Here is a 72,089-nt window from a genome sequence, read left to right on the forward strand (position 1 = left end):
AAATCTAACCAAGTTACAACAATTAGCAATAAAGGAACCACTCCTGCCTACCAAGGAAAATTTAGGGCTTGAAAGCTAAATGCTGCTGCACCTATCCAAACACAGCCCAACTGAATCTCAACATTGGCACGCACAAGCAACCCGCTACTCAACCAATTCTTGGCTCAAAAGACATCTAAATCCAGTGCATAATCCAAGGTCAATGGTTCCAACAAGTTGAATTATATTCAATAGGCCTGCCCTGAATTTGGATTACAAGCTATGTTGGAGGCGGCGTTGTCGGGGTTAAAATTTGCACAATTTTTGGTGATGATTGGAGCGATATTGTGAAGCCATCTAGAGCTCCAAAATGCACTCCATGAAGACTAGCTTTCTTCATGAGTATAGCATCCTAGACAATATCTTCACGTTTTGGGAGGTTGTAGACTGGGCCAGGGAGGAGACACAACCCCTAGCTATCCTTCTCGTAGATTTTGAGACGGCCTATGATAGTGTGCAGGTTGGGATTCTCAGACCGTTAGGAGCCGGGAAATCTCATATCTTGATGCAGGGAGCTCTAGCCAGGTTCTCATTGGTGGTCCCACAAGCAAGGCCTTCTCTCTCTCTCTCTCTCTCTCTCTCTCTCCTATTTGGTACGATAGGGTTGCCCCCTTGCCCCCTTCCTGCTCATCTTTGTAGCAGAGGCTTTAGGCTACTTCCTGTGTTCCCAGGCCACAAGATTGATTGGGATGAGACTTTGGATCTGATAAGAGGAGAATCTTTTCATTCAAAGTTTGTAGACGATATGGCTATGTACATGGAGGAATCATCAGTGAGCCTATACGTAGTCAGAGGACCCTTAGCCATATATTGTGAGGATTCTGGGCCTTGGATCAACTGGACCAAATCAATTGGCTTCTTCACATGGATAGAGGAGGTTCAAGAAATTTGGGATTGGGGTGCTGCCTTTGGTTTTTAGCTGATCCTAGGGAGCCAGACAACGAGATACCTGGGATGTCAAGTAGGGATTGGAATTTCAACAAAGCAACAGATTGCCTTGGTTCTAGAGAGCATTCGGCAAAAACTTTTATATTGGAGCTTAACCAAACTCTCTCCAACAAGGACTCTAAAAGTTAACCAGGTTCTCTCAACCTTATCTTGGTACATTGCTTCCTATTAGTGCTTTCATAGGGGATGCATGGGTCAGCTCAAGTTCTTGGTGCGCAATTTCCTTTGGGCTAGTTCAGATGGCAGGAGGAACACCAGGTCTTGAGTTGCTTGGAAAAGTGTGATGATCATGCTGCAGGATCAAGGACGATGGGGATAATCAACCCAAAGATGTAGAGCAGAGCCCTTTTAGGCAAGTTAGTGGGTCATGGGCTTGCCCCCAAGTGAGGATGGTGTAAATTGCACCATACCTCTAAGGCATAGGGCAAAACCCTAACCCTAACCCTAAGGGGTTCACATGTATATCTTCATGTTCATGTTCAATACAACTTAGCTATATTGTGTGCACTCCTCTCTCTCTCTCTCTCTCTCTCTCTCTCTCTCTCTCTCACTTCTTCTATCATGGTATCAAAGCCGATGGTGCTCCCACTCCCTTCATGAGTGTCAAGACCTCCTTCCGTGAGGCATCTTTCATTGAGAGAGATTTCCATCAGAGAGTGTAAAAGCCCTTGGTTCATCAAGGCAGAAGCCCTTGCTTTGTCAAGGCAAAAACCCTCTCCGTGAGGCACCTTCATCATTTCTAAAGCTCTTCTTGTAGAGCTCCTTCTCCTCTATGATTTGATTTAGAAAGCTCACAATTCTAAGCTATGAAGATTTACTTGTGTAGCTTAGTAGCTATAGCCAATTGCTACCATTCTCGTAAGCTGAACTACTGCAGCTAGCTAGCTATCATCAGCAATGGCTGCCTTTGAGTTCAACCCTCATTTGATTCTCACAATAAGGCAATTTTAGAAGGACACAAACCTCCAGCAAGTAGAGCAACTCAAGAACAACTACGAGGCAGGCTAGACCAATGGCAAAGACTCTAAGGTGTGAGAAATGCCATTCCCAATGACAAATGGATTGTCACTTCGTGGAGCTCTTTGAGATTGAAATCTATGTTCTTGTTGTAGCTGCGTAGCCTGCGCTGATACATCCATGGCTCCCTAGCCCACTTACATGCTAGGCAACACCTTCTTCATCGTAAATGTCCATCTTCTGAATAGGCGACTCCATTGATATCTTAACCGAAAGCTTCTACAAAGCCCAATAGCAACATCACACCCACCAGCCGATGGATCCAACTCAAACAGCACTCGTCACACTGTTAAGAAACTCCTCCCAACTCATCAACTGAAAAGGGAGAATGCAGAAACCACAGTGGTGATGCAGGAGCTACGAGAGATCTTCAAGTCTAGGATCTCGGAGTTCTCACAAGCTCCAAGCCTCAACACCTCCATCGACCTTTGCAAGCACCCCGGCTTTTGCATCGACTCGCCTCCTCATGCACACAACAAACGGCGAGATCAAAGCTTCCACATTCAACAGCCCAGCTCCACAAGGACTTAAGCCAGTAGCCCAAGGCGGCACATCAGCAACTCCAAATGCAACTCCTACGAAGCAGATCTCAGTCCCGACGCTTGCACATCGAGCTCCCCAACACGTCTTGCAACCAGGTCAGAGGCCAAAGCCATAGGCCTCCAAAATGCTCAGCTTGCACAACCGGCTCCTACAACTCTCCTTTGCCAACAATGGACTCAGACTTGTACAAGGCTTACACATGAGCTCTCCCACGACCATGGCCGACTCCTACGTCCATCGACGAAAATCCTTCCGTCAACAAAATCTCCCCGTGATTCCGTCGGTATCCGCGAGATACCATCCAAGCTTGTATTAGATCTCAGTGGCATACAACCACGTAGGCTTATCATGACACATCATCGTGCACATGGCCCCTGACACATCATAGCTAGCCTCTTGGGCTGACATGTGACACTATCATCTCATACACCTGCCACATCACCATACAACCCAAGTCAACTAACCTTGGCTGTCTTTGACAAGTGTCCCATCATCATCTCTCACCCTATCGAGTCAGCAATAGTGCCATGTGGAAGAGTGCCAACTAAGCACAACCTCTTCATAAGCACACTTTTTGTACTTTGCATGTGACTGTGCCATGTAGGCATGCCTAGTCAGCACATAGTGTGACATAGGCACAGTTGTAAGTAGCATGTGACCACCAATCTGCCACATCATCATTTTGATCACCCTCTTGGGATCAAAATTTGGTCATCCTTTTAGAAGCCATAACTTTTGGTCCAGGGGAAATTTGAAGGTAATCCAAAAAAGCAAAAATGATCGCTAGATCGTGCCCTACGTGCTAGGCACCTCATATCTGCCATCTAAAATTTCCACAAGCCAGCATCATTGAATCCTCTTCAATCGGAACCACCTCCTGATCCACTACAGCGTACCTAGTACATAAAATGAATTAAGATAAAATTCTCTTGCTGCATTTGACACTTCGATGCGTAATCTAGTTATAGCGTAGCTTAGCCATAGAGGAGATCCAACTCCATCAAGCCAAGTCAACCATTGCCATATCACTCGATTAGCTCCTAGCAACGTCAATCCCATTCGGATCTCTCATCGGTATACACTTTCACACATTTGACACCAATTCAATTCTCTTGGCATTGAGCATCTCATCTGACACTTGGCAGAGTTATCTTCCTCGGATTCAAGATTGTTGTACACATCTTGCATGCACATATGCCACCCATGTACAGTCGCATTCATTGACTATTTTTGGCATTGGTTCCTACACACATACATCAGCCTTGTACAACCTCTTGGCTACTCTCGACATGCAGTTGTCATCATTCTACTACACAGACGTTCTCACATGACTTGATTTTGATAGTTTGGCGTAAGCCCCCCAATGGCAGCTCACACATAATGTTCTCATGGGTAGACACTCTCGCCGCTACATAGGTAAGCCTCTTGGATAGAGCACTAGACCGCCTCCAACATGGAGTTATCCACATCATGTAGTTGATGATAAACCAGTCATGACTCCGGATAAGATTCGTGAGTGGAAAGAGAACCTTCTTTGACCATTTATTGCCACAGGGTATGTACCAGTCTATGGTGTAGACTCAAGCCTCATTGGTCTTGAGCAATCGAATGCAGATGTTCCGCATGAGGCACACTTCTCGGTAAGCCCTCAACACGAGGCACATTTGATAGTAAGCCATCAACATGAGGCAGTCCCACTCATATCAGCACAGAGTGGGGTTCACATGTATGTCTTCATGTTCATGTTCAATACAACTTAGTGTATAGGTAGCTATATCATGTGCACTCCTCTCTCTCTCCCTTTCTCACTTCTGGCCAAGCATCCACTTCCCACCTAGTTAAAAGAAAAAGAATTATCCTTGTAGCTCCTCTCGATATAGAGCACTCCGTTACTGCTCCCAATACGTAGGCCACCTCTGGCTCAATGCTCTTAATGGCCTCTCCATCCAATCATCTTTTTGTTACAAGCCCACTCTTGATTTTTGTGTATCCTATCATAGTTACACATGCTATCAGGCTTGCCATGATCCCAAAGTCAAGCCTTATCTGGAAGCTGTTGGCCTAATGCCTCTAGTCAAACATCTCCCTTGCTACTATGGACCTGAATTTGGTCACCCAATTTGTCGACAATTATAATTATTCAACCAAGCTCACATTCTTCACACACGAATGGGGCATCACCCATCATTTTCAATTAAGCATCGACGCCATCATGGTAGTTTTTGGGCATCCTGTAATGACTGAGCCCTTTGTGAAGGTTCAACATCTGGAGCAGAAGCTAGCCCCCCTGGTTTATTGGGATGGTGGATGCCACAAAGCGGGAATACCATTTGATGATATTAAGGACCCAGCCTAGCCAACTCACGTACTGAGGTTCCTGACCAAGGTGGAGATGTATGATCACCATGATGTGGTAGTGGCAATTTTACTACTTTGACTTCTAGATCTTGTCCAATTCAAAAGGCAAACTAGGCGGACTATTTTTAAAAAGAAATGGACATCCAATGCCATAAGCCCTAGCAAAAGATTGGGAGCCCAATGTTGTTCATGCCCCGGATAAAGCATATTAAGATGTCCTAGCATTGGCGCATCAACCACTACGGGGCAACACATCGTACAGCTAGAAGGATCCCGCCAACTCCAACTCCAGTGACCTCAACAGTTGAAGAGTAGGACTGACATCGCAGGAAGCAAGAGGAAGCAAGAGCTGCCTCAATTTGGGAGTACCATAAGCTAGAGCAAGCCTAACAAAGGACAACTCAACAAAGTTTGACAATGCCTCTTACAACACCACAAGTGGTCTCATGGCCTACAGGCTTAGGAATAGCAGCATGAGCAACAAGGGGTAGACTAGTCCGGGTCACAAGCCAACCAACTCTATGATGATATCCTCAACTTTGATGACCCGACTGGCCAAAGTACCCAATTTCAACAAGTCCCCAACCTCTCAAGGCAAATTGCCTCTCTGCTCTCCTGTCTTAAGGGCAAGGCTCCCCTTACATAATCTACAGCACCCCCCTCCACCAACTGGACAAACATGCAAGAAGCACTCGGCCATTGTGCAAACCCTGCATACGGCTCATCGTTAGAATATAGACAATTGGGGGAGCAAGCGCGAGCACATGCTAAACTGATGGAGGAAAGATTCATGGATTTTCCGGTATACGGCATCCATATAGCCCATAATATCTTCAAGAGGCAGAAAAAGATTAACTTAGAAGAATCCAAAACACGGGCCCAAGATCAAGAGAGAATCCAGCAGCTCACTCAAGGGCTCCAAGTTGCAAAGGTCTAGATCGTCAGTCTATAGGCCATTGGGGGAGAAATGGAGGAAACGGCCAAAAAAGCAAGGGAGTTGGCAACCTCCCTACAAGAAAGAAATGAGGCCCTAAAGAAAGAACTATAGGCTGAAACGGGCCAAGGCCGGCACACTCTTTATCTAGAGCATGGAGGCCAAGCAATCTCTGAAGCAGTATCAAAAGGAAGCAGAGAATACGTAGGCCGCAATGCACTAGCAAGTCGAGGCTCTACAATCAGTTATACTATTAACTGGAATTGCTGGCACGTACGCAACCCGATGAGGACATCAAGTTGGACAACCAAAAGGAGGTTGAGTATGAAAAAATCCTTGATGCATCTGCTGGGCTCAAAACTCACGATCTTGAACCCCGCACAATAGTAGACGCCTTCCACTTCCAATTCAATGTCCTTAGGATAGCTTCTATTCAGTATCACCTCGACCTCACTAACCCCTTTCCCCCCACATACATTTTCGATAATGCGCCCACGCCCACCCCATTTTAGCCATGGCCTGTTTTTAGTGGTGACTTAAAATTTGTGGAGGACCAAGATATCCAACACCTACCCTTGCACCTCATAATCCTAATTCTTTGTGGTTGGTGCAGGTAGTAAAATGAATGCCACCGATATACATCTTGTAACATCCCCTTAGGAATAACTAGCTATTGATGAGCCATAGGAACTCAAAAAGGTGAAGGCTTGAGATTCTTTAGCTTAATCTTTTGGGCCAAATCCAAACAAATAATGTTGAGTCTTCATCCACTTTAGATAACATTGTCATCTACTAGACAGGTCTCATTAGCAGGTATAGTGGTGAGGCTATTTACCATCTTCTTGGGTCCTCATCTATTTCTATATATCAAAGATCTTAATAGCAATCAAGTGTGTGCAAATTGAGTATCATTAAGTAATCTACTCTGCCACTTAATAAGTGTTTGCATTCACAACACGAACACATTATTCTTTTGCTTTAGATTGTTTGATTTGGTCCAAACATTCCCTTAGCCTCCTTCATGTACCTTCTAAGGAAGGATCTATCATTTGATCCTTTGTTATGCACTGCGTGCTAGTTTCAACCAGTGTTCGACTACTTTGCCAAGGTATACGAGAAGTCATATATTCCGCATCGGTGTTACACCCACACGATTGATAAAAGTTGCATAAGTGGTTGAAGAAATACTCATGCTACATGCCCTTAAAATCTTGGAATCTCACCTTGATAAAAGGAGCAAAGCTCAACATGAATCCACATAACCACAAAGCTCAACCCCCATACACAAAGACAAAACCCAATCCTCTTTCAATAGAGGGCAAGCCTCTTTAGCTCCAAGAAAGCTTACAAAAGTGGATTCCTCGAGGTGCCCATCATTTCTTGTGGCGCTAACTGACGCCACTTAACTTTAGCACGATTCCAAGTTAGGGACCAATTGTCCAAGTTCCTTGAGGTTAACAAGGTTTCCAAGCTTGCCACAACTATTCACGATCAATTAGGGCAATCAAATTCATTTAGTGGCATGGAACAACAAGTGGTACAGGGAGACAAATTGGATTCCTCTTCCTCCACCAAGGTGACACCAACTGTCACCACCCAAGTTGGGGACCAATTGTCCTAGGTTCTCTCAAGGGTTTCCCAAGGTTGACAAGGTCTACAAGCGTACCGCAAGTTTGTGCACAACAAATCATCTATTCATGGTCAATCAAATCAAATTGATTCAAAGACATGGCAAAGTGGCACAAGGAGACAAGCATTATCCATAGGTGGCAAAGTGCTAAAAGTGGATTTTTAGTTGTTCCTTTCTCTTTCCAATCCATTTCATGGCCTACCATTGTAGCTTTCTCAAAGCTCAAAATAATTTATCCATCTCATCTACCTCACTCAGCTTCACTCTCGACACTCTCCACAAGAAATCAAACTCCACATTTCCTTCCATCCCATGCAAATTTAGACTAAGGTCATCTCTTATATCTCTTCCAAAGTTATGCACTCAAGGACTCTTCGTATCAAAAGGAAATATATCATCTGTACCAAAAGTTCTTTATGGCACATAAACAACATCAAATCAAATCTACTACTGAATCAAAGACACACTACAAACACCGTTTTGGACCCAAGACCCTCCAGCTCAACCTCCAGTACACAGAGGTCACAAGTAGGATCCACAAGCCAAGTAGGCATTTGCATCCCATATGGTTGCCATGCCTAAGGCCAAGATGCACAATTCAAGTATTAATGAATAACCTAAGCCATCATGACATACATAGCCTTAGGCCATGGCTAATATACCATGATTACACTTTACTCCTTAAACATGCGAATAGTCTTGTCCTCCGTCTCTGCCAACCCTAGGGCTATACCTATTAGCAACCCATGATTACTCACAAATGTGACAAAAATGGATGCACATTAACAGAGTACAAAACACAATATATCTTTTAGAAGTGCAATTTTCAGATGCAGTTGACATAACATACTGCTTTTTTTCTGAAGTGGATATTCATAATTTCTTTCATGGTGTTTGGTCCTTGGTTTCATAAGCTCCTTCTTGAGCTTCTAAGTTTTTATGTCATCTAAACAGATCAAAGGTCCTTCTCGAAATCCTTATGTATGGATTTTGGATAATCAAGGAATTCGGGATGAGATCAAGCCACAAACAAAAGGCTTGCATTGCAGAGACAGCTAGCAAACGTACAACAATTCACACAGTCACAATCAAAACACTGCAACTCTGTCGAGGTTTGTGCCATGCTTGCCGAACGATAATAAGTCCACTGTTTGTTCATTTGCTTGTAGGAACACACATCACAAAAAACTTCTGAAACACAGGTCTGGTTGCCTAATAACAAATGCGATGAGGATAAGAGAAACTTCGCAGTGATCACACATCAAGTAGCTTCAAAATCTCTTTGAACATTACCACTAGAACCTGTGCAGAAGCAACTTGCCCAAGATAGAAAGTGAGCCCCCCTTTCTCATTAAATTTGTAAAACTCCACTCTGATCTACAAGAGGATATTAAGGATCTGCTCTTCACAGAAAGTGTTGTAGATAAAACATAGTGCACTAACAAGCACAAATTTTGTGCTGCTTAATTCCAACTTACAGGGACCAGGCAGAAGGTTTAACCACGCAGTTTCATGACAGCATCGATCAATCGGACTGTTGATCAGCAACCAAAGGTGTTTCCCTCCTGACCGGTGGCTTGATTTTAAGAAAATAAAAAGGCTCAGTTGGCTCCTCTCTGCAACAATTCAAATTCACAAGAGTTTTCTAATGAGACAGCATATCACGAAAGGGATATAAACACACGAGCACCTTTGACACTTCAATTCTCTTCCTTAGCTAAAAGTGAACTTTTTACTAAAGCATACACACCTTTAAATCATTTCAATGTTGTTCATCCTCCCCTTTAAGGACGTTAAAAAATCATTGTGCCACAACAACAACTCGAACAAAATGGCAATGGCAGCTTTAGATCAAAAACCGCCTTTGTTTCTATTTTTTATTACAAGGGTTGCAAAACAAGACATAAGGCTTGCTATGTCAAAGCAGACTTGTATTGTAGTGGAGGTGTCAAAACAAGACATAAAGTCAAAATCAGCCTCACGACTCTCAGCTAAGAAGCCATTCCAGACTATTAGAGGTTACACATCAAGGGGAGCAGACTCACAAATTTAAACTACACATTATGACTGCGCTTGTATAATCTAGATTGCCTTCCTAACTAGAAGTTGGTTTTAGATGCTTGAAATGAGTATGGTGCAAGAAGAAATCAAAACATGATGCTTCTTGGTCTCATGAGCTGTTGCTGATCTCTCTTTCCTCTTATAGAACCTGTCTGCAATGGCAGGTTTGTGAGCTTAGTTTAGATACACTTGGATATTGACTTGTGCAGCATTTCAGAGATGTAATTAAACAGGTCGCACATTTAAACACTTGGTACCAAATGTTATGCTCTAAGAAAATAGGTGCACCTTGCAAACTTCATATAGACACCTGAAAATAACCTGAGACTCCCACAAAAAGTTGTCTTGCAGAAACAGTATGTATGCACATTCAGTTGATGCTTCAAAAACAGAGTAGACAGATCCAATAAGCCTTGCATAGATTCCAAATAGGTGTAACCTGTAAGCAATTATGCCTTTAAAACAAGTGTAAGAGAAACACATATGACCTACTGTTGCTCAAAGAGCAACTTTTAGAGTCTTGAACCAAACGTGGGTGGTCACTTTTGCAATATGATACTTCCAAAATCCTTGTTAGAAACATAGTGAAGGGGGAGAGAGAGACAGAGTTAGGGTGTGAGGAAATGATGCACAAATGAAGACATAATGAAAAGCTCTCATTCATTCATCAAGTATAACATGACAAGTGAAGTACAAGCCTTTATATAGGCTACTCACACACACTCTAGCAGCTAGTGCATATGGGATAAGTCCCATGATGACACGTGGCACTCACACATGACTCACACACATAGACTAGTACTAGATCACCTAGTACTACACACCAACAGTTCACACCAACACACTCTTTGGCTATGGTATCTCCAACAACCCCCTTCAAGGCCAAGAGTGTGAGACCCAACATGCAAAGAGTAGACCGATCCCCCCTCCACCGCAATACTGCAAAGAGCAAGTCCAACTATCCAACACCTCCCGTGTGATAGTGATTTCTCAGTCAGCTTGCGACCGGCAAGGGCAAACCATCACTTGTCATCCCCCCTCACTCTGAACTGGGTGGTCAATACCATCAACCAAAGTAAAAGACAATACATTCATTTTTGGGGGACAACCCAGGGCAGAGTACCTCTTATTGACTCCAAATACATTCAATTTAGAGGGACAACTCAAGGCTGAGAACCTTCATTTGACTCAACACAAACACACATAGCATCACTGATCATCATCTACCACCTCAGAAAGGGATAGATCATGTAATATAGTAGATAGAGCTTGCTCCTCAGGTCCAATAGATGTGGCGTATATATTCTTGAGCTTGTCCAGTGTCTCCTTGGCTGAAGTAGTGAGGTCAAGACGATGAAGTAGTTTGTTAGCCAACCTCACACCAATAAGCGCTAGTGCCTCGTCATTCTTCTCATCCCAAGCTGAGACTTGTGCGGATTGATTTTCACCACGAGGGCGAGGCTCCATGTGTGCAAACTGAGGGAACAAAGGCACAGCACCAGCTGAAGAACCCGCAAGTATGGCGGCTGGTCTAGGATGCCAGAACGCAATAGCAGCCTCCACGTATGCAAGTGGGCAGATATAGGTGGCTGTAGGTGCTCAAATACAAAAGCAGGTCTGAAAACTCGCAAGGCGGCTCAGCAAGGCAGCTCCGAAGTATTGCAGCAGGTCACCACAGTGAAAAACGGCTGATGTAGATATGCTGGAAGCTAGGAGCAGTCCCGAAAATGCTTCTGGTGTAGGCGGTTCTGCAGCAGCAACCCTAGAACAACTCAAAAATGCAAGAAGCAGCTCCAAAACTGGTTGAAAATGCCTCCAAAAGGCTCGAAAGTCTGCAACCAATGACTGTACATGGACAGCTCTGTTGCAGCAGCCTGGAAACCCTAAAAACGGGAATGGAAATGCTCCGAATCAGCACGTATACAAGTGCCACTTGAAAGAGATGTCAACCAGCAGCACATGTGCACACACCTCTTGAAAACAAGCCAACAGCAGGGCAGACATGGATACGAAAATGGTTGCGAGAAGAGGCGGCTATGAGGCAGGCTATGGAGATGTTAGGTGGGCAGGTAGGAGTGCAAAGGGCTGCAAGGGAAGGAGGCAAAATGAAGAAGAGATGAGGCGGCTGCAGAAGGAAAGAGGCTCCTCTGAGGAGGCTGCAAAAGGGAAAAGAGATTGAGTGGAATTAGGGTTAGGGCAAGAGTGACGAATAAGGGTTAGGGCAGCTATGGAAGGTGGCTCTGATACCATGTTAGAAAACGTAGTGAAGGGCTCCAACAATCCTGTGAGCATTTACCAAGAGTCCCGCCCTGTAATGAAGGAAGCATACACACATGCAAGCATGTGTGCACAAGAGAGGAAGAATCTCAAACACAACGCATCCCATTGTGTCCAAAGGAAGCCTGATCAAGGTACAAAAAAAGTTGTGCCCTAGCCCTCCCTCACAGTTTTGGTTGTGTGGGATTGAAGGGGGTATGCCCACTAAGGCCCCAAACGGGGCTGGGTGGGCTGTAGGCCAACCTGGAAGCAGCTGTAACAGCCAAACCCCCACCCAACCGAGCAGCGGATCAGCTGACCAACAGTTGTCCCTGCCCAACCAGTCAACACACTTACTAGATTGACCCTGCTGACCTTACAGTGTATCCATTCAACCGATCTAGGTAAGGGTTAAAGTGCCTTGGCTGGCCAGATGTCTAGCCCTTGTTAGGCCCTTGGCTTGGCCTATGATGGCCCCTATGTGGGTACTGTATTAATCCTCTTGTATCTTATGCCTTCTACCTCCTCATGTAGGGCACAAATGTGCAACCATTGACTAACGCATCCAACATTTTCGACAGTAAGAGAGCATTAGTTACCCTCAATGTTGAAATAGTGGACTGCTGCCAAACACCTACTCGTTCGAACAACGTGTTAAAGAGCTACAATCCAGAAACACCACCCAACTAAGGATTAAGGTAACTATTTGGAAGATCATGACGGGAGTGGAGCTAAGGCCACGAGACATCAAGAACACTACGGGGTTAGCAGTGACACAAGCAGATCCTTATGCAGTTAGAGATTGGGTACTGCATGATGTAGTGGCTCTTGCCATAATCATTAGATGATAAGTCAAAGGGAGAGGCTAACTGCCAATGTCATCACCAAGGTACTCTTCACTGTCAAAATTAGTGAGAAGTGCTCATCACTGCAGTGATTGATGGAGGAAAAGCCGACAAAGGAGCCTCAAAGCACATGACGAAGACGAAGTAGTGGTTCAAGAAACTAGATAAAGTTAGTGCTGAATCATTCATATCCGTTACTGTGGGGGACAGTCGCAGCTACCCAATCAAAGGCATTGGGAGCGTCATTTCATGGGGACGTGAATTTTGTAAGCAAATAAGCTATTTTGTAACCAGTTTGGCCATGGGGGAGTGGCCTAGAGGAGTGGTGAGTTCCTGAAGGCCCCTAGTGTTAACATCTAACTCGACACACTGGCTAGACCTAACTGTTAGAATCAAGGCATGGCAGAGGGGTTAAAAAGGATTAAAAGGTTGTCCCTAGACAGTACCAATGTTTGTCATTGGTTAGTGGGGCTAGAGCCTTTAAAAGTTGCCCCTAGGAAACCAACGTTTCCTTGGTACAAGGGGTTAGGGGCATTAATGTGCCACGTGTCAGGCATGCAGCCCCTCAGCTCCACTTTTAGCATCTTTTTCCCCCTTTAGGGCAGATGGCGTCCAATTCTAGGGCCTGTTCCAGAATTTGCCACCTTCTCCTACTCCTTGCTGTGCTAGACCTTCCAAAGGTTGCTGGTTGCTATTTCGTTGCTTTTTTTCTCTGTTTCCTTGCCCTCCAGCCCTGTTGCACGCAGTCCAAGCCCACGTGCACCTTCTGTGACTTGCTGGAGCTCATCCTGGCGCTGTTTTGCTGCTGTACGGCACATTTAATAGGCTGTACAGACTGACAAACAGTCCGTACAGATTGTATGGACCTTCTCTAGGCTGCAGGGACTCTGTACGGACTGTACAGACTGTACAGACAGCCTGTATGGACCCTGTTGTAGGCGTCCGGTGCTTGCATGCAGCCCAAGGCCGATTTCTCTTGCTGCAAATTAGGGTTTCTGGCTGTGAAACTCTGTTTTGAGGTCTTTGGCAGTGGGGCCAATCGGTGTCATTGTGTGATCATTGAGCAGGGGCATTCTAGCCTCACCTATACTTTCTTTTATGCTATCTGATGTGGTGTGGTTAATTGGGTGCTAAGTGGCTGTAATTGACGGTGTGATCAGAGAGAGTTGTGGTTTACCGCCCTCTGGGGTTCCGAATGCCGGTTACACGTCCCATTCACAACTACGGTGTGTGGATAAATTTGTAAATATGTTTTTCACTTGTTGCTTGCCGATGAGTAGGTGCATAGCTATGCACATAGCTAGTGGGTGATAGTTTTGGGTTATGGACACTCTCATAAAAGACTCTATACTGATGTAGATATCTTCTTGATATGGTAAATACTTTAGCGAGGACTCTTAGGAAAGGATGAGGCAAGTGTAGATGCACCAGGCATCCCAGAGCATGTAGAGTCCCAGTGTAACTGGTTTTGGTCTTGAGGAGGTTTGTCATCAGTGAAATTTGAAGTGGAGGTGCTAGATTTGTGCCTTGGTACTAGTATTTCTTCAGTGTGTGGGTAGAGTGGTCTTTAAAATGATGACGTGGAGTTTTTTCAAAGAAGGTAAGCCATGCATGCAAACTTGGTTACGTGAAAGGTAAGAGGAGCTTCTGAAGGGAGGACCAATTCAGGTACATGGAGATGAGGGATGCTAAGAAGGATATGATCGTGAGCTCGGATGAGGGGGAAGGAAGTACTTTGGAGGAGGGAGTCCAAGCCATGGGCTGAGGGAGCTATGGAGAGCTGAGGCGTCGCTTCTTGAGAGGGTGGTGAGGGAGACGGATTGGCTTGGAGGTGGGTGCTCTGTGATGACGTGTGCACACGGGCTGGCTAGCTTCATGCGAAGGATGGGGAGGAGATACGTAAGGTGACAGAGGTGACGAGCAACAAGCTTCTGGGAACTACAGAGGCTGGAAGACTTTGGTCGAGGCGCGGTCGTGAGCTGTGGAGGTTGTATTCTACCATATGGCCGTGGGCTAGGAGACAGTGGAGTACTGGACCTTGTGGGTGACAGAGTAGGAGAGATCTGTGAGAAGAGGAACGCTGTGAGGCGGCCGTCATCGTGTGAGGACAGATAAGAAGCGTAAAGGAGAAGGGCGACACATGAGTTCTGTGGGCAAGTGATAAGTCGTAATGCTTGGACTATCATGGAAAGGCGAGGATCTTGTTTGAAGGACAGACTAAGCGAGCTAGTTGATATCACATCACGAACGCACTGGGTGGATGATGACGAGCAAAAACGAGCTGGTCGAATTGTTGGTGAGCCCACGGGGCTGTTCTACAATATATGTTGCTGCGAGAAGCCTAGTCTCCTACAGGCTGGGCGACTTCATATCCAGGGTGCTTTGAATCCTTTCGACCTACTTGCTAGTATACCTGTGTGTTCTCGGGTGAAGAGTTGCATGAAGAGGTGAAGATAACTGCTGGTTGAGGTACTGTACAGCTGCATATAATCTCCTACAGGATGGCAAATTGTACTCGGCTGTTTGGGTGGTCCTTTGACTGATTTTGAGGCTATATAGAAAGGCGGCTTGGTGACTTTTGCTATCTGCAGACTTGTGGAAGATGCCATGTGCAGGTTGACTTGAATTTGGATTCTCCAAGACTGTTTGGCAAGCTCTTTTAAGGTGGTTTGCTGTTTTCAGTGTTCCAAGAGTAGGCTGCTGGGTTTTGACAGAGTATGTGCTGAATGTAGAGGTGTGTAGAGACGAGGATTTGAATGAATGTCTTTGCCTTGTGATTGTGTTGTTCAGTTGCTTTAAATGTGGATGAGGGTGGCTATGAAGGCGGACTAGGTTCTATCTTTTTTGTTCATCCACGTTTTGGTGCCTCCACGGAAGAGTTCACTTCAATTTACAAGACTGAAAAAGCAAATGCTCTGAGCTGTGTTGCAAGCAATGGGGAGGAATCCGCACATGAGAGTAATTCACTTTAAGTGATGCGGAGGGTGTGGTCACAAGAAAGGACAGATGCATTGAAGTCTAGCTACGTGTGATCCGACTCCGTGCCAGAGTGCAAAGAGCTCTGAAAGTGCTTTCCCGCAGAAGAAAGAATGCTCTTCGGATGCAGAGTGAGCTTCTTCAGTAGTGTGTTTGCTTTGTTGCGTTCCACTTTTGTTGTGATTGAGATAGGCCAGAGCATGGCAGTTGTAGGATTGTGAGGATGGCACACGACTTTCCAGAGTTCTGGGGGATGCCGTACGAGAATGCAGTGAGGTTCTTGGAAAAGATGAAATTTACAGCGCTTATGAAAGATAGGGCAACCCTTGAGATTTTATTTCAGATCATGAATTATTGCTTACAGGGAGATGCAAAAGCATGGCTGCACACTCAAATTGCTACTTTCAGGACTGCTTATCCTCAACAGCAAAATCCGGAGTATACAATGGTGAAAGCAACCTTCCTTGCACGGTTTGCACAAGCCAGGAGTCCTAATGAAGTTTGGAAAAAGCTATGTAAAGTGAGGCAGGAGGAAGAGCAAGATGTGAATCAATATCTATTTCAGTTTGGGAGATAATGGAGTTTATGGTGTGAAGCTCTTGTTCCAAAGGTACCGCCTCAGATGATCAAGCGTGATCGTTTCATAGCTGGCCTAAAGCCTATACTCAGATTGAAAGTGGGGCTGAAGAATCTGGATAGTTATGAGGATGCAATCAGAGTGGCCAGGGAGAAGGAATGGAAGGTCAAGAGACTGAGGCAACTTGGCATGCAAGAGGAGCCTAAGAATTTGATTGGAAGTCCAGAAGTAATAAAGGCTTATGCAGAGAGAGAGCCGGTGTCTATTCCTGTGCATGATGATTCCCTGAAGAAGGACTTGCATGATGCTGTAGAGCATATGAAGTCGCTCAGTCTGAATTGGATGGAGACTGCAGGAAGAGGAAGAGGAAGAGGCTAAGGTGTGCAAAATAACAAAAGAGAGATGCACAGGCTGGGAGTGAAGGAAATTCAGCTGGAATAGGTAGAGGACGGGGATACATGAACAATGTGAAGTGCTGGAACTGTGGAGAATGGGGACATATCAGCCCTCACTGTGAAACCAGCAAGAGTAGGTAGAGAAGTTTATCCTGTAATGTAGAAGACAAATGATAGGTTAGGAGACTTTAATGTGGAAGTGAAGGATTTGAAACAGCCCTCTACCAGTGGAGTCAAATGAGAAGATAAGGGAAAAGGGAAGGCAATCAGCCTGATTAGGGTGGAGACAATTCCGGAGATCATGCCAATGGCAAAGAGAACAAGGAGTGCAACAGGAGAAAATGGACCCTCTGCAAAAAAAGGGAAGCATGTGGAGTTTGATCTCAACCCTCAGCCTAAAAAGAAGAGTCGGAGGCCCAGGAAGCATTATAAAACTTCAGATTTGTATATTTGTCAAGGACAAAAGGAATACACACTGATGAATGATTTGAAGGGGAGGACAACCAATAGAACTTTTGCACAGTTACTTGGTTTGTGCCCGAAGCTCAAGAGAGAATGGAAGAAGTTGGCTAATCCCAAGAAAAGTAATGAGCAGGAGCCTACAAGAGGAGAGATGGAGAAGAGGTCCGTGGAAGATCTTCCAAATATATGCCCATCAGTGGATGCATGGTGTAGAGGTATGAGTGTTGGAGAGGCATATGTTGATGGTGGAGCACAGATAAGTGTATTGACTCAGGGATGTATGGAGAGGTTGGGGCTAAAACTGAATGCACATTCAAATTTTAGGCTTCGTTTGGCAAACCATGCAAAGATGAAGTGTCTGGGTATATGCACACGAGTAGTAGTGGATGCTTTTGGAGTATCATGTTGCATTAATTGCCACATTATGCCTATTGGTTTGGGAGCATACCCGCTGATTTTGGGCAGACCTTGGCTCAGACAGGTGGGAGCAATACAAAACTTGAAGATGGGTACAATTACAGTGCATAATAACAAGGGAAAGGTTAAGAAATTTGATATGAGCAACAGACGGGAAATAGAGGAAGAACCAGAAGAAACAAGCATGAAAGAGGAGTCAGACAGTGAGACAAAAGAAGAGAGTACTACATCTGAGGAGGGACAAGTATCATTTCGGTTCAAAGAGTTTGATGCATATAAGTAGCAGAGATACAAGAAGCTAAGGAGAAGAGTAAGCTTGAAGACATGCATAACTTGATGCAACCCCCACCTTCCTAGACAGAGAGAAGAGATATTGCTGTCCATGCTGAATTCCAGTCTCGAAGAAGTGGAGAAGGAGAGTATCTGAAGGTCATTCATCAGTATCCAAAGGTATTCATTACTTCACATGAAAAGATCAGGGGCTTCTAATGTAAGCCGATGCACACTGAGCTAAAAGAAGGCAGCAGTCCTGTTTTTCAGAAGTTGAGAAGGATACATAGAGAGCCTTTGCCTGTGCTAAGAGACGAGTTAAATAAGTTGCTCAAGGCTCAGCTGATTTATCCGGTGGAGCATTCAGATTGGGGCAGTCCAGTGGTAATCATTCCCAAGCACACAGGAGGATGGAGAGTATGCATTGATTACAAACCTCGTAATGCGGTAACAAAAAGCAATCATTATCTTCTTCCTTTTATTGATGATATATTGGATAGAGTGGCAGGGTATGAAAAGTACAGTGTGTGTGATAAATATTCTGGATACTTCCAAACCTCAATTGCAGAGGAAGATAAAATCAAAACTACATTTATCACACCCTGGGGTTACTTTTGTTACAGAGTAGTGCCATTTGGATTGAAGAATGCAACGGCATGGTATCAGGAGAATACTGATGAAGTGTTAGACCCTTTCATTGATAAATTTGTGAGAGCATTTTTGGATGATATATGTGCGTACAGTTCCAAGAGAGAGCATGCATGGAGGCTAGATCAAGTGTTCCACAAAATGGATGAAGCAGGAGCACAATTCAATCCATGGAAGTGTCATTTTGGATGCTCTAGAGTGAAGTTATTGGGACATATAGTGTCTCAAAATGGCATTGAACCTGAGCCAGAGAAGATGAAAGCCCTTATCTTAGTTCCAACTCCCTTTATATCTAAACAGTTGCAGACTTTTGTGCAGAAAGTGAAGTATATGACAAGGTTGATACATTTAGTCTCTCAGCTGTTGTATCCCTTGCAACAAGCTATGAAAGAAGAACCTGTGCAATGGAGTGAGGATTGTGAAAGAGTGTTTAATAAAGCGAAGGAAGTGTTGGGAGAGATTGTATGTGTGAAAGCTCCAGATTTCTCTCAAACCTTTTATGTAAACCCTTCATTTGGACCAGATGCTGTGGGAGCCATCTTACTCCAGAAAGGGGAGTCGTCCCATTATATGAGGCCTGTATATTTGCTAGCAGAGTTAAGACAAAAGCAGAGAGGAGATACACTGAGGCTGAACTGATTCTGTCAAGTTTAGTGTATGCTTGCAGGAAGTTCAGAGCATATCTTATCTCGAAGCCATTTATTGTTTTGACTTGCTATCCTTTATTGCCTCAGCTAGTTAATAATTCAACACTTTCTCGAAGTATGATGAAGTGGTTGGTTGAGCTATAAGAATATACTTTCTCATTTTTGGTGGAGAGCACTTCCAGAGCCACACTGGCATATCTGTTAACATACAAAGAAGGTCCCATTTTGGTGAAAGACATGGAAAAGATGAAGAGGAGCATGCTATCATTCCAGGAGCATGTATCTTACATTTTGATGGTTCGTACAGGAAGAGTTTACATCAGGCTAATGGAGGCTATGTGATTAGTGATTCAGAGGGCAAGCTGATTCAGAAGGAGGGAGTTTATCTGGAAGCTGGAAGCAATAATGAGGCGGAGTATGCAGCATTATATGAGGGGTTACAGGCTGCACTAAAGCAGAAAATTCAGAAGATAATGATTAGGGGAGATTCTCTATTAGTAGTGAAGGAGGTCCTGGGAAGTTGGCAAGCAAGAAACCCGAGGTTGAGAGGGTATCTAGCCAAAATAAGAAGGCTGCTTCATCAATTTACAGCATGGAATATCCAGCATGTGCAAAGGGAGGATAATCATATATACCTTTGTAAGACTAGAATAAGTCCAATCATACAAATTTAGAATTTTTGTTGTTCTAAAGATCAAAAATCTACAAAGAAAATAAAAGAGAAAATAAAAGAGAAGAAAAAAGAGGTAAACAAAAACTTTTATGAAAAGCAAAAGGAAGACATACTTAGCAAGCAAAGCAACACTTATGTCGTCATCAGTGCCCAAGCATAAGCAGCTATACTAGGTTTCTAAAGGGAGGATAATCAAATGGCACATGAATTGGCTCAGGAAATGAGTGATTAAGACCCAGTGATAGCAAAGCTTCAAGATCCAGTGTACAAAGGGAGAGAATTCCTGGCTCACGTAGTGGATTTCTTATTTACTGGACATTTGCCTCAGAAGCTTAAGAAGAGTCAGAAGTATCACTTCATACGGAAGTGCAGACAGTGTATGATGATTGATGATGAGCTTTACATGAGAGGGGCTGATCAGGTTTTGAGGAGAGTGCCCTGGAGAGAAGAGATATATTATATACTGTCATCCAGTCATGAAGGAGCTTGTGGAGGACACTATTCTTTTAAGATTGCACTGCAGAAAATACTTCTAGAGGGTTATGTGTGGCCTTCAATACAAAAGGATGTGCAACACTGGTGTAGATCCTGCCATGAATGTCAAAGGATGGGAAAAAGAACTCTTAAAATGGAGCCGAGAAATATTATGCTAGTTTATGATATTTTTGAGTTAGAAGCCCTTGAGAAATTCAAGAAATGGAGGGCAAAGGTGGACAAAGAAAAAGGAAAGAAAGTCAAGACTTTAGAACACACTGCGGGGGAGTATTCACGTCAGATGAATTCAATGCTTGTTGCAAGAAGAATGGTATAAAATGGTAGTTGATGACAGCACATAGATCCCAGCAAATCAGGGTGGGAGAGCGGAAGAATCAAGCAATAGTAGCGACAGTTTTGAGCATGTTGAGAGGCAAGAATGTCCCAGGTCTTTTTGGGTGGAGGAAATCATCAATACATTGTCCACATCCGTAACAGGACCATGACTAAAGCAGCTGTGAGAAAGACACCTCTAGAGGCCTACTCAGGTAAGATACCTATCAAAAACATTTAAGAGTTTTTGGTTCTGACACATGTGTGCATGTCCACAAAGACACCACAAGCAGATTAGATTCAAGAAGCAGGAAATTCATGTTCGTTGGATACAGTGACGAGTCTAAGGCTTAACGATTGTACGACAAAGAAACAAATAAGATGCTGGAAAGTAGGAATATAGTCTTCCAAGAGACTAAGCCCTATCTAGACAACGAAACAGTCTCTACACCTGCATTACTTTCGCTGATGCCCCAGATCAAAACAAAGGAAGCCAAGCAAGGTCAAGAATCGGAATCAGAAAAGTCAGAGCCAACAAAGAAGAAGAAAAGTACACAGAAAGGTTGGTGGCCAAGGGTTACTCAGAGGATGAAGGTCTAGATTATGATGAGACATTTGCACCAACGGCCTGGATGGAAACAATTCAGACACTGATAGCACTAGCTTCCCAATATAAGTAGGTGGATGTGAAGCCTTCTCTCAATGGAGACTTGGAAAAGGAAGCCTATGTGGAGCAGCCAGGAGGATTTCAAACCAAGAGGACCATGGTGTGCAGACTAAAGAAGGTGCTCTATGTGCTAAAATAAACTCCCCGAGCATGGTACCAACAGCTCAATGAGTACTTCTCACATATTGATCTTTCTTAAAGCAAATAAGAAAGGTAAACACTCTCTTTGCATGAAGAGTTTGAAATGACTGACCTTGGTCTGTTGCATTGCTTTTTGGAGATACAGATATGGCAGGAGGAAGAAAGGACTTTCATCTCTCAAGAAATGTACTGTCATGAGATTCTGAGGCAGTTCCAAATAGAAGCATGCGAAGCAGCGATGATGCCCATGGAATTCGGGGACAAACTCAGCAAAGAAGATGTTTCCGAGCTGGTGGATCCAACCAAGTATCGACAAAGTTACTTGTGGGGATCTTGATCTACCTCACAAACACTAGTCCTAACATTGTATTCTCAATGGGACTACTTTGCCAGTTCTCATCAAAACCTGACAGAATCATCAGCAAGATTGCTTACGGGTTTTATAGTGCTTGTGTTAGAAAACACAGTTGGAGGTTGCTTACACTCCCCGCAGAGTAAGATTATGAAACGTATGCCTAGGAAATCACATATTGCTATTTCAAATCTCAATTCTTTCCTTAATGTGTACACCAAGCAAATGGAGAAAACCTGATACAAAAGAATCTGTTCAGTGTGTCATCATCTAGAAGACCGGTTCTGCCTAGAATGTCGTCTACCTCCTGCTGGCACCTTAGAATCTTTGTCAGCTTGTGTGCTCTCCTAGAGCTTCAGTGGCCTGCATAGTGATGCCTTGCAAACAGACCTCCTTGCTACTCCGGTGGAAAGCCAATCATAAGGCACCGTTTGCACCCTAATCCTTGGCCTCCTTGCTGCTTCCATCTGCAGGTAATGGTGAGGTACAAGTCTCCCTGACTGTTCTTTCTTGCTGCTCAAATGGCAGCCGGTGGTGAGGCTCTATCACTGAATTCTCTGGACCTCCCTGCTGCTTGAACTCCAGCCCAGACTGAGGCACCAGAGGCTCCTGACTGCCTGCCCCCCCAAGGGGCCTTTATATAGGGCTGGATGCCCTGCCGACATCGCCAACCCAGTCTGGCCCTGTTTACTGAATAGCTGACCAGTCCAGCAGCCTATAAATAATTCTGTACCTGATGCCTTTTTACCTGCTCTGACCTACTCCCTTCTAGGCGTCTGCGCTGTCCCTGACCTGCCACTAGAGACCTGATCTATCTGCTCACCTGCTCCATTAGCTGCCCCGACATGATACTTCCCCAGCTCCTGTCTGCAGGGCCTTCATCACAGCCCTAGCGGGCCATGTGTGCTGCCCTATGTTCAGCCCTTGCAGTATCTTCTGCTCCAGCCATCTACAAATCATCTCACAGCCTCCTGTCTGCTCCACCCACCTGTATGAGCTGCTGCCAACAAGGTACAGATCCCAGAATGACACTGTACTTGCACACATGGCAGCCTGCATGCTGCCCAAGCATCCCTGCAGACCATCTCAGATCTGCCCCGATGGACAGTCTCAGCCCACGTGGCATCGGTCAGACCCTGCAGGTACACCTCTCTCATGTCCTCATTCAGAAGCTCACAAGTGGGGAGGTGACCTTGATAATCCCAACACCCCCTCTCACCAACAACCCACCGTGGGCCAACACCTGCACGTCGATGTAGATGCTCTCTCACTAAGAAGCACTTAGGAACAAATTGAAGATGTCCTCGATCATTGGTCTTTGAACTCACAGTTCCTGCCCTTCCACTTTCACTACACAGGTACAATCCACGTATCCCCAAAGGTCAATGGCACCACCATTCTTGATCACGGACCCACCAGTGTTCTCCAGCAATCTTGGTACAACTATTAGGACTATCCAGCTGTCCCCCTCACTATCAAAGAACAGTCTAGAACCTGCGAAGCACTATGCTCCAAAGGTCTATTTCAACCTAACTCCACCGTGGCAATACCCGCAACCAAGTGCTCCACTTGAACAATAAGATCCTAGTGGCTGATCCACCTAGATTCCCAAGACAATTGTCTTTCCATAAATCCTGGACCATGAGCTCCACATGAGCTCGCAACTAAGTAATCCTCCAACAACAATATAACCTTTTCACCTGTAGATGTTCCCATCTCCACTATAAAGGCTTCAACGAGTTCACCATGTTCTACTTCTAGTAATCTGCAAACGAGCTTTGAAGAAGCTAGAAGACTTCCCCCTGGGCCTACGAGGAAGGCTTTCACCCTCCAGTACCTCAATACTTGAGAAACTTGAGGAATCGACCACATGAGCTCTCAACTGAGTAATCCACCAGCAACAATATAACCTTTTGACCTGTAGATGGTCCCATCTCCATCATAAAGGCTTCAACAGATTCACAATGTTCTACTTCCAGTAACCTGCAACCAAGCTTTGAAGAAGCATAGAAGACTTCCCCCTGGGCCTACAACGAAGGCTTTCACCCTCTAGTCCATCAATACCTGAGAAACTTGCGGAATCAACCAGTGACGCAGGGGGAGAAACTAAAATCCAACCCGAGCAGGAACAAATATCTCTTTCATCCCCGAGAGAGGGGGAACAATTGAAATCCTACCCATAAACGCATTGTTTCGCCTCAAAAAAATGGTTTCTGGGCAAACGCATCATGTATTTACCCATACCTGTACGTCCATATTATTTCAATCCGCCCGTATTCCATGGAGAAGGGAGAAATCACAATTCTACTGAAGGAACTCCCACGATTCCGGCAGATATCTTGTTACAAATTGTACCGACAACTGATAGGGAGAGGAGAAACCAACATCAGGGGATATTCCTGTTGGGAAATGCAAGAAATGAAAAAAGAGTGGGGGTTTACGTGCATGAAGGAGCCCAATCCCTCTCCTCTCTCCCTTCCTATGAGACAAGGGTCTCAATTCTAATAATCGATCTATATATATCCCTACTATGGATGGGAGTGGGTCGATAACACTCAAGAAGAATTGGGAGGGGAATCTGTGTTCCCAGTGTGGTACAAAGGAAAGCAAAGAATATACATACCGATAAATCCACCCGTTTGCATGCTTACTTTGAAAACAGCCATGTACCTCCCGGCGGCACACACGGCAGCCATGTGGAACCCGGTAGTGCCACCTTCAGTGTCCTTGTATCCTTCTAACTCTGATCCTTGAAATCCCCTCAAAGACACCTCCCTCATGAAAGTGATATCAGCTTTGTTCTCAGAACATTCAAGCAAGCATTGCTGTCCTTCACCTTCCCAAACGCTTCTAGTCCCTTTGACTCATCAACCCATCTCTCAATGTCAGACACCATCTCTCAATGTCACACATACAAACAGATACATCTAGATTTGCATACCTAAACCTACCAACATTTGAAGTGTTCTAGTCCATCTTCAGTGTCCTTGTATCCTTCTAACTCTGATCCTTGAGGTACCCTCAAAGACAACTCCCTCATGCGAGTGATATCAGCTTTGTTCTCAGAACATTTCAAGCAAACATCGCTGTCCTTCACCTTCACAAAGGTTTCTAGTCCCTCTGACACATCAGACCATCTCTCAATGTCACACATACAAACAGATACACCTAGATTTGCATACCTAGGTCCTAAACTCACCAACATTTGAAGCACCAAGAAAAGCTCTCCTACTTCTATTACCACATTGAATGATGACTTTGACTCCTCTAGACTTAGATATGCATACCTAAACAACATTTGAAGTTGTCACCAAGAAAAGCTCTCCTACTTCTGTTACCACATTGAATGATGGCTTTGACTCCTCTAGAAAAGCTCTTCTACTTCTGTTACCAGATTGAATGATGGCTTTAACTCCTCCCTTCTCTTATGGTCAGCCTTTTTCTTTCTGCGGTCCATTGCAAAATATCTTGGGTGGTCACAGTAGAAGCATTTCTTCTTTCTCTTGCTTCCACTAGATGAAAAATCATCCTCATCATCACTTTTGTCGATCCTCTTCTTGTTGTTGGGCTGTCCTTGCTATTGTCTTGTGTAACAACAGCTTTGTCGTGGGCTCCTTAAAAATAGCTGGTGCTGCATTCATGGTCGTTACAAACCCTTTATAGCTCTTGGGGAGCATGCTGAGCAAAAGCCTAGCAATCCAAGCTGAATCCGTCTGCTAACCAACTACTAACAGTTGATCCCTCACCACCTTCATTTTGGTGATGTGAGCCTCCACTGTGTCCCCTTGCTCCATCCTCATGTTGTGGAGTTCCATTTCTATGTCAATGATTTTTGCCGTGTTGTTGATATCGTACATGTCTTCATGCTAAAAACTGTGTGTCCGCTAGCCGAATGTGATGGAGGACCGAGTCCGCAGTTGTGCCAATAATTATGGCCAGGGCCTTTGCATCTCGTAGTGTCCAATCCCTGATTGCATGTGGACCCGCCAATGTCACCACTACCCCAATAGCGTTTCTCATATCTTGTGGCCTTAGCTCCATCCCTATCGTAGTCTCCCAGATCATCCGAACCACCATGTGGCTCCGGATCTTCATCTGTACAACAACTTCCGTTGTAAAGAGCACATTCCATTAATAGAGGCAATAAAGAAATACCGAAGGGGCATCAAAGCATTTGGGGCCAATCTGTATCCTTGGTGTATGGTATCTTGAGCAGGGGCATTCTAGCCTTTTAAAGTTTATTTCTTAGTGGCTTTAACTAAAGGAAGTGGCTGAATGTGATGCATTATGGTTGTAATGAATGTGGATGACAATCTAGTTGTGGATTACTACCCTTTAGTTATCTAGAGACCGGTTTCAATTTGAGAGACTGGGATTCCACATAGACAGGCTGCCACCCTTCCAATACATCCCATGTCAGGGCATTGAGTTCAACCCGATCATCCAAGAGATCTTTTGCAGCTACACACATTCAGGCCCTGGTTGGCACCGAGAGGGCTCCCTGTGAAGCCCAATTTCTATAAGGATCATTGCTTGCGCATCTCCAAGGAGAGTTTCATTGACCTACCAGGGTACACTCAGATCCACACTCGCTTAGGATTGCCATTGGGCAGTTCCGACCTCCCATAAGGTTTGGTATTTAATGGAGATTCACCTGATGGAATGAATAGAAATAATAGTAATATCTCGCCATAATCTTACAATTATCAGTTTCCAATCTTGGATTCTGGGGAATCTTTGAAACACCCTTCTAGGATTACAAAGAATGGGAATCAAAGATATTCTCATTACGGGTTTCATCACACCGACTCCGTATCGAGTGGATGTGCGGAGGGGATACCTAGATAGAGTTGTACCTACACAATATGTGACCAACATGAGATCAAGTCAGAGGAGCACTTCCCCTTCCATCGCCCAGTCTACTGCGAGATCTGTGGATGATACCACTGCCTCTTCAGAGACGGCTTCAGGCCCCTCTCCAGACTTCTCTCATACCCAAACCAGAGTTGCCTCGCTGCTTTCATTCATGAGGAAGTTCGACATAGAGAGTGTCTCATCAAATCACAGAGACAGGGACAGAAGGCCTTATCAGACTCATCTCAGAGTGTGATCACAGAGTCCTTCCAGCCAGAGCATATTGCCTCCCTGATCACAGATAGCAGACGAGGCAGAGATCCCGACACTAAGACGGGCACATTTGGCAAACGATAGACACACAAATCACACTAGCTAACATCTCATCCATGTTCAGATGCGGGGCACGGCTGACAGGGGTCAATGTAGCGCTTGTAAGACGTAGAGCCATCACCAGGAGATCACGATAGACTAGTGATCTGCCATGCTCATCCGGTATCGAGTCATTCCACATGATTGGCTGTCTGTCTATCTCTTCCCGAGAGGAGGGTGGAACTCTCCGAAGAGTGTTTCTGAAGCTGCCCCAAGCTTTCAGAATGGCAGCCATGAGAGGGGAAGAGGGAGATCTACGATGGGCTGAAGTAAAAATCCATCTGGAGCTGCCCATCCAATCTCCCCCATGGAATGGTATGCAGGACTGAATGCTGCGTAAGAAAAAATCCTTCCAAGGCTCCTGTCCAGGCATCAGTCCTCGTACTACGAACTTGCAAAGCAAGGTCATACACTGCAAGTTCGGATCAATAATCTCGGGCCTCCTTCCCCTGTCGGGAGAATGAGAGTCTCCCAAGCCACCCTGGCCACAACATCTGAGGTGCCATCTAACCACTCCAAAGGAAATTCCTGATGGGTCTCATGAGCTGAGTGATACAACCTCTAGATCTACACCAGCATGAGCAGACGAACCAGGCAGTAGCCAATAGTACCTGATTCACAACCACCACACTGGATGCGAGATCAAGTCTGGCAGAACTCCAAAAAATGAGTTTCCTCCTGATACTCTCCAACACAGGAGCAAACTGATGTGCTAGAGAGATTCCCAACCTGACCTAGCATCCTAAGTACCTGATGGAAACACCCCTTTGAATCCAAGTGAACCCTATGTTGTAACCCCAGTTTGGAGTGACCCCTCTGATCCATGCATCCGAAAATCCACACAGCCGTGCTGCTGCTGATGTCATTGCTGATGTAACTGCCTGTTTTCCTGCTGGATTCCCTGTGCAATCAGATCCTCGGCACACATGGACAGCCAAGTGGCATAGTCGCCTCAGATCTGCCCACTACGAGATACCCCATCTGCCAGGTACTCCTCTCTTTGTGCTGTCCATATGGCGTCCTGTTTGCTGCCCATGTGGCAGCCCATATTCTTTTATTTTGCCCTGTGGTTCAGCCCCCGATTAACTCCTCATTTGGGGGCTTCTAGATGGGGAGGTGACCACCCCTATACCAACACCCTCTCATCAATACATCTTGGACGGATCCCAACCTTTCGATGAAGATGCTCCAGTAGCTCCCGTGTCGTAGCCCTCTGGATCATTGCAGTGTTGATGTCGCTTCCTGGCTTTTCATCCAGTGGTTCCTGCTCCACCAGGTCCGGTTCCGCACAAGCACACCAGTCTGGTAGACATGTCCATCTTGGTAGCACCAGATGGCACCACCTCCTTCACTCACGTACCCACCTTCGAATTCGAGCACTCCAGCTGCCAATATCATCCAAACTGTCCCCCTCATGATGGGCAAACAGCCAGAAGTCGTCCAAGAACCATGCTCTCAGGGTCTGTTTCAACCTCTCCTCCATTTGGCAAGGTCTAGAACCAAATAATATACTTTGGAAATCAAATCCCAATCATAACTCCATATAACCTGGACCATAAGTATCCATGTGTAGTCCTGGAATGTCCTCTAAGTCACAGCATCCATCTAACTCTAAGTCCATAGGTCCTATCAAGGAATCCCCCTCTATGTTAGACACTAGCCAAGCACCCAGATGGTTCCAAGCACTCATCATTGTCCATCACCTTCATAAAAGTTTCTGACTCTCCTTCATAAAAGTTTTTATGCCAGACACTAGCCAAGCACCAAGATGGTTCCAGGCACTCATCATTGTCCATCACCTTCATAAAAGTTTTTGACTCCCCTTCTAACCATTTCTAAATGTTAGAAATCCTGACCGTAACACCGGGGTCTACATACTTTACCCCAACAACACTCGGAGATGTCACCAAGAAAAGATGCTCTCTGACTACCACGTTGGCTTTTGACTCCTCAGACTCTAAGCTGGCCCCCTTCTTCTTCTGATCAGCCTTCTTTCTGCAATCCTAAGCAAAATGTCCTGGCTCACTACAATAGAAGCATTTCTTCTCTTTTTTCCTCTTCTTCTTGTTTTCTTCATCTGAAGAGTCCGCTCCTTCATTAGATTTGTCCTCCTTGGGCTTGTCTTTGCCAAGCTTACCCTGCCCTTGCCTTTGCTCCTGCCCTGAGCTACTAGGGCTTTATCATCCATTCCATCATATATCTTCTCCCGAGCTTCTTATTGTTTGCAGTAACAACGGAACCAGCTTCTCAAACGTCACTGGCGCCACCCTCTACCCAACCATCATCGTAGTCACAAAACTACTGTAGCTCCTAGGGAGCATTCCAACAATAGCCTAGCCATCCTAGTCAAGCTCGTTCTTTGACCAACTGCCATCCAACTAATCCCACACAACCTTCATCTTGGCGATGTGATCCTGTACCAAATCCCCCCCAATCATGCTCATGCCGTAGAGCTCCGTCTCAAGGTCCAAAATCCTCGCTTCATTGTTGAGCTCATCCATGTCCCTCAAAATGGTCCACGCCTCCAAGGAAGAGTCCATCGTCTGTACGTGAGTAAGTATGGCATCCTCCATCATGCCCACAACGACAGCCAATGCCTCCGCATCTCGTATCTGCCAGGCTCTCACTAACATAGGATCTGCCAGTGTATGGCTAGAGTTGTCATGGTGGGTTGAGGCATCAACTCTCTCCCCGTCACAATCTCCCACGACTCCCTCAGCACTAAATGACTCCTGAACTTCATCTTCTACAATGGGTGATTGGTCCCATCAAGCTTGCCCGTGTCACCAAAATTAGGGAGCTTATATCTATTAGCCATGACAATGAATTGAAAAGAGATGAAGTAAGGGTGTCATATACCTGTCTGAACCTAAGCCTCGCAAGGGTACAATCCTTCAGTCGTCGAAGTAGATTCCCCCAAGCAATGAATCAAGGTCGTCCTTCAGCAAAGATCCTTTCCTTCAAGCTCCACTTCCCGTGTGAACTTCCGATCAGGGCTCCGATACCATGGTAAGTGGAAGACTTAAGGGCGTCCCAGGGATGCACGCGGAAGTGTTTAACTATGGAATCCAAAACTTCTTTGCTTATGTGTACTTCACAGCCATGAGTGTGTGTGCAAGCCAGTAAATAGACTGTGAATCAAGAGAGATATAGCACCAACAAAATTATATATTTCCGTCCTCAAATGGACACAATACAAAAGAAAAGGCTCAGAGTCCCACCAAATTGTGGTCCTCTAACCTTACCAAAAGTTGTACTACTATCACCTTGGCACCTCTAGATCCCTGAGCCCACATGGTCCTCTCTGACCTTCTGTAGACTTAGTCACCATGTGCCGAACCCCACACCTTACTGCCCTGGATCATGTCAGAATAGGTGTGCAGCCCTCCCAAGCTCTTTGTCTGCAGTCCTTAGTCCCTCCTCCTCCCGGATGTAGGCCCAAAGAAGGCTAATTCTGCTGCTCCAATTTACTGGCTTTGTTGCTGCCCTGGTGGATGAATGAGGAGGCCCCAATGGCCCCCTTATATAGGGCTGAAAGCCCCTCAAAATAGCCGACTGGATAGGGGGATTTGGGCTGACCCAAACAGCCCCCCCCTCCCCACCCGACTTCTGGCCTGTGAATTCCCCCCCGGTTACGGGTTGGCTGGCCCTGCCTGGCTATGTGGCAGGCTGCCGCTGGCCCTAGGCAGTCCTGCCCATACCCAACCGCTTTCAGGCCCTTTTCGCCCCCAAACTGCCTCCAAACAGTGCACAATGATGCCCTGGTTTTCAGCCTCCGGATCTGCACCAGACAAGCTGACGCAGACAGCCATACTGCTGCTGACGTCATCACTGATGTAATCACCTGGATGCCTGCTGATTCCCTGTGCAATCAGGTCCTCTCCACCCATGGACAGCCAAGTGGCATAGTCGCCTCAGATCTGCCCTCCAGGAGATACCCTATCTGCTAGGTACTCCTCTCTTTGTGCTGCCACATGGCAGCCTGTTTGCTGCCCATGTGGCAGTTCCAATTTCTTTTGTTTTGCCTGTGGTTCACCCCCCCAATGCACTCCTCATTTGGGGGCTCACAGATGGGGAGGTGACCACCCCTATACCAACATTATTACCTAGGAGAAACAATGGAGAATAGTTCAGACCCCATTCACATTTATTTTCACACTTATTGATTGTTACAATACTGAGTTACACATGGTTATAAACAGGTTACCTAGGAGAAAGAATGGACAAGAATTCACACCCCATTTTCATTCACTTTATTTTTAGACTTCAGCCAACCAAAATCAAAATCCAACACTTGTTTCCAGGTCTTAAATTGTGCATATAACTTTCTTGAATCTGTATCAGCTACATCTATTGTTATTGTTGACTATATATATAAATAAAGGTCTACGTAGAATCAGGTAGATCCCTTGAGGGGTCTGGAGAAGCATTGGATACATACAAAAGAGTGAGCATAGTGAAGTATAAAACATGAACTAGGAGCTACAGTACTGAGTTTCGGTGGTGTTGAATAAATATTATATAAGAAACGGGGAAGACAGCATAATCTTACTGATTCATGTCATCTGTGCTGTAAGGATGGAGGAAAGAACTAAGTACAAGCCTACACAGTATAAAAACATGATTGTTTCAAGTCTTAAAACCATGAATATTCTCAAGGACACAGAGAGGATGGTATAGCCTAATCCATGGAAACTGAATTTTTCCATGAAATTTGTGATGCTATATAAGACTGAGTGGGAGAAGAGGTGGGTGTAGGTGTCACTGTGGGATGTTTAAAGGGGGTGGGGGGGGTTCAAGGCACGCCAATTAGTGCTTCCTATTGGATTGGCAGTGATCCACTAGTTGCATCCTTCCTGTGATGGTGGTCCTGTGAGAGACAATATATAAAGCTGAAAGTAAAAGATAAGTCTTGCATAAAGAAGAGATGTGCCTTAAATATTGGCTGCTACCCATTTATCAAACCCAAGCTCTGCAAATTTATACAAAAAGATGGTTACCCTGGGTTTGACTTATAGCACCGCCAAAAAAGCTTCCAAGTTGCTGGAACGTTTTTTGTGAAGTTGTCCTCAAAAAGAGCCTACAAGCAAGTCATCAAATGAGCTTAAATCAAAAGGAAAGTAGGCAAGGTTCACATGTCACTGCCTTAATCATGGACTGCTTTTTTATTTGAAACTAACACCGCTTGGGAATAATTTTTACTAGCAAATAAAAAATACTCTAATTGACAGCCTAACCTACGTGAAAAATGTAAGATAAACGATTTCATGCATCCTCATATCTGTTTGGGTCGTTTAATGGATGCTTTGTCTTATGTTCTGATAAGAGACATTGAAGCAAATTAGAGACTACATACAATGCTTGTCAAAATGAATCGAAACAACTCCATAAATGCACTATGAGTATTATACGAGAGTATGCCAGCAGCCACATTCAAGGGGGGAAATGGCATCTGTACATAAATATATATCCAGACAAATCCATGAACATGCCCAAACTCATCCTGAACAAATCGTGCAATATCAACCTCACGACAGTCACCCGCAAGATTGAAAACCCTGAACTTGTGCGGACACCACCTGTTCATACTAATTGCAGTCCTCTTGTGTTTTGCGACTCATAGTGAACTTGTCGGAACATGTCATTACCATACGCTATCTGGGTCCCAGATTTCTTACATGACTGTATGACTGAAGATGGACCTGTGTGAGTAAATGGCAAAGGCTGAGCAGACTCAATGCCTCAACTGACCCCCAGCTCAGCAGCAGCAGGCGCAGCAACCTCAACAGCAGCAGCAGGTCCAGCAAGAGGCAGGGTCAGGGAAGGGAGGAGCTGCAACAGGGCAGGAGAGTTGTGATGGGAGGGAAGGGCTGGGGATGGGAGGGCCTGCAGAGGGGGACCGCGCTGGGAGGGGGAAACTGGCAGGAGCTGAGGAGGGGCTGCGAGGGAAGGTGGAGGGACTGGGGTGCACAATCAGAATCGGAGGGGTTGGGAGGGCCTGTGAAGGGAGGGGGAGGGGCTGGAGAGGGTGCAAAAGGGGAGGCATATGACCTTCCACTACATCCTGTCCCACTGCGCTAAGTCGTCCTCATAATGGGGCTCGCAAGTAGGGAAATGAATTCTAAGCACCCCCTCTCAACGATCAGACTGGAGCCCACTGGGATGAGGTGCTCCAACTGCTCTCTAGGAAGAGCCTTCATGAACACATGGGAGGTGGTCTCTGTGGTCAAACTCGACCTACTCGTCCTAAGAACCTCAAGACGGGTTCATTCGAGCATGAAACATCTAGTTCTTGCCAGTCGTAACGCAACACTGGTTGTCACACAGGATCAGCATTGCATCCTCTAAAAGGAAGTCCATTCGTCTAGAATGAATGTAAGCCACACAAACTCACAAGTCACCATGCACACAACTCTATACTATGCTTCTGTCAAAGAAAGAGCCATGATTGGTTACATTTGCTAAGCCAAGAGATGACTATTGACCCCAACAATAAAAATTACTTGTAGTAGGACATCTAGTAACCCAACCTCCAGCCCAATCTAAATCACAATACCCACCCAAGGTGGTAGTTGTCCAATATGTGGTCCCATAAATGCATGTACTTCTAGAATACCTAGCTACACTCATGGCAAGAGTCATTCTTGGCTTGGGATGAGAGGATGTAACGTCATTGACAAACAGATGTCTGGTTGGTATTGGTCAAGTCGATCAAACTAGCTCCAACCTCCGTAGAGGTCATCGCCTCTATATGGTGCTCCATTTTGAATCTTTTCAAAATCTCAAGCGACTACTTCTCGTGACACGTGAAGCTGTCTAATGTCTACTAGACTATTATTATCATCAAGGATGATTAAGCCATCCACATAAAGCATAATGATCATCCTTTTGCCCCCTTTGAAAACAGATACAGATTAAAATAGGACAGACTATAAGTTGGATCCATCTTCATAAAGTTGTTAGAGGTCAACATCTCCTGAAGTCACCTAGAGAGAGAGTGATACATACACTAACTAATCTCTCATTCTTTCAGACGATTCACGAATGAAATTCACAAGCGTAGGCATCACGAATATCCTCCCAACCTATCTCATGGATGGCATCCTCACAAAGATACGTAATTTCATTTCCTCATGCCTATCCACAAGCCCTCAGTTCCCTAGATGGTTCCCTCATGCCACATGTCATCATTTTAGACCTTTCACTTGGTACACCATTTACCCCTCTCTTGGGGCACAATTAACACACTTGCCCCTTGGCATTTTTACACATTTAGGTGCACCTAGGCCTTAGCACTCAAAACCACCTAGTCGATGCCAATACACCCTCACCTAGGACCTTGGCAGTTACTTCCCTTGACCATTTTATTTACGCACATAAAATATTATAAAAGTCGGTCATCTACGAGAAAATGCCCACCGATCTTTCCGAGGTCATGCTATCTCGGCTAGAGCATAACATTCCTTCCCTCTTCAAGCATCAGCGTCCTCGATGATAAAATCTGGGAACACTCCGTAACTGGTATACGGATTCCTAGGTAGCTTCTGATAGAGGTAGACCATGCCATGTAACCAACACCGTGGGTATCTTCTGATTGCGCACTTGCATTGTTCCTCGGTCCAAGATTCTTGTTGGTTTGCATCTTGCATTATCCTCTATCTCCTGAAACAAAACAACACCTTCGATTAGTGAGTCACCAGTATGCAAAAATTTCTTTAACCGAGAAACATGAAACACTGGGTGCACCTTACACCCCGGTGGCAATTCTAATTTATAGGCTACCTTGCCTATTCTTTTTAGAATTAACCATGGCCCACAATATCGAGGTGATAACTTAGCACACTCTCCTACAGTCAAAGACTTAAAGTGCGAAGGAACTCTGAGAAAAACTTTTTCTCCTTCCTTAAATTCTCTAGTGGATCTGTTTTCATCCGCATACGCCTTAGCTCTATCCATAGCTTGGCGGATGTTAGCTGTCGCAAGTGCTAGCATCTCCCGCATCTGAACCACACAGTTCACGGCACTAAGCACTTTCTGAGGTATTCCAACTATAGTTGGATTCGCTGGCCTATAACCATAGTTCAGTTCAAACGGACTGAACCCTGTAGAGGAATGTTTTCTATCATTGTAGGCAAACTCCAACAATGGCAACCACTTGTCCCATGTATGTTGCCTCAATGACACATATGCTCTAAGCATATCCTCTAAAATTTGGTTGTTTCTTTCTGTCTGACCATCCGTTTTTGGATGATCCCCACTACTCATTCCCAACTCAGTCCTTAGTGTCTCAAATACCGCAGTCCAAAAATGACAGGTAAATTTGACATCTCTATCTGACACTATGGATTTGGGTAATCCATGCAGACGAAATATATGTCTAATAAACAAATCCGCCACTGGGACACTAACAGATTCTCTAGTTGGAATGAAGTGAGCCATCTTGGTAAGACGATCAACCACCACAAGGATAGAATCATATCCACCTTGTGTCGTAGGCAGCCCTACAATAAAGTCCATGGAAATGCTCTCCCACTTACTTAGTGGTACCTCTAAGGGCTGTAAAAGGCCGGGTGGCTTCACCCGCTCTGCCTTACTTACCTGACACGAAAAACAACGTGTCACATATTCATGAATATGCTTTTTCATCTTTGGCCAAAAGAAATCTCGCTTCACGAGATCATGTCTTCTGGACTCCTAGATGTCCCGCACATGGGCTATGATGGCACTGTCGAATGACTCTGTGCCTGAGATCATTCTGATTAGGTACTACTACCTTGCCATTTCTTTTCAGCATACCATCCCTTATGGTATATCTTGCATAAGTTTGGCCTTTTCTGGATGCCAGGTCATCCTTTTCCCTGGGTTTTAACACATGAGCCTTAGGCCATAGGCTCTAAACAAACTCGTCCACCTTTTGAGTTTCTCTAATCTTGGCCATTAGAGCACTCTCTAATACCGTGAAACTCATGTTATGCATAATGCGTGACAACGTATCAGCAACTTTATTATCTTTTCCTCTTCGGTACCGAATCGTCAAATTAAACTCTTGCATGAGTTCTGCCCACCTAGCTTGGCGGCCTCTCAAGTCAGGCTGTTTACAAAAATATTTCAGAGTATCATGATCAACATCCACATAAAACTTTGATCCATACAAATAATGCTCCATGTTTTCAAGTATGGACAACAGCATACAACTCTAATCCATGAGTTGGACAATCTCTTTGAGAAGGAGAAAGCTTCTTGCTTTCAAAGGCTACTGGCCTTCCCTCTTGGAGGAGAACTGCTCCTACCGCAATGCCACTTGCATCGGTTTCCAGGAACAACGGTTTCTAGGGATCAACTATTTTTAACACCGGTCCTGTGACCACAGCTTGTTTTATGGTGTTAAAACTTTCTTGTTGATTCTGTCCCCATATAAAATGTATTTTATCTGAGGTCAGATCAATCAATGGCGATACTATTTCGGAATATCCTTTGATATGCCTTCGATAAAATTGGACAAATCCCAAGAATGATCGCAAAGCGGTCAAACTCTGAGGGATTGGCCAAGTCAGTATCGCAGCCACTTTCTTTGGATCCATTTCGACCCCCTCTGGAGTAATTATGAATCCTAAATATTCAAGTCTAACCATACACAATATAGTTTTCTTCTTCTTTACATAAAGACTAGCTTTCCTCAAATGCTCACAAAGATACATAATTTCATTTCCTCATGCCTATCCACAAGCCCTCAGTTCCCTAGATGGTTCCCTCATGCCACATGTCATCATTTTAGACCTTTCACTTGGTACACCATTTACCCCTCTCTTGGGGCACAATTAACACACTTGCCCCTTGGCATTTTTACACATTTAGGTGCACCTACGCCTTAGCACTCAGAACCACCTAGTCGATGCCAATACACCCTCACCTAGGACCTTGGCAGTTACTTCCCTTGACCATTTTATTTACGCACATAAAATATTACAGAAGTCGGTCCTCTAAGAGAAAATGCCCACCGATCTTTCCGAGGTCATGCTATCTCAGCTAGAGCATAATAGAGAGGGCCTTGCTTGTGGGTGTGGCTGCCCAGTGAGAGGTTAGGGTAGATGAGTGAGGGCCTGTGTTATGGGTGCACCCCCCCCCCCCCCGTGAGGGTAGGTATTCGCCCTGTGTTGGCCCATATTCACGCCATAGTGGCTGGCTGTGGAGGCGCCCTTTGTGTGCCAGTGGAGGTGCCCTTGTAGGCAGCTCCATGGGCAGTTTTGTAGGCCCCAGCAGAGGCTGGTCCTGCTGTGGTGGTCCGACTTGCTGGTCAACTTGGCAGCCTCAAGATGGCTGCGTAGCAGCCTCCTATGTGGCAGGTTCTAGGGCAGAGGGGGTCGGCTCCCAGATGTGCAGTAGGGCTGACTGCCAGCCCTGTATACAGGGCAGGGAGGGTCGGCCATAGGCCCCTTGCTAGTCGGCTGGAGGGCAGAGGGCACAGCCCTCCCTATGGTGCCTGCTCAGCCCCTTATGTAGAGCTATAGGGGTCAGCCCACAACAGCAGGCTGGTTGGTCCTTCCTCATGCTGACCGACTAGGGGGCTGGGGCTATGTATCGCCCCCCCCCCACTTGTGTGTTCAGCATCTCATTGTGGAGCAGGTTGAGCATCTATAGCAGGGGTTTTCCCCAGCTGGCTGTGGGGTTTTGGCCTGAGATCACTTGCAGTTTCTCTCATCTCTCTCTCCTTTCTTGTTACGTGTGTGTGAGGTTGGCTCTCTCTCTCTCTCTCTCTCTCTCTCTCTCTCTCGTTCATTTCCCTGCACTTCTCACATGGTATCAGAGCCACGTTTCGCTTGAGACCTAAGGAGCAGAGGGAGTGTTGAGCCAGCATACAGAGAGGAGGTTTAGAGTGTTGTTCAGAGGTGTCTTCGAGGAGGAGCGTGTGCGAGGAGTGGACTGTTCAGGTGCCCAGCAGCCCCTTTATCCTCTTCTCCAGCCCCCTTCCTTCTTCAACCTTCTGTTCCCTTCTATCCCATCCATCTTCTCTTTCAGTTCAGCTTCCTCTTCACTCCGACACAGCGACTTTGTCTGAGATGGCAGAGAACAAGACAAAAATGCCAGTATTGCCCACGTTCCTGGTTGGCCGGCAATTGGATGGGCTCAATTACGGCATCTGGCGGGTGATGATGGAGTCTGTGTTATAGTCATACGATCTGGCAGATTTCATCTTGGTAGGTGTTGGCAGACCAGATCCCCTTGCAAAGGACTTTGGCATCCTGAGACACAAGGAGGCCGAGACCCTGTCTCAACTCTGAAAACGTGTCAATGAAAGGGTAAGATCGTTCATTTTTCTTAGCCGTACTCCTGAGGTGATTAATCATGTGAAGCACATCACAGTGGCCGAGAGTATATGGGAGCATTTGGTGTCCATGTAGAATCGAACCTCTCCCATGAAGAGGGTTTCCCTAGATGTCAAGATGCGGTCGTTGGATCCCAAGAAGTCGTCATTGATGCAGGACCACATCAACAAGTTACAAGAACTTCAGCAGGAGATCCTCCAGGCAGGGAAGCAAATATCATCCGAGGACATGGCCATCACTCTACTGTTCCAGTTATCATCCTAGTATGGGGCCTTCTATTCGTCCTTGATCACCAGTGGTAGGATGAATGAGTTGACCTGGGAGGAATTGGTCCCGATGGTGCTCGACCAAGAGGCATGGTTTGTAGATCGTACCTATGAGAGTCAGCCTGAGGCTTTGGTAGCTGAGCAGAAAGGTAGAAAGCAGTTGATAGTTGAGGAACGAGAAGCACTCAAGGCATCCTGTACGTGTAACCGACGTGGCTAGAAAGGTCCTTATTGGCGACAGTGTCCCCCAACAGAATGTTGACGGGGCCAGTAACCAGTTGGCCAATAGTGTTACTGCTACGACGACATATACTCCAACCTTCTAGTAGCACGGAGCAAGAGCTACCAACAGGCTTTCCGATCCAGATGGAGGATTGTTTGCTTGTTTGTGGCAGCGGGACCTGCCAATCAGGTGCAAGGGGAAGGGAGTCATTTATCGAGGCAAGCTTTCAAGCAGGACCTCGAGCCACGAGGAGTTGTTCACGCTGACTTAGGTGGCTGTATGTTAGCAGTGTGTCTTTCATTTGGACGGTATGACTTGGCAGATCCAGAGGGGGTCTCTTAGTGTTCTTCTGCAGTTATTGTCTGATGAGCTGCTCGAGATCCGGATGGGTCAGCAAATTGCCAGTGCGAGATTCAAGACACAGTTGATTGATCCTTGTGAGTTGTTATATGCCCATTGTAATTGGAGCACTGAAGTTCATCGCTCTGGCAATCATGTACCAGTTTGGACTTGAGAGGGGGCTTTAAAGGGGACTATCTAGCTCCGAGATACGGGTGCCCATGCAAGGGAGCAGACCTTGCACCAGTGGCACCATCAAATGGATTATCGTTCAAGGTACCTTCTGTGAGAGTGATGTACCAGTACCAGCAGTCGGATTGTTGTAAAACCAAATGACCCAATGTACCAGTTCTCGACCAAAGGAGTGAACCTAGCACGTGTGGCCTAGAAGCAACAGTTCTAGGATTCCAATGATCGTGCTGAGGCGGTTCACGCCAAGCGGGGGCTTCTTTGACAGTACCTGTGGTGGTCTTCAACGATGGCATCACACGATGGATTCCCTCTAGTTGTTCCAACGGCACACCCAGCTCCCTGGCGTCTCTGTTCCATCGACTGTCGTCCTTGCTCTTAAGGGTCTCATGGTAGAGCAATCACTGGAACTAGTGTTTTGAAGGCAGATCTCCCTGCTCAAGCTCCTACTAGCGCACCCCCCCCACCCTGCCTATCTGCCTCTACTCGCCACCCCCCATCCTCAGCCCCCCTACCATCTCCACGGCTCTCGCATCTAGCCGACTGCATTTCAGCAGCTTTTCAGGGAGTTGCTCTCCTCATGACTGATGTTTCTAAGACTGCAGTTCTTTTGGGACCTGCTGGTCACACACTAGTTGGACCTAGTGAACTAAAGAAGGATTGTTTTTCCTCCCTTGGTAGGGGTTTCTTGGAGGCTCATGTTCCTCTATGGAACCCTGTTGGGAACGTAAGAAACTGATTTTGGTACCAAAGTTGTCGAGCAGGACTCTCCAAAAATGACTGGTGAATTTGGAATCCCTATCGGATACAATGATATGGGGCATGCCACACATCGGATACCACCATCTAAGAAAAAGTTGAGTTGTGTCATGTGCATCGATGGTACCCTTGCATGGAATAAGCATGACAAGCTTGCTAAACCTGCCCACAATGGTCAAGCACCTGGTGTTCTGTCATCCTGCTTCAACATATATCCACTTGCTTGGTACTATTTCTTTTTGTTTTTCAATAGTATGCTTATTAAGAAATAAAATGTTTTCCTATTGTTTAGTTACGGACAATGGGGACTAGGTCTAGCATTTGAGGGTGGACCCCCTTGCTTGGGGTTATGGGCATTAGTGACCCACAAGAGTGATGGCCTCTCTTTGAGAGGGACATCTGGAAACCACACCCCACCTGAGTACCCAAACATGGGACCAATCAAATGCACAAATTGCATACCGACCTAGGAACCATTCAAGAGAATGTTCCCTGAGCTTTGGGTGTGGGCCTGGCAGCATGTCAAGAGTAATGGAGATACAAGATAAGACGACAAACAAATGAGCTCAGTATGGCTCAATTATGACCTTAGAGTACGTCAATAGATAGTCTAAGCTGTTAGGAACCCGTGGGTGCGATCAGAATTGAATTCTGACAACTTTGGAATTTTAGGGTGAATTCTGACAACTTTGGAATTTTAGGGTTTTTGGGAGTGACACGTGGCAGACTGCCACATGGAATCTGAGCTGGCAGGTCAGTCCACCTGTCCCACACATGTGGCAGCATGCATGGCAAGTGGCAGGGCATGTAGGCCAAGTGTTTGGTCCCAAATCTGGTAGATTTGGGGCAGGTTGTGGGCTGTCCTCTTTGGGACTGCAGCCCACCAAAAATCTACTCTAGGCCTGGGGGGGGGGGGGGGGGCTGAGCCTATAAAAGAAGGCCTCTCCCCTTCATTCCTCACATGAAAAATTCGTCACTTTTCTTCTCCCTCCTTTTGGATGATGTAGCAGAACCTCTCCAGCTCCTTGGGTGCAGCCAGCTTCTCCCCAGGCCATTCTCTCACCTCAGCAGCACTTTCTCTCTCTACAACAGCACATTCTCTCTCTACAGTTCCAGCCCCTCCTCTCCAAAAATCTGCCACCTCTCAGCTCTTCTGGAACAGCAGCAGCATCCTCTCTCCTTCTCCTAGCCTGGAGCAGCCACAGCCCCTTTCTCTCTCCTGCTGCAGTCTTTCTCTCTCTACTGCAAAATTTCTCTCTCTACTGTTCCAGCCCATTTCCCTTGCAGAAATCTGCCTTTCTGTGCACCTCTGGAACAGCAGCAGCTCCTCTCTTACATCCCCTCCTTTGGGATCAGCATTGGCACTCTCTCTCTACAGCTATCACTCCATAAAAGCTTTCTCTCTCTAGCCTACAGGCTGTTTTTCTAAGCTGTTCTCATTCCAGCCCCATTTCCACACTCTCCTCACCCAAGGTAGCTTCAGAGGCATCAAGGACTTCATCTACAAAAGGATCAAGTCACGAAGGGAGCCTGTATTGTCAAGTTTATCTCATTTACAGTACTATTTCATGTTGTTTCTACTATCTTTCCAGAAAGTAGTAATGTTGGATGTAAGTGGTGATTATTGCAGGCTTCTTCCTTGTGGATTGGGCAAGCCAAGAGTTGAAACCTGAGCTTGAAGTCCTCCTTTTTGTTGTCTACCTTGCACATATGCTCTTGAGTCTTGTATCTAGGTCCTAGGTTTTCACTGAGTTCATCAGTTTGGAAAGTGCATTGCACCTTGGTCTTGTATCTCCATTTTCAAGAATAAAGTGAGCCTGGATAAGGGGGGGGGCCGTCTTGGCCCCTCAATCATATTGCATTTCCCAATGATGTCACTTTGTGTTTAAGCTGTATAAGTCTTAATTCCAGCTTAATTGCAAACTCTTAAGTTCAAGTATATGTGTTTGGCAACTCGCAATCATCTCATTCAAACGCCTCTGCAAAATCCGTTGTCTGAATTGATAGAAAGCACCGAGTAGTTTACATTGGTATCAGAGCTTAGGCAATGGTCCTGTACTCTGTGCTTTCTCTTGTTGAGTCTCTCCTTCATTGAGTCATCTTGTCATCATGGTAGCCAATGGACCTGACCCTCCTCCTAACCTGCATGAGTTGAGTGCTCTCTTGGCAAACATTGCTCAACAGGTTCAAGTGCTGGAAAGCAGCCAAGTAGAAACTCATGACATAGGGCCCTAATCCCAAGGAAGAGGCCGTGCGGACAACACCAACTCCAACAAGGAGGGAAGAACATCCTCTTCTTCCCCTCCTTGAGATAGACAGCGTCATCGGAGTCCATCTCCTTCGAGACGTCCACAGAGACGAAGGTATGCAAAGCATAAGGTACCTCTTGGAGATAAGCTCTTCAAGTTTACCAAGTACAAGGGAGAGGACAAGCCCGAGGTCTTGCTGGCCTGGATCCGAGACCTCGAGTATTTCTTTGAGGGGGACGAGTACGAAGACAAGGCGAAGATCCGGTTTGCTGTCCTGCACATGCAAGACCGTGCTTCACTCTGGTGGGCAGCTATGGTCAACACTGGACAGCAAGCCCACACCTGGAAGCACTTCAAGAAGAACTTGATGAGGCACGTCCTGCCTAAGGAGTTTAAGAGAGATACAATGGTGCAGTGGGACATCCTCCGCCAACGCCAAGAAGAGAAAGTCAGTGAGTATGTTGATCGTTTTTGGGATACTTTGTTAAAAGTTCAAGCATTCAGTAGGAAGGATAAAAAAGAGCAGCAAAGGAAGTTCTTTGCTGGCCTACGGTATATCGTTCAGCATGAGGTGGACATTGCCACTCCTACTTCTCTCGAAGACACCATCAACATCGCCTTGAAGGTGGAGAAGAAACAATCTTTCTCCAACAAGCGGAATGGCAGCAACAACAAGCGGAAGTCCCGAAAACCTCTTCCAAGGAACAAAAGGGTAAGGAGACAGCAAAGGACGCACCAAAAGAGCAAAAGTCAGCCAGCCAGCCTCCTTCGAAGAAAGCAGCCCGCACTTTCAGCTCATTGTCTCCACAACAGAAGCAAAAGTATTACTCTGAAGGGCGGTGTTTCAAGTGTGGCGATCGAGGCCACAAGTTCTACGAATGCCCTCAAGCTGCCAAAAACAGGAGAAACAAAGAGCAGCTGCAAATAAAAGACGGAGGGCGTTTGCAGTGAAAGAAGGCAATGGGTCTTATTGAAATTTGAGAAAGCCCGGTTAAAAACCAAAGTGGGCAAAAAGCGCATCTACTTCAAGCTATCCTTTCGATATTATGGTCCTTTTCAGGTGTTGCAGGTAATAAATGATGTCTCAGTCCGATTGAGACTTCCAGAGCATTGGAAGATCCACAATGTCTTCCACGTAAGCTTGGTGAAACCCTTCATTGGGGAACCACCTCAAGAGCCCACACTGGACGATGCACCTGAAGTAGAGGACATTGAGATCTTGTTGATCCCAGAGCAAATTATTTTGCATAACTTCACTACGGGATGTCGAGGCACGACTCGCAAAATGTACCTTTTGAAGTTCAGAGGGCTCCCATCCACCGATGCCCAATGGGTGGACAGAGCTACATTTCAGGAGTGTCCTGAAATCCTGGATGCTTATGAGGAAGCATTTCAGTTGCGGACAACCGAATGAAAGACGGAGGGAATGTCATCCTGCTTCAACATGTATCCACTTGCTTGGTACTATTTCTTTTTGTTTTTCAATAGTATGCTTATTAAGAAATGAAATGTTTTCCTACTGTTCAGTTCCGGACAATGGGGACTAGGTCTAGCATTTGAGGGTGGACCCCCTTGCTTGGGGTTATTGGCATTAGTGACCCACAAGAGTGATGGCCTCTCTTTGAGAGGGACATCTGGAAACCACACCCCACCTGAGTACCCAAACATGGGACCAATCAAATGCACAGATTGCATACCGACCTAGTGCATACCGACCTAGGAACCATTCAAGAGAATGTTCCCTGAGCTTTGGGTGTGGGCCTGGCAGCATGCCAAGAGTAATGGAGATACAAGATAAGACGACAAACAAATGAGCTCAGTATGGCTCAATTATGACCTTAGAGTACGTCAATAGATAGTCTAAGCTGTTAGGAACCCGTGGGTGCGATCAGAATTGAATTCTAACAACTTTGGAATTTTAGGGTTTTTGGGAGTGACACGTGGCAGCTGACACGTGGCAGACTGCCACATGGAATCTGATCTGGCAGGTCAGTCCACCTGTCCCACACATGTGGCAGCATGCATGGCAAGTGGCAGGGCATGCAGGCCAAGTCCCTAATCTGGTAGATTTGGGGCAAGTTGTGGGCTGTCCTCTTTGGGATGGCAGCCCACCAAAAACCTGGGACAAGTGTCCACCTTCCACTCTAGGCCTGGGGGGGGGGGGCTGAGCCTATAAAAGAAGGCCTCTCCCCTTCATTCCTCACATGAAAAATTCGTCACTTTTCTTCTCCCTCCTTTGGGATGATGCAGCAGAACCTTTCCAGCTCCTTGGGTGCAGCCAGCTTCTCCCCAAGCCATTCTCTCACCTCAGCAGCACTCTCTCTCTACAACAACACATTCTCTCTCTACAGTTCCAGCCCCTCCTCTCCAGAAATCTGCCACCTCCCAGCTCTTCTAGAACAGCAGCAGCATCCTCTCTCCTTCTCCTAGCCTGGAGCAGCCACAGCCCCTTTCTCTCTCCTGCTGCAGTCTTTCTCTCTCTACTGCAAAATTTCTCTCTCTACTGTTCCAGCCCATTTCCCTTGCAGAAATCTGCCTTTCTGTGCACCTCTGGAACAGCAGCAGCTCCTCTCTTACATCCCCTCCTTTGGGATCAGCATTGGCACTCTCTCTCTACAGCTATCACTCCATAAAAGCTTTCTCTCTCTAGCCTATAGGCTGTTTTTCTAAGCTGTTCTCATTCCAGCCCCATTTCCACACTCTCCTCACCCAAGGTAGCTTCAGAGGCATCAAGGACTTCATCTACAAAAGGGTCAAGTCACGAAGGGAGCCTGGATTGTCAAGTTTATCTCATTTACAGCACTATTTCATGTTGTTTCTACTATCTTTCTAGAAACTAGTGCTTGTCTCTAATGTTGGATGTAAGTGGTGATTGTTGCAGGCTTCTTCCTTGTGGATTGGGCAAGCCAAGAGTTGAAACCTGAGCTTGAAGTCCTCCTTTTTGTTGTCTACCTTGCACATATGCTCTTGAGTCTTGTATCTAGGTCCTAGGTTTTCACTGAGTTCATCAATTTGGAAGGTGCATTGCACCTTAGTCTTGTATCTCCATTTTCAAGAATAAAGTGAGCCTGGATAAGGGAGGGGACCCGTCTTGGCCCCTCAATCATATTGCATTTTCCAATGATGTCACTTTGTGTTTAAGCTGTATAAGTCTTAATTCCAGCTTAATTGCAAACTCTTAAGTTCAAGTATATGTGTTTGGCAACTCGCAATCATCTCATTCAAACGCCTCTGCAAAATCCGTTGTCTGAATTGATAGAAAGCACCGAGTAGTTTACATGTTCCTGATACCAATAACTCGTGGAAGGTCCATAACAAAATCCATGCTAATTTGCTGAAAGGGCTGATCCGGAATCTCAAGGGGCTAGAGTAATCTGCGTAGCTTCATATGGGATACCTTCACTTGCTGGCACACTTGGCAATGAGATACATACTAATGAACATCACTACATAAATGAGGCCAAAAAAGTTTGCGCTCGATCTTCTTGAGAGTGCCTACAACTCCTCTGTGTCTGCTTGCTGGAGAATCGTGCATATCATAGAGGATGGTAGCACGGGATGGGGGCAACACAAAAAGGCGTCCTTTGAAGAACAACCGCCCGTCATGTATGGCATAGTCGCTTGGGCATGTGTCCAACATGACTTTGTACCGTGTCTAGAAATTTGTATCCATTTGTGCATCTTTGCTATAGAGGTCTCCTGTACTATGGAAATAGAGGTGACCATTCCTTTTGGCTCCATCTAATCTAGCGATCAAGCCACTGAGCAACGGGCATGGTCTAAAGCCACCGCAAGGCTTGATGATCTTTGTGGATGGTGAAATCCTGACCATATAGAAAATGTTTCCATTTCTTGGGGGGCATGGATGACTACACATAAATCATTGTCATAGATTGACTATCTGTCTCTACTAGAATCAACTTGCGTCCCTCGAATGCGACTGGGTGACCGTTCTACTCGAGAACTGGTCCAATGGCATAATCATTTGCATCGGTCCATACATTGAAAGGTTGATTCCATTGTGCCAATGCTAGGCACAGTGCTGTGATGACTGCTTCCAAAAGAGCTGCTAAAGTAAAGGTGATAGGCTACTTCTTGGCTTTTACTCCCTATAAAAGGTTGGTGATGGGGACTACAATTTTTGCCAAGTCCTTGAAATGTTACGTGTATGCCTGGCAAATGCCCATAAACATCCGAACCTGAGCTGTGGTAGGCACCTCCCACTCCACTATAACTTTCACCTTGGTTGGGTCAAGGCGAGCACCTGTTGGAGTGATGATGTATCCCAAGTAATGTACTTCTTCCAAGAAGAAACTGCTTTTCTTGCCAATGTACAACTGGTTGTCCTTCAGAAGTTGGAGAACCTGCTGCACATGCTTCACATGTTGTGTTGGAGCCTTTGAGAATGTTAGAATGTCGTCTAGAAACACAAAGACACTCTTATCAATCGCTTTGGAGATCCAGAGCATCATACGGTTGAAGGACGCGGGTGCCCCTGTAAGGCCGAAGGGCATCACCACGAACTCATGCTGGGCTTTATCTGTGCGGAAGGCCGTCTTCTAGATATCCGGCTCATGAATTCGGATATTATGATATCCACTCGAGATCAATCTTTGAGAACATCTTGGCTCTGTTCAGGCACTCCAAGATAAAGTCGATCCTCGGCATGGGGAACCTGCCCTTGATGGTTGGCTTGTTCAGTGTGCAGTAATCCGCACACATCCGAGCTGAGTTGTCCTTCTTGACGAAAAGGATCGGAGCTACATACGGTGAAGTTTTGGGGCAGATGAAGCCACTGTGTAACAACTCCTCTAGCTACTGCTCAATCTCCTCCATTGTCTTGCTAAGACAGTAAGGATGCTTGCAGGGGGTGATGATCCAGAGGCAAGAGCTGACTCAGTGGTAAGGTTGGAGGAAGGCTTGATGTGAGGAAAATGTCCTAGTACTCCTAAAGCAAAGCTTCCTATTCGGGGGTTCTGGCTGGAACTTCTACACTGGTCGCATTGACATAGACTATGTACGCCTCTCCTTCCTTGCGGATCTCGCGTGCCATCTGGATCGGGGAAATCAAAGGGAACTTACCCCCGTGATCTAGAATTTTGAGGTCTAAACCATCGTTCTAATAGTCTGGACAAACTTGGAACTGGTGCCACCATCAGGCTCCCAAGATGATGTCCACTGCCAGAGTTGGTGCTACCTTGAAAGTACGTGTATCCATCCATCTTCCTATCTTCAAAGTCTCCACCTGCTGTCATGTGAATGCCCCATTCAGGGCGATGGTATCTGAGGGGGTGAGAGTCAACCTGGCTCACTGAGCAGCTTTGGTAGAATGATGTCCTCGAAACTCCCAGAATCTTTCAGAATAAGGACAATCTGGCCATAGAACTTGAATATAGCGAGACACTGTTGAGAGACCCCCTCCTGCTGATCTTTGATTTCCTCTATAACCAATGAGTTTGTATCGGCTTGAGTCAAAGCTGTAGAAGAACCACCTGGCGTGGCTCCATCTGCATGAAGCTTCTTAAAATGCGGGCAATCCTGCTTTTTGTGCCCCTGCTCATGGCAAAAGAAGCAATGGTTTTGTTCAGCATAGGTGGCTCGGGCTGCTGCGTCCAAGTACCCTCCATGGCCTCTTTTGCCATCCAATTTTTCTTATGTTGTCCCATGCCAGATTTCTCCCCTCCATCAAGAGCAGCGGAATCCGGGGCTTCTTACTGTTGATCTGTTTGGGTTCTTGACCCTTGTGCATGAGCTCAAAGTTCTGAGCAAGCAAGCTCGTATGCACTCTCATAGTCCCGTGGCCGAAAACCACGGAGGTACCACTGGATGTCTGATCGCAACCCATCAAGAAACTTGCTCAGCTTCTGATTGTCCTCCAGTTGCAACTGTATGAACACCTAAGTGAATTAATTGGCATTATGATTCACCGACTCGGTGTCCCCCCAGGCGTAGCTTGTAGAACCGACTCTGGAGCCTGTCCAGGTACTTGGGTGGCAGGAATCGTAATCGAAGATCTTTCATGGATTTCGTCCAGTTATAAAGAGGTCTCCTCGTTTGCATCATAGTGGTCCTTCTACAACTTGAGCCACCAGGTGACAGCCTCGCCTGTAAGGCGCATGGATGCTAGGATGCACCGCTCGTCGTCGTTCGTAGGCATCACTGAAAAATAACTTTTGAACTAATTGAGCTACAAAGTCACACTAAGGGTTCCTCTTACCATCATACCGTGTGAAGTTGAGCTTCCCCAGAAAAGAAGGCTTGACTGGAGCTGGAAGTCTCTCCTTTTCACCCTTGGTTCGTTGGAGTAGAGAAATGAGGAGCTGCAGGTCCCGCTCTTTCTTCTCTTCTCAATTGGTATGTTCCCGTTGAACGTTCTTCCTTCTCTTCTCGAGCGGTACGCTATCTATGTTCCCTGGCCTCTTGAGCCTCCCAATCGTGTTCTTCTTTTGCCTCCCGAGTAGCCTTCACGTGTTCTCTCGTGGTCTGCTCACGATCTTTTCGTATTTTGACTGTTGTTGCTGCATCTGCATCAAAGTCTGCAACATGGTTGTCATGGCAAACCTAGAAGTATCTACAGGGTTCTGTGGTGGTAGGGGGTAAGAACAGAATCCCTCCTCCCCTCCTGTGTTGGACTACTCACTGGCGCCCATGGTGTCCTTACTGCATCTAAACAATGTGGGTTGTCCCTAAACTGCCTCCCTATCTTAGGAAAGAAAACTGAAGCTCTGATACCAATGTAATGGGAGATAGACTAACTTCTCTCCTGCTCACTGCTAGCTGAACTGGGAGAATGATGCACTCAATACACAAGTGATGCTGTGGATGTGAGTGAGAGAATCAAGAGGGAGAGAATAGAGGGCCTTCAACGAGGGAATATATATAACTGAATGAATGAATGCCCAAAGGGCTGAATACAACTCTATGAAGGGATAAAACCCTCACTACAAAACTGTAATGGAAACTAGAACTGTAGAGAGGAGGTGAATCCTCACTGGATGATCCCTGTGGATCCAAGGCTACCTTGCTCGACTGTGAAGGCCCAAAGGTGGAAGAGAAATGAGAGACCAAGGAGCTGCCTTTTATAGGGCCCTTTGGGCTTGGAAAATGACTAACTGCTTCAATCTGCTCCATCGACTAGCTGACCTACTGCACCGACTTGTAGAGGCTGCACCGACCTGTACTTGCTGCAGCGGCACTCAGCGCTCACTGTTTGACATCATCGCTGCCACATGTCAGCTCCAACGCCACCTACAACTGCTCTCGCCTACGCTGTTGATCTGTCAACAGCCTGCTAGCGTGGTTGCCAACATGGCAGTCCACGTGCTGCCTGTGTTGCAATGGCGGCGCTGGCTGCCTGCATGGCAGTCCAGCATGGCCACAGGCTTGTGGATGCCTGTGACAATAGCACAACCTGCCTGAATGTGAGAAATCAATGGAATAACCTGTTCAATAAAGACCTTCAATGATGGTGAAGATATCCTGCCGCCAATCGGTGACCGGCGAAAGTTCACGGAACCACTATATGCCTAAGATCAAGTCACACCCTAGCAAAGGTGTAAGAAAGAAATCCTGCTGGAATGAGGCCTTCCGAATTGTGAATGAAAAACGAATGGCCTTATGCATGATCTCTATCCATAATATGGGTGTGAGCCCGTCCACGGCAACATCATGAGGTATCACAGTGCACCCCGTTTTCTTGACAAATTGTGTGGAGATGGCATCTTCTAAGCTGCCCACACAAAAAGGGACAATAAAACGCTGCCCTTTGGTTATACCCTAGGCCCGGATAAGAGCCTTCTTCAGTCATCGAGGTCTCCCTCCTTGGTACCTTCGAACACCACAGAAGGAACTGAGTTCAACGAATTAGTTGCGGATGCTAAAGGGGCTGGAGCGGCCACCACAAAAGTGACGGTCGAAGCCGGTGTCTTGGCAGCCTTCTCAGCTAACCACTTGGGACAATTTCTTTTGCCCTGTCCTGCGACCTGATGGCAAAAGAAACAACGGTATTCAGATTAGTACCATTTCTATTCATCGAGCTATAAGTAGCCAGCGGCAATGCCTTCCTTAGATGTCTTTCATGGGGTCTTCTTGGGCTTGTTATCTTTCATCAGCCCAGTTTACTACTGGTCTTTCTTGCTAACAGACTGCTTAAACCTCGACAATATGCTATCCAATCCCTGCTGCTTGCTGCGGGAGTCTGCAGCCACCAATCGCGACCAAGGAGGGGCTGAATCGGGGCAGACGCTGAGGCTCTTCAGGGCTGCAGGAGGGGGGCTGGAACTTAGGAGACGCTGGCAGAACTGAATACCTGAAAAGGGCCCAAGGAGCCCTTTATATAAGGCAAGGTCAGGATGACCAATCAGCCTTTGAACGGTCAGCTTTTGACCAGTCAACCTTTAACCGTCATTCAGATCCAATCATGATCGTGTTTTGCTTACAGCAGCACCCCTCGTGGACTCCCTCAAAAGGAGGTGCAGATCCCTGATGTATTTTTACAGGAGGAGGGGGGACAGCAAGCCATAGCAGATGTCTGACAGCAGCCGGTCTTGCCCACCCAAGATAGTTAGGCCACCTGGACAGCAATAGCGATTCAGAGATTTCTAGATACCACTTTGCAAGATCTTAGCTAAGGTCTTGAGCCTGCGGTTGTATCCCCATCTTGCCGGTATCATCCATGATACTCAGATAAGTTTTGTTCAAGAACGCATCCTAGACAACATCTTCACCTTTTGGAACACAGTCGATTGGGTAAGGAAGAGTCTTAGCCTATCATAGTCCTTCTCTTGGACTTTGAGAAGGCTTATGACAGCATCACATGCACCAATGCAAAGGGGCTTTGCTGCCCCTTCTTTGACATTCAGTTCCAGCCCCCCAGCCTCAGCTCCAGCACATTGTGCTGCGCCCATCTAGGTCCAGAGGCAGCTGTACATCAGCTCCAACAGATCGCGATTGAAGGGGTCATCTCCACGTAACATCTCAGCAGGGTTTGGACAGCATCAAGGTTGAAGTTGGGCAGCCTCTTTCAGGAGCATAGCTAGTTCGTTCTCCCACACTCGCAGTTAAGGGGAGTTTCTCAGCTCACATAGTCGAACAACGTTCTCCGGAAGTAGAATTAGCTGAGTTTGGCAGCCGCTTAGTGCAAAGAAACCACCAATCTCCATCTCGGACTTGTTTCACAGAGAAAATGGTCAAAGCAGCAACTGGGAGGGCAAGAGATCATGAAAATTTGGGGGCGGAAAACTTCATGTTGGTATTTCTCGAATCAGAGCGTGTTAAAGAAAAATGACAACGCTAAATCAAAGCGAAATGTCTCCTAACAAGACCTTGCATTACAGAGGGGCAAATGCCAGCTCTTGGTCCAGTAACAAGGCGCAAACTTTGAGCACTGTAAGCAAGGACGAACCTGAACAAAATCTTCTAATCGGTCGTTGCATCGGTGTGGTTTTAAAGGACGCTCTAGCGGGATATCCGCCTCAGGATTCCTCTTAGATTCCTTCTGCTGCATCGTCACAAGCGATGAATCTCAGGAAAATGAAGCACTCCTGTCAGCTCTGCTTAAGCGAGGTGCAATCCTACACACAAGGCGAATTGCCAACTTCCCCCTAAAAGGAGTGCCTAAGGGTGTTTACACTTTCAATGCATTTGAGGAGTGGGCTGGTTGTGGGCAGGCAATCTTGCCCGTCCATTATGTGTGGGCCATTATATGTGGGCCGCGCCCATAGTACGCTAGTCTGTAAACACCCTAATTCCTCCTCACAACTGCCACCTCCTTGTAGGTAAAGCAAGTCTTTTGGATGAAAAAGAGAGAGCACTAAGGGCCTTGGCTATTAACAGGCAATTTGTGTAGGATAAATTCATGAAAAGGCAATTTTTGGCCTGCCATGGGAGCCCTTAGTTAAGGTTCTCCTCGTTTTGAAAAGAAAATTTATTTTGTATTGTATTTTTTTCAGGGACCGAAGGACATGTAATTTGGCCATTGGCGTCGTGCATGCTATGGCACGTGTCATTCCTACTTTCGTGCTGTTGTGCGATGTGTCATTCCTTAGCTTACAATTGCTTCACGTCCGTTTTTGCAATCGAGTGTAGATTAATCATCATCTTAGGTTTGCAAAGATTTCCACTCACCATGCGTTGCAACTTGCAAGCCAACTTCCGAGTAAGATTAGCGCGTAGATTAATCATCCTCTTCACAATCCTCCACGCGGAAACTCATAGCTATCATCGTTTCATTTTTCGTTCAAACCGAGTAGATTTTGTGCGATCTACCGCTGCATCTCGATTCTATCTCATTTCGTCAATCGTCATCTCCGCTGTTGTTCTGCTAACACCGTTGCTTTGCAATCAGCCTACAACGCATCAAGGATCCTCGAGATAGGCCTGCAAACCCAAAGATGCTTCCGATTACTTCGTTGATTCGCCCGAACATGGTGGCTTCCTTGAGTCTGGACTACGTGAAGCCTTTGATTGACTCGGAATGGGCACAGACGTGCCATGCATGCAAGGTTATTCTGAGGAAGGCCTTGCATGCCTTCATAGGCTATCAGACAACACCTGCGTCAATTTGGAGTGCATTGTGCATTCTAGTGTGTCGTGTTGCTCTTGTTGGAAGTATGGCTTAGTGTGAATTCATTGGCGAAAATGATATTGCTGCTCATTCGGTGGAGGGAGTGCAGGATTCATCACCACAATCCATGGACACTGGAGAGAACACTTTCCAAAGAGGTTGATCTTTCATCTCCTCTGTTTCGATTCATTTCGATTATGTTTCTATCTGTTCTCCGTTTCTAACTCAGAAGCTATTGTGGTCTTTTGTAGAGATGGTGAAGCATGCCTCTTAAAAAGCGATAGCAGAGACGAACGATGATGTGATGTCATCTATGAAGGGTATGATTCCATGAATTTGTGCTCTGCAGCATTGTTTGGGCAAGTGAGTCCCAATTTCCAATATTTCTTTGTCCTCCATGCGCAGATGCAATTGTGCGAATGCCCTGCTCTGACGACAACAAAGATTTGAAAGTTGGACCAGCAACTTTTTAGCTCTTTGTTACTACTGTTGTCTGGTGTTAGAGCTCCAAACAATCAGATGCCCTGAAGAGTTCAGCAATCAAGAAAGAGACCAAGTGTTCACTACGAAAGGCATTCTAGGTAGCGACGCGTGAAGTGTATGCATAAGGTGGGATGATGGATGTCTTTATTTTGATTTTGCTCGTAGGTAACGTTAGAAGCTTACCTAACAATTGTTCATGGTTCAATACCTGGGTTGAATCCTCTATTGGCAAACAGTTTGTCATTATTTTGGTTCGCTTAAAGCAGATGGAGTGTCGTTTGTTCATTTCGGTTGGCTGCACCCTCTCCTTTGAAACAACTCCTGATCGTTGTTTTGCTTCGAGATGTGGTTTGCTTGTTCCAGATGCAGTGTCAATTTAATTCAATACTGTGGCCTCTGGTCTAAAACAATATATGGTCATTGTTTTCGTTCAAAGTGCCGCTTGGTTCTTCCAGATGCAACATCAACATAATTGAAAGTCTTCTTTGTTTACTGAGTATGGATTGGGTTCTTAGCAATCCGAATGCAAAGAGAATGCTACTCGTTGTGCTCTTTTTAGTGAAGCAAAGGTGGACTTAGTGGCATTTTTTGGTGGGTGGCAACGTGTAATCGAAGTATTTTTTGGCCTTTCTTTGGTTTGCACGAGTTCTTCAAGTTAAGATAGTTTCAAAGCACGTTTTGTATTACATTAATTTGTCTCTGGCATTTTGTTTTGCCTTAGTTGTGACTAATTAGAATTTTCAAGTCAACAACCAAAGGTCCTTCTAATGTATTATTAACAAGCATAACCACAAGGAATCTTAATTGGGAACAATTAAACTCTATGAAAATGTATAACATTCAAATTCCAAGGAACATGTCTCTTTAAACCAAACATTGTGTTAGTTGCCGCAGCAAGAAAAGCATCAGCCGCTAAGAAAACAGCATGCAATGAGATAGGGGAACCCTGGATGCAAAGGAAGTAACTTCCAGTCTAGGAAAAGACGCAGGAATAGACCATAAAGCTCTAGTCACCACAGATGGGAAGTTCACAGTGGGTGGGAATGCCTTGCCTGTATTGCATATTAGTGAAATCAAAGATGCGATCACGCAAAGGTTCACCTTCAAGGGCAAGCTCCTCGTGTTGTACGGCACATTCAAGGCAAAGAATGGCAATTATGAGATGCAAATATGTGCAGACTTCACTGATTGGCACAATTGCGAGACAATCACTTTAGTTATTCCCCACTCTTTCCTCCAACAGTACAAGGACGTGCTCGTTCCTGAGTCTTTGTAAAGAATGGAGGGAGCTACAGCTAGCGGCAAGGGCATGGGTGAAGGAGGGAGCGCATACTTCTCCTTGTATGTAGGTGCAACCAAACTTGTAGTGAAGGGGGAGGAATTTGGGAGCACCATTCATTTCATGAATGAGACAACAATAGTTGAATTTGTACGGAGTGCAGCCTGGACTCTGAGGATGAAACTAGGCTTGATTTCAACTGTCATGGGCACAATAAGTGTTGTCATCATAAAGGTCAATGGAGACGGTGCCGCGGTGGATCAAGTGATTGTCGTAGACGGGCCACGTGGTGAAGATCGTGCTGCTATAAGTAACCCTAGACAGATTTGACTTTGTGATACCTTTGTGCCAACTTCCAACAATAGCGTCTTCCTTCTTTGTCCCTATGGTAGCTCGCATTTGTAGGGGAGCACAAAAATGTTCTCATGCGCTTGGTGCAAGAGTACAATGAGGACGGGATTGTGATGTACACACTCACAAACATTTCCTTCATGACAGTGAAGAACACTTTGGGCTTCTACGACTTCAGCATTTTGGCGAAAATCCCAAATGGCAACAAGAAGGTGGAACTCCAACAAGTATTTATGGCAAAAGTGTCCAAACTTGAATACGGCCAAAGAGTAAGTTCACATTCTCAAATTACTGTCTTGCATTGATTCATTCATTGACATTTCTTGTTTGGCATTTCACAGGTCTCAAACGTGTTGCACTTCACGAACCTCAATGCACAACTTGTGGAGTTCCAATGTGGTGCTTGTGGTGGCATGCGTGTCAACTGCGACCTAGGATGTCCCTTCTGCTTCACTAGCAACTCCATCTAATTCATCTCTAAGGTTCCTCCCTTGAAAGGGCATATTTACGATTATGATGGTGAATATATGTCAGTGACCATCCGCGGCACACAAGTCAACACTTTGCTTTGTCTCCAAGCGCCTTTTCTCGACCTGTGCACTGAGAGTGTGCTGAATGTACGCCCGATGTTGCTTGGCATCAAGCCTGCTGGAAGCTTCACAATTAATAGCTTTGGTCATTTGGTTGCATTCGAGCCAAACACGTAGAGAGGCTGTTGTACTTACTTGATGTTTGCAATAACATGGTTGTGTTTCTTTATCTTTAAACTAAATGTTGATGATTCTTTTGTTTGGACTCACACTGGGGAAAAGAGAAACACCCTAGCATTTGTCCCATGGACAAACAATTTGAATGAAGGTTTTCGATGAGCGAAAACATGTAGCTTTCCAAATGGCACACCCAAGCACAATCATGACATTGTGCTATGTTTGCCTGACTTCTTCCCAATAGAAACGTACGAAGCATTGGTACAATCTCTCTGTAATTCTATTTTCTTATCTTTGACATGCTTGGCATCCCCTTGGAGGGAATTGCTTTCAGACTCACGTTTGACATTTCCAGAAAAGTCTAAGGATTGATCTTGATCATGTTGCTCTCATTCTTCAAACCAGCTCAAACTCACGTGCTTTGCTCCACGATTGTCTTCATTATGCAAGCCATATTTTCCAATGTCCATTTGAGCTTGCATGTCATAACACTTTAGGAGCATACACTATCCACCGATTCTCTAGCGATTTCACGTACCCGAAGACATTGCGCATGGACGAACTCGCTACTACTGTTGCATAGGCACAAATGAAAATGCCTCTACGTGCAATGGACTAAACCACACAAGGCTGCTTTGCTGGCTTTTGTCAACACAATTCCTAGTGCAACTGCCAAGTACATTGCAATGTGCCATATGGAGTCCTTTGCTTTGTTTGCACACTCAACGCAAGATATTATTACGAAAGTCTACAAAATTATGAAAACTTTATCGCTAGCTAACAATCCAAACCCATAGGCAGTTGCAAAACCATCGATAGTGCAGCTCTTATTCTGCCACACGTCAAGTTGGACGATCTGAGACAAGAGCAATTAACAACTTCCTAAAGAGCACACAAGATACACCATCATTTCCCTGCGACTCGTGTTGCATGTTGAGCTTCAAAGGGAAAATGCGTTGGACTTCAGTAGCAATGAATGGTTTCATGGTCAAACACAATATGATGACATAGAGCAGCACACTTTTTGGTCTTGTTTGCAAGATATGCCATCGCCAAATCCGCAGAGGGATTGTACCAAGCTATGCTGCGATAAACATGCCTTTGCCACAATAGAAGAAAAAAACAAGTGCATTGAATGCATTGGAAGAATGCTTGGTTGCAATTAGGATTCCTTTTGCTCAAATTCGTGAGCTGACATACGAGGGCCAGCATGATCTCCATGGTGCTATCATCAACGTTTTTGTTGATGTTGATAGAGCGCAGTGCGTCTTGCCACACTTTCTTAGTGATAGCTCCACAATGATAGTACACTCACATCTACATGAGTGGCCTTGTACACCCCACCCTCATGCTCAAAGCACTAGTTGAGTTGCTTGGCACACCACTATACAAGCAGCACAATGTCTCGCTGAGCAATGAATGGGCGGCCCACATTGTTGCTGTCATAGCAGAAACAATTCTAGGGCCGATCGATCAAAACTTTGTTGTAGAACATGAAGATGACATTCAAAGAGACACTCTAGTGCACGAGATTTATACGACACAACAAGTGGTGGACTTTCAAGACAAAACAATAAGCATTGCCCCTTTGGAGGGATTCAATCCGTTAAGCATTTTCAGAGATGAGCATTGCGAAGAGCTCGTCTTCCCCACAATTTTCTACGATCAACCATGAATACAAGTTGCTAGAACGAATGTCTTACCAAGACATTGCTCGCTACAAATTGACAAACATGGACAGACGATTTGCAATGCCAGTAGGAAACCTATTCTTCAAGACAATGAAAGTGCTTGTTGCCCAAATCCTGTCATCATCTTGGGTTCGAATGCAAAAAGGCAATTTACAAGGCCAAAGAATACAAGCAAAGGATGCAGCACAAAACACAAACATCGAGCAGCTCGTGCACTCGCACATTGGCTTGATTCCATGACTTTGCATGTCCATGCACTTCCTCTGACTACAAGCACAAGCTCAAGAAGAACCTCTTTGCAATGGTCAGGCAGCTAGGCTCCCCAACATTTTTTTTGACTTTCTCAGCCACTGAAAAGGACTGGACGCCTTTGGTCTCTTGCTTGCACAAGGTGAGGCGACCTTCTAATAGCCAAAACAAATGTACCTGCACAATCGATATACGCACACTCATACATGATGACCTTGTGACAACTGCAAGGTACAATGTATGCAGGCTCCAAGCAATGAAGTGCTTGCTTTAAGCAAGACGCAACAATCCTGGGCAAAGTTCTTGACTTTTTCTTTGTGAGTGAGTTCTAAAATAGAGGAAACTGGCATGAGCATGGCCTCTTGTGGATCAAGGTGACAAAATATGAAGAGGGGAGAGGAGAAGAGTGGAAATGAGGAGAGAGGGCACATCTAGAGAGCACACCACAAATGACTACCTGTACACTAGATTTAGTTGAAAAAGTAGAATATATACAAACCCATTTAGGGTTAGGGTTACTCATATCATTTAGCACAGTCTTGTACCTTATGCTCTAAGTGCAGGGACTTGTGGAGGATAGCTAGTGGAACTGGAGAGAACTCTGTAAAGGGTTATCAAATTTCTTATTGGAAATGTCGAGGAAGGAGACTCTGGATTATAGACTCCAGCAACCTTTATAGTGTGAGCGACCCTTTGTAGAACCTTCATTAGCTATGGAAATCGAGGAGGAAGCATGGAAGACAAAGTCTTGTCTACCGTTTGACATCAGTGTGAAGCCTGGGACTCATGTTCATGACCTAGCATCAAGCTCATGCTCATGGTTTTCTGACGCTAATGTTCTTCTACTAGGTATTCTGACTGCCTCTATGAACCAAAAATGAGTACCTCGCCCCTTTACAATGCAGGATTTGGAACTTTGTCCTTTGCAAATAATGTTGTCTAAGCCTTGGATTGTTGAGAGTTCACGCTCAACATCATGTGATCATGTGTGCATAGCACCATCACGTGATCATATGTGCATAGCACTAACCTTATAGAGTGCTATAAAGGAAAGGGTTAGCTCCCCTAACCCTAACCCTAAAAGGGTTTGTATATATTCTATTTTTTCAACTAATTCTAGTGTACAGTTAGTCATTTGTGGTGTGCTCTCTAGCTGTGCCCTCTCTCCTCATCTCCACTCTTCTCCTCTCCCCTCTTCATATTTTGTCATGGTATCAGAGCATGGTTCTGCCTTCCGTTGAGGCGCCATCCTTCTTGTGAGAGTGATTGAGAGATTGAGAGATTGAGAGAGATTGAGTGTTCTATTCACTTCCGTTGAGTGAAGGATTTCCGTCCATTCTTCTTTCTTTGAGTTCATTCTTGAGAGATTTTAGTTCCTTCCTTTGAGTGTTTCTTGAGTTGAAAGAGAGAGAGAGAAAAGATACGAGCCTACTCCTTGGCAGAGACCTCTCAGTCTCTCTTATCCAGGGCGGCCTCAGCCTTTCTGATCTTCAAGGCTCGATGCCAATGGCAATGAGGCAGCCACCTCGCAGGGCTGCTCATGCTCGACACAACCTGCCAGCTCCATCGACAGCAGCGCTTTCATAGCGGCCTTGCTGCCCAGTGCGATCGCATGAAACAGCCTCAAGGGAGGCTTTCCACCTACGACCAACGATCTCTTGTGACTCAAAGCAACGACCATGGTTCATCTACGGGCCTCCCAAATCTCCAAGCGCACCTGACTTTGCATTTCAGTCGCTAGCAGCAGCTCCTTCACGCAGCGTCTCCAGCAATCAGCGCCTCTGTGGCACCTCCACAAGCAGCGCCTCTGCGGCTTTCTGTACTAGCACAGGGCGTCGCAAGCTCCAAGCACACACAAAGACCATATCGCAGCCGCTCACGATGCTCCAACACGCAGTGCAACGTCCAAAGCCGACTCCAAGCTCCTACGTCAACGCGTCTACAAGGTGAGCGTCGAGCAGCTGAAGGCTCGATAGGAGTCCGAAAGCTCCTGAGGCGAAGGATACACGGTAAAGCCCAGCTTCGACTTCTCGCCAGCGCCATCGTAGCTCCTTACGAGCCTCTTATGTGAATCAGCACCTGCTCTATCTCCAAGTATCGAGCAGCGCCCCATAGCTGCCTCTCAACAAGCAGGGACTAGCAACTAGCAGGGACGATCAGCGTGTCAACCGCCTCACCAAGCCTCACAGAGCTTCGAAGTCGACGGAAATCCGCAGGGAGACGGAATCTCGAAGATTCCGTCAGAATCTTTCAAAGATTCCGGTCTCCCTCCTTGAGACACGTGGCCTTATCACCAACCCTATCCACCCAGGGTCACCACACACACAGGTGTGGTCAAGGATCAGCCACGTGGCACCCTTATCCACACTGCCACGTCAGCTGCCACATCATCACTGCCACGTCAGCTGCCACGTCACCGACTGCCACGTCACCGACTGCCACGTCAGCACCGACTGCCACGTCACCTGCCACGTCATCAGTGACATGTCATCAGCCACGTCACCTGCCACATCATCAGCCAAGTCACCTGCCATGTCATCAGTGACACGTCATCAGGCCACGTCATCTGCCACGTCACTTGTGCCACGTCATCTGTGCCACGTCATCATTGCCACGTCATCAGTGCCACGTCATCAGTGACACCTCAGCACTGCCACCTCAGCACAGAGCTTCACTGGCACACCTCTTGCTAAGCATAGTGCCACATCATCACTGCATGTGACTCACAGTGACACATCATCATTGGGCACCATTTGCACTCCTTTTGCCCCTCCACCTAGATCAAGTCATATCTCTTGATCCAGGAAGAATTTGAGGGTGCTCCAAAAAGGAAAGTCGCTCGATTTTTCGTGCTCTACGCGCTCGTTACATCATGCGCACATTTCGGTGCAAGTTACACTCACATTTGAGCTTCGCCGACAAAACCACTTCCTTCACGCACATTTGCCTCTACATCGACGCATCTGACCCAGCACTTAAAAAGAACAAAGGAAAAGGAATTATTTGCTGTTCTTTCATCGATCGACGGTTGGTTTAGATCTAGATCAGAGTAGACTAGATTGCCATAGAGGGGACGCTTTGAATTCCCCAAGTTGCCAATCTAAGCCATGCCCGAAATTCCCGACTAGTACCTACTCGGAGTCAGTCCATACGCTCACATCCGATTTCACATCATTACATTACCTGAAACCTTACGTTCATCAGTTCAGTGAGCAGACTTCAGAGTTCAGAGGCATTGCAGATTGATTCAGTGGGCAGATAGCACTTGATTTCACACACACATGCCACCATTGTAAAGCCTATTTGGCTATCTCACGGCATCGTGCACATCATTTTTCAGCCTTGTAAAGCCTCTTGGCTATTCCCGGCATCATTGCCACAAGCCTTGTAACACAGGTCAGATCTTATTTACTGCAGTTCTATGTTCACCGACGGTACAGAGATTTCACTTGGCATCTTCAGTGTATTTGCAGTTGATTCATACAGAGTTTTTCAGGACACTTTTGAGTACATTGTTTGCACCATGTCGACTAGCAACCTCAATCTGGAGGCATCTGCTAAGTTAGACAACTCCAATTACGGTACATGGAAATACCGAATGGAGACCATTCTTGTGCTTCAGGACAAATGGGAGTATGTCGATGGATCCATACCTAGACCATTGGCCGATCCAGCCACCAGTAGCTCTACTCCATCTGATGTCACAGCACCAGCAACGGGATCTACATCGGGATCTACATCTACACAAACAGTTTCCGCACCAGTAGCAGATCCTGCCATTGCCCGAGCTCAAGCAGAATGGGATAAGAAAGACAAGTATGCCTATCACCTGATCAAGTAGAATGTGCAAGATGTCATGCTAGCACAGCTCAACACAGTCAAGACATCAAAAGAAGCATGGGATATGTTCGCAGCTCTCTACGAGTCCAAGAACACATCCAGGATTCTCACCTTGAGAAACCAGATCAACCAGAGTTTCCGCAATAGCAATGAAACCGGTCATGCTTATGTACTCCGCATCAAAGACTACAACAATCAACTTGCAGCAGCAGGAGAGACTATGAATCCCGCAGAAATGGTTCAAGTAATCCTGAATGGACTAGGAGAAGGATATGAGAATCTGGTCCAGAGTATTGCCATCCAACGGCAAATTCCAACACTTGAAGAACTTCAGTCAGTTCTACTTGGTGAAGAACTCAGGACTCAGGCCATTCAAGCACGTAAAGGTCATTCTAATGATCAGGCATTCACAGCTTCAGACAGAAGCAGAGGCAAAGGCAGAAACAGAGGTAGATCATATCAGAAAAGTGGTCATCATCAACAAAATCAAAGTCAGAATCAGCATCAGCATCAGCAGCATCCTCAGCAACATCAAAATCAGCAAAGAGGAAATCATTCCAACAGAGGAAGATTCCAAGGATGAGGGAATGCATCCACCAATGTGTCAAACATTCAATGCAACTATTGTCACAAGTTTGGACACTATGAAAGAGATTGCCGCAAGAAGCAGTATGACCAAGGCGGTCAATCCAGCAGTAATCGAGGGAATTCCCGAGGAAGAGGAAATCATCGTGGTGGACATTCTAGTCACAGTCATTTTGCAAATGAACATGGCAATATGTTTCTTGCAAGTGAGGAATTGCATCAGACTGATACAATGCACCAAGACACTGATTTCAATCCCAAAGAGGATTTCAGCTATCAAGTCGACCAAGTGGAACAGGATCCTTGGTACATCGACAGCGGTGCATCATCTCATATGACAAATCATCAGGAATGGTTCACAGAAATGAAGCCATTAGAAGGTCAAAAGAATGTCATCTATACAGCAGACAATACACCGAATCCGGTTCAAGGGACAGGTGTTATCCCTATGAACAATTTCACTGGTACAAAAGGATTAGTCAAAGATGTGCTCTATGTTCCGAAGCTCAGCAAGAACCTTTTGTCAGTAGGTCAAATGACTGAACACAACTACAAAGTCATCTTCGATGGTGATGAATGCACTATCAGAGACAAATCCAAAAGAGGTCAGCTAGTAGCAAAAGGTGTCAAAGAAGGACGCTTATACAGGATGCTAGCTACAGTACCAGATAAACATGCCATGTCAGCTCAAATGCAACAGATGCCACTATCTGCAAAATGGCACAAGAGATATGGTCATATCAACTTCAAGTACTTGTTAGATCTAAGGAATCAAAATATGGCAATTGGGATTCCGAAGCTACAGTTTCTTGGAAAGGTTTGTGAAGCATGCTGCTTCGGCAAACAAAAGCGAGCCAACTTTGTCAGAAGTACCTCTCGTGCACGAGGTATTCTTGATTTAATTCATACAGATGTATGGGGTTATGCCCAGACCCGCAGCATCAATGGTTCACTTTATTACTTGACCTTCATCGACGACTACAGCAGATATTGTTGGGTCTACTTTCTGAAAGAGAAATCTGAAGTGTTTGCCAGATTTCAAGAATTCAAAGCCATGGTAGAAAACCAAACAGGCAGAAAGATCAAGGTCATGAGATCAGACAGAGGAGGTGAATACATGTCTTCAGCCTTCATGAACTTTTGCAAAACTCACGGCATTCGAAGACAATTCACATGTGCAGATACTCCTCAGCAAAATGCAATAGCTGAAAGGAAGAATGGGACTTTAGCAGACAGTGCTAGAGCAATGCTTAGTGAAAAGCATCTTCCGAATCAGTATTGGGCAGAAGCAATAGCTACAGCTAACTACTTGCTTAATCGGCTTCCTACCGAACCGATACAAGGTATGACTCCTTATGAAGCATTCACTGGACACAAGCCACGCATTGGGCATCTCCGCATATTTGGTTGCATAGCATATGCCCACATACATGATGATCATCGCAGGAAATTGGATGCGAAGTCACGCAAATGCATCATGGTTGGCTACAGTGAAGAAAGTAAAGCATACAAATTGTATGATCCCATCAACCGCAAAGTCATTATCAATCAGAATGGAAAACCTCACCTACACAGGAGATAGAAGCATCGACTTCACAGTCATCTACAGAACAGGTTGATGAAGAAGAGCAAGAATTGCCAGCAACACCCCAATCAGCATCACAGCAGCTCACACGGTCTACTAGGGAAAGCAGACCACCAGCCAGATTGACATATGCTCAGAAAGGCAAAGCAATTCAGGTGGAAACCACCAACTATGCTCTTATGACTACCATCATGGCTACAGAAGAGCCAGTGTACTTCGAAGACGCAGTAGATAAGCCAGAATGGCAAACTGCAATGAATGAAGAAATGGATGCTTTGTATAAAAATAACACTTGGGAATTATGCGACCTTCCACCAGGAAAGAAGGCCATAGCCAACAAATGGGTATACAAAGTGAAGTACAATCCAGATGGCAGTATTCAAAGATACAAAGCCAGATTAGTTGCAAAAGGATTTGCACAACAATATGGTCAAGATTATGATGAGACTTATGCTCCAGTAGCAAAGATGGATTCCATACGGTTCTTGATATCACTAGCGACACTCAGTAAATGGAATGTGTATCAGCTCGATGTCAAGAATGCATTTCTCAATGGTTATCTAGACGAGGATGTCTACATGCAACAACCAGCAGGTTATGTTGAACCAGGAAAAGAGAACAAGGTTTGCCATCTCAAGAAAAGTCTCTACGGCTTAAAGCAAGCACCCAGAAGTTGGTACAGCAGAATTGACAAATATTTTGCTGATCTGGGATACATGAAGTCAAATGCAGATCATACTCTCTACTACAAAGTTCAAGGGGAAGATATTACTATTGCACTTTTGTACGTAGATGATCTGATTGTGACCGGAAGCAAGGATAGCTTCATCAGAAAATTAAAACAAGACTTATCTGCAGAGTTCGACATGAAAGATCTTGGACTTATGCACTATTGTCTTGGAATTGAGTTCTGGAGAGATTCAGATAGCACATTCATGAGTCAGCTCAAATATGTTGACAGTCTCCTGAAGAAGTTTCATATGGCAGATTGCAAGATTGCAGCCACTCCCATGGAACAGAGTTTGAAACTTACTAAAGATTCAGAAAAGCCTACAGTCAATGACAGATACTACAGGCAACTCATTGGATCTCTTATATATCTGACAATCACACGGCCAGATATTTGTTATGCAGTAAGCTCACTAGCACAGTTTATGGCAAATCCAAAACAGTCTCACTGGAATGCAGCCAAAAGAGTCTTGAGATACATCAGAGGTACAAGACAATTTGGGATAGAATACAGAGGAAGTCATCCACGGTTGCATGGATACTGTGACAGTGACTATGCTGGAGATCATGAGACCAGGAGATCGACACAGGGATATGCATTTTTCCTTGGTCAAGGTGCTATATCATGGTTGTCAAACAAACAGCCAACTGTTTCTTTGTCTTCGACTGAAGCAGAATATAGGGCACTCACTACAGGTGCATGTGAGGCTATATGGCTCAGAAGACTATTGTCAGAAACAGATTACTTTGATGAGTCAAAGCCAACAACAATATACTGTGATAATCAATCGGCTCAAGCATTGGCCAAAAATCCAGTATATCACTCCAGAACAAAGCACATTGATGTCAGAGAGCACTTCATCAGAGAAAGAGTGTTACTTGGTGACATCACACTGCAGCATTGTGATAGCAAAGAAAATGTTGCAGACATCTTTACCAAACCACTCGGTAAAGAGCTATTCGAGAAACACCGACTAGCTCTTGGTTTGATGCAGAGGAAGGACATTCCCATTAAAGGGGTGTGATGGAATGTAATGCTCAGTCCTTCTTCGATTCCCCAGAATCATCATCTTGAGGGAAGGCCTACTTCATGATGTTGATCTTGAGGGAAGGTGTTGAGAGTTCACGCTCAACATCATGTGATCATGTGTGCATAGCACCATCACGTGATCATATGTGCATAGCACTAACCTTATAGAGTGCTATAAAGGAAAGGGTTAGCTCCCCTAACCCTAACCCTAAAAGGGTTTGTATATATTCTATTTTTTCAACTAATTCTAGTGTACAGTTAGTCATTTGTGGTGTGCTCTCTAGCTGTGCCCTCTCTCCTCATCTCCACTCTTCTCCTCTCCCTCTTCATATTTTGTCATGGATGAGGAACCATTCCTCTATGGTTTGTGTGGTGACATATTTTGTGTTGTGGGTTGAGACATGCTCCCCATAGTCTTGTCTGCTAGTCACTCCATAGTTGCATGCGTTCGCTTCTCTAAATGTTTCTTCCTCACTGACACCTCAAGGGCCATGTACCCTTATCTAGCACACCCTCTGAGGACTACATAGATAGAGAGCCCCTCAATGGACTATGTAACTACGTATTGACACTAGCTCCTTTGTGGACTATACGAGAGCTTCCTTGGGATCTACAAGAAACTACGTACATTCTAGTTCAGAGTAAAATTTTTGAATTAAAGAGAAGAATATCATGGTTGGAATTCCTAGCCTTCAATACATGTACTGGCCTTCCCTTCTTTCCCTTCTTTCTAATCATATTCCACTAGCAATTAAGCACCCCAATTTTGCACGAAGGTAGGCTCTTTTAGCTCCAATTAACATATCAGATAGTCCAGCAAGAGTATCATGTAGCCTCTATGCATTCGATGAGCTTTCTCCCATCGTATGAATCACACATGATAGTCTTCCTATGGATCATGATCGTCATGGGGATTGTAGCCTTTGATAAGGTTGGGCAAGCTCCCTCTTGGTCGACCGACCTTCTCTGAGCTATTCTACCTCACCAACTTTCATGGCCTCTGAGTGACTACATACCATCGTAATCCGAGTTGACATCCAAGAAATGTCAACTGCAAATTTGCTCATGTTGCAAATCAATTCATGTTGCAATGTTTGTCTAGAGCAAACCATGTCTTCAAGCTGCCATATCATGCTTTAATTATTGTTAATTGACAATTTGTTCCAATTTTTTAATGTCATTCTATGGTCATTGTGGATATGTTACAGTATCAACATAGAGTTGGCAATATTTATGGCTCTCAGCTTAATCTTGCAATTCCTATGTTCTATGGGAACTCTTTGTGCGACCACAATGCAAAGGCTGCTCAAGTTCCATTTGAGGGTATTTCAACCTTCTTTTTCCACTCAAGGGTGCCGTGTGTGGCAATTCAGCGACATGACTCAGGAGCAGTATAAATAATCTACATTTTGATACTATGGCACTCCTCACATTCAATGATCATCTTGGAAGTGATGGGTCTATTTCTTAAAGATGATAATTATCACTTGAATTACTAGCCAAACATAGATACATCAAGTAGCCAATCTTCTCTATCTTTTACCTTTTGTGTGTAGCTCGGTTCATGGGATTCGGATCGAAGGTTGTCTCCTTGTTTGGGTTAAGTATGCCATCTCCTTGTTTTTGGGTTGAGTACACCATCTCCTTGCTTTTTTATATCATGAAAATAGGAGGCTGTCTTGTGAGAACGAAAGATTGGCATCCAAATTAGTAGACTCTCCTCTTTCCAGTTACCATTATCCCATTAAGTTTGTAGTTCTAGGATTCTTTATCCCTTATTGTTGGCTCTTTACCACGGCTTTCACGGGAAGAGCAGGATATTCTCAGTATGCAATGTTCTGAGGCTTTTTGTCACCTACAGATATATCAGGGTTGTCATTTGTAGTATATGTGTAGCTTAGGACCTCAAGTCATGTTCCGATGAGAGACATAGGCTTTAGTGTGGTAAGCAAATATAGTGCATGCATGTGTAAAAGGAACGTGTATTATCATGGTTGAGGTAATGAAGACTTTTGTCTTCATTGGGGGTTGCAAGGTTTAGAAGGAGGTTCTAGAGTTTAGAAGAGGTTCCAGGGTTAGGAGTTCCAAGGTTTAGAAGGAGGTTCCAAAATTTAGAAGGAGGTTCCAGAGTTTAGAAGAGGTTCCAAGGTTTAGAGTAGAGTACATGGTGGAGAACTCATCTCCCTTGTAGATCATGGAGATTAAGGGTTGAGGAACTAAGGGTTTAGGGGGAGCATAGGAGTGGGAGAGGAAGAAGGTGTAAGAGCATGGGGGAAAGAAGAGAGAGGAGGGAGGAGGGAGGAGGAGAAGGGAGGAGAAGGGAGGAGGAGGAGGAAGAGGAGGGAGGAGGAGAAGGGGGGAGGAGGAGGAGGAGGGAGGAGGAGGGAGGACGAAGAGGGAGGAGGAGAAGGGAGGAGGAGAGGGAGAGGATGGGTTGCAAGGTTGGAGGAGAGGGGAGGAGGAGTTGCAAGGTTAGGACATGCTTTTGGATGTGGAGTGCAAGGAAGCATGGACACTTGAGACAATTGCTTGGAATACCAAAGTAGAACTCAACACAATGCCCCAAAGAGTGTGGGCTTCATTCCATTATGGGGTAGTTATACAAATTGGAGAGCTTCTCTCTCTGCATGTAGGAATTGTAAGACATTCTCTCTCTACATGTAGAACTTGCATGTAGGAGTTGCACGTAGAGCTCGCATGTAGGAGTTGCATGTAGAACTCACATGTAGGAGTTGCATGTAGAACTCGCATGTAGAACTCGCATGTACAAGTTGCATGTAGAGCTCGCATGTAGGAGTTGTATGTAGGAGTTGCATGTAGAACTCGCATGTAGGAGTTGCATGTAGAACTTGCATGTAGAACTCACATGTAGGAGTTGCATGTAGAACTCGCATCATGTAGGACTTGCATGTAGAACATGCAAGTTGGATTTCTAAGAGGGATTATTTCTAGCTTTATGCAAGTACAAGCGGAGCTTTGCCGCTACTCTACACACACATTTTGTTCCACCTAAGTCCTTGTTGGTACATAGACAACATACTCTTAGATCTATTTTATTACCCATCCTCGGGTTATGGCTTATTGCGAGCACGTACATGGGTTGCCATGCCCTTAGTCTAGTGGCTGTGGAACTTGTGTCGTGCCAGTCGATCTTGCTATAAAGCCTTGGCACCATGCTCGGTTTCTAGGTAGCCTGTATCCACCATTTGCTCGAATAGAGATATGTGGCGTGCTTCTAAGAAGATCACTCTTTGATAGAGTCGGCTTGTAATCTGAGCATGGACCCGTTCATTGGGATTGAAACTGAGTGGAGGCAAATGGGAATCAGGTAACATGGGACCTCCATAATGAATTCCAATGTTTTACAGAATATAGCACTTAGGCGAAGGAAGCGATCAATGTTGCCGCACATTATTTGCTCATGCTACTGAAGTGCTTGGACCATTGTGCCTTGGAAATTCCATTCTACACCAGAGTATGGTTCGTGATCATTGGCCAATTAATGGTTCGATCTTCATCCAAAGTGTGTATGTTGGCTTCCCATTTTTTATGTTGTGGAACTGTATAGAACTTGGGATGGGTTCTGAGACATGGAGGTGCTCATAGGTACTTGTGACGCCAAAAATTGATATTTTTAATTTGGCATTGGTATTGTTTTTCTCCATGTTTGATAAGAGTTTGAGTATCAAGCGATAGCCTAGCGGCTCTCACTTATTTCTATTTTCTATGATATTGTATGGGATGGAGAGGATGAGTGGAATGGCTCATTGTAAATACCATAGTTATGAATTATAAATACCTTGGTATGGGGTGAGAGTTATTTGTGTATAGGATATTATGGAGTTTTTAGAAAATAGAAAGAGTGAGTCATATAAAGAGGTGGGCTCATGTCCATGTGTTCTAATAATATAAGAGAGGCCACATGCCAAGCATGTGGAAGGCATGTGGAGGAGTGTGAAGTCAAGAGGAATCCTTCTAGAACTCCTATGTGGAATAAGGAGGATCTGGACATGTAGAAAAGAGAGGGTCCCTATGGGCTCCATGTGAGGAAATTCTTGACTTTCTCAATATTTTAAGAGTCTTGAGCATCTTTTGATGGGACATATGGCAAGAGTAGCCAAAAAGGACATGGATGGTGACATACGTGCTTATGTGATTGATGGGGAAAGGAATCTACAGGCAGCAATTGTAAATGGGTGAAGGAGGGTAACAAAATCTCTATAAAAGGAGCCCTCCTCTCCCTTGTTCATCAATCTCTTCCACCATTAGGCCTCATGTTGCTGTAGCTCTAGTCTCCCCAAGCCTCTTTCATGAGCCTTCTCTCCCTCTTGTAGATATTCTCTTATGTAGACTCTTGAGTCTCTAGTTTATTCTCTCTCTATGAGTAGTCTTGGAGCTTCCGCTCCCTCTTGTATGTATGAAACCTCTTCTTCTCCCTTGTGTTTGTAGTGTTGAAGTGGATTCTCACTCTATTTGTAATGAAGGTCACTTCAGGTTCTCTCTCTCTTGAGTGTCTCGTCCCTTTTCTCTTTTAAAACCTTGAAAGTTCTTTTTATTCGGCCGCTCACTGTGCATACATGGTCCATTTGTTTCTCGAGCCACCATGCAAACTTCTTCCCCTCTTCTAGGCAAAATCTATGAGGGGTGGATCGTTGATGAAGGTGGAGTCTTGAGGGAACAACCTGCTCAGGTGAAATTAGCTTGGGGGAGGGTAGTTTTCATGACAGTTTGACCCCCTGTTAGTGTTTTTCTCATAATTTTCTGCTCGGTAGTCCGATTGTAATGAAATTTATATCAGCGCAAAGCTCTCTTCAAGACGCATGTTTGTATTAATTAGATCTTGAATCAGATACTACTGCAAAAAGTTATGAGTCTCTGTGTTTGACAGTCTGTTTTCATGATAGTTTTTACCCCTGTCTAGTAAACTGTCCATAACTTTTTGGCCGCTTCTCTGTTTCTTACGAAACATATATCAACACGAAGCTCTCTTTAAGATGCATGTCTCTATTACTTAGATCTTGAATCAGATACTGTTGCAAAAAGTTATGAGTCTCTGTGTTTGACAGTGTGTTTTCATGATAGTTTTTACCCCCTTCCAATAAACTGTCCATATCTCTTCAACCGTCTGTCTATTTTCAATGAAACTTATATCAGCGCGAACCCATATCAAGGCACATCTCTTTCTATGCTTGAATCTCTGATATCATGTCTCAACTAAAAGTTATAGGCCTCTGTGTCTAATGATAGTTCGTAGAGTGTTTTGAGCTAAGTGTAAAGGTGTCTATGAAGGAGGTGCAATGTTTCCTAGGAATCTACCCATCCGACCTAATCAGCCCCTTCAAACTCCTCGATATATATCAGTTCATGTCATGTTGAGCCGCAAGATCTTCTTTCAACAATGTATCGCTCTTGTCTTTGGCGCAGACCGGCTCGCTGAGGTTATGGCCTCTGCTGATCCTCTCTTTCTCCCTATGCTTGATTACAACATCACTTGGGATGTTACCATTTTCATTCTCATATGAGGGAGGAAAGTATGGTGTGGTATATTGGCATAAAAGCTTCTTTCTAATGTCCCATTCTCAATGATAAATATCTTTGGCTGTCAGTTCGAAAGCAGCAGGAAGTGAAGAGGTGCGTGATGTTTATTACCCCCAACTTCATGTCACATCTTTTGGTGGAGACGTCGGGTATGTTTGGTATTGGATTCATCCCACCTTACTAAATGGTCTCGGGTGTACTTGATTGCATGTTATGCCTAGAAGAGGCATGTGTTTTGATGAGATAAAGAAGATGCCTGGAAGAACTCCGTTAGAAGATATTACAACCCGTTTAAGAGAACTTGAAGATTGTGAAGGTGATGCTCAAGCTATTCGCACAGTCACCATGATCATATCCTTTATGTTTGCACTGTTGAATATGTTGGTGAATCGACAATGTCGGCAACAGGCACAATGATAGATTGGGGATTATTCCATGCACTGGCAGCTTGGTGTGAAGAAGAGTTGAGTCTTTGGGTAGTTTTCGACTATAACAGTGGAGTGGTGATTCTTAATGCTTTCAACTTCTTTTGCTATGCAAATGATGAAGAGTACAATATGTTGAAGCTTTTATGTGCACTTCCTATTGTGAGAAGGGTGATTCTAGAATGCATGTATACACAATGTTTTCATGGTGTTGGTTGGTCACTTATTTTTGAAGATTTTATTGAGGATCACATTGTGGAGGGTTTTCAACAAGTGGTTATGCATAATAAGTTGGTCTTGGTATACTAAGGCTCTGTTGGATCTTGTTCAGATCTTGTTTGGCATATTATTTGGATCTTGGTGTTTCCTTTTTGTATTTCATCATGGTGAAGATTCTAGTGTTTCGAGGGACCCAAGGGGAAGACCCGGAGTCTTATCTTCGGGATTTTGTTCGAGGATGCCGGCTTTCTGGATGGTCCATGAAGGATCGGGCAGAGATTTTGCTTGATTTTCTTGAAGGTGTAGCCTTGAGTTGGCATGAGACCTTGCCAGACTCTACCAAGGAGGACTGGGACCAAGTGGTGGCAGCAATGAAGCAGAGATTTGGGGTAGTGGAGTTGCCAAATGCTTTGATGTTGCAGTTGGACCGGTTCTATCAAGGAGAGGGTGAGTTGGTCTCTGCGTTGGCAATCCGATATGAAACTTTATGGACAAAGTATGAAAGGGCAGCTTTGCGAGCTGTGGCATCGGCATCATCGGCCCCTCAAAGTCTCTCAGGGATGGAGCACTTAAAGA

General features: G+C 45.4%; 1 protein-coding gene across 2 annotated transcripts; it reads right to left on the bottom strand.

Moving 5' to 3' along the window:
- Positions 1–8,798: 8,798 nt before the first annotated feature.
- Positions 8,799–52,015, bottom strand: LOC147890940 (hexokinase-1 protein). Of its 2 annotated transcripts, none has more exons than XM_087389975.1 (3): positions 51,642–52,000; positions 31,890–31,969; positions 8,799–9,085 (listed from the first exon to the last, which is right to left on the bottom strand). In XM_087389975.1, the coding sequence occupies exons 1-3, from the start codon at positions 51,741–51,743 to the stop codon at positions 8,995–8,997; spliced, it is 273 nt and encodes a 90-aa protein (XP_087246101.1). In that variant the 5' UTR covers positions 51,744–52,000; the 3' UTR covers positions 8,799–8,994. The 2 variants fall into 2 exon arrangements, with proteins under 2 accessions (XP_087246101.1, XP_087246102.1); XM_087389976.1 differs by lacking the exon at positions 8,799–9,085 and adding an exon at positions 31,630–31,759 and having other exon boundaries at positions 51,642–52,015.
- Positions 52,016–72,089: the final 20,074 nt, after the last annotated feature.

The sequence above is a fragment of the Dipteris shenzhenensis genome, chromosome 18 (genome assembly GCF_047967505.1).
Source record: "Dipteris shenzhenensis isolate YYH24624 ecotype China chromosome 18, Dip_SZ_1.0, whole genome shotgun sequence".
In the NCBI taxonomy this organism is placed as follows: domain Eukaryota; kingdom Viridiplantae; phylum Streptophyta; class Polypodiopsida; order Gleicheniales; family Dipteridaceae; genus Dipteris; species Dipteris shenzhenensis.

Coding starts and splice junctions, on each gene's coding strand:
- LOC147890940 (XM_087389975.1), bottom strand. CDS start 51,743: ATGCAGCAGAAGGAATCTAAGAGGAATCCTGAGGCGGATATCCCGCTA. Junction 31,970..51,641: donor GATTAGAAGATTTTGTTCAG/GTTCGTCCTTGC, acceptor ACTTGCTTGTAG/GCTCTTTTTGAGGACAACTT. Junction 9,086..31,889: donor TGCTATAAGTCAAACCCAGG/GTAACCATCTTT, acceptor GAATTGTTGCAG/AGAGGAGCCAACTGAGCCTT.